This window comes from Rhipicephalus microplus, chromosome 4 (assembly GCF_043290135.1).
Source record: "Rhipicephalus microplus isolate Deutch F79 chromosome 4, USDA_Rmic, whole genome shotgun sequence".
NCBI classification, from domain to species: Eukaryota; Metazoa; Arthropoda; class Arachnida; order Ixodida; family Ixodidae; genus Rhipicephalus; species Rhipicephalus microplus.
In genome coordinates, this window is record NC_134703.1 from 105,941,700 (window position 1) to 106,004,575 (window position 62,876).

Sequence of the window (62,876 nt, forward strand, 5' to 3'; positions counted from 1 at the left end):
TATGCGTGCACCGGTGTATATGTGTGCGTGGTCCAGAATTTCGTCGTATACTGCAGACGTACAACACACCCGTCTCAAAAAACTGCACCGGCTGAGAACATTTGGAGCTTCTTTTATCATGCCTTAGCTCTGTGAAACGAGCAGTAAAATTGGAAATTACGCTATGCATTATATTTAGAAGACTAAATGTTGCCGACAGCGACAGCTTCGATGTAGTTTACTAACTCGGAGTTTTCTTATACCTAACCTTATCAACTGACGCATACTATATACATAGCTGGCCGCAAATATTTAAAGTGATTTGCTATCGCAGACTTCTATCCCGCTACCTTATAATTAACAGCGTTGAAATGCTCAGACTTTTGGTATACACCAATGTTTCTAAACGAAAAATCTACAACGCAGTTATCGATGTGCACAATCAAGCAGGTGTCTCGATAAAGAATCTTTCACTTTAATGCTGATTTATGGTTCTGCAGCTGTCCAAACAGAGCAATCGCACAATCCTCGTGATATAAGATGCAGAAATTAAAAAAAAATCCAACGGTCGCGCAGTGGTGCACGGTACAAATCCTGCGCGCGATTCACGTGTGCGTCTCAATACGATCGAGGCCGCGCTTCCAAGGTCCACGCGATTTTGCAGCTCTTTTGAGAGAAAAAGGCTGTACGCGCGTTTAGAATGTAACGACGGGAAGGCGCCAAAGGCAGATAAACCCTACACGTTCTAAAGCATATCCATATGTATATATATTTACGGCGCCTGCAGGAGTTTATAGGTGGGTGTGCGTGAGCACGACGTTGAGTCCCGTCGACGAAAAGGAGCGGTTATAAAATGAACGGAATCGCCGTTCAACCAAGACTGAGAATAAAAAAACGCCGTTTTCTTTTTCTCTGTAACTCCTTCGTGGCTTTGGTCCGAAGGTTGTGGCTCAAGAGAAACGTCCCTTCCGTGCTGATAACTGAGCTCAATCCATAAACATTTACAATCAGCGAACCGTTAATGGTGTGTGGTGCATGCAGTTGTTTCCGGTGTGGGTTGGAGCGCCCCCGTCCACTTTCTTTATTTCTTTCTTTTTTCCTTTCTTTCTTTTTTTCTTTCTTTTATTTCTTTCTCCCTTCCTTCTTTTCTTTTTTTTTCTTTTAATAGAAAGGCAAGCACCTGTGCCAACTCTCGGCTGTGGGTAACGCTGACGAGATTTAGAAACGTGTAGCTAAGGCAGTGGTTTCATTAAATGGCGCAAATTTGCAGGTATTAGATTTAGGTTTACCACTGATGCATTTGCTGCTGCATTTGCAATAACAAAAAAAAAACACCAAATGGGCCGTGGATCGCATTGTCTTTCGTTTGTTGCGCGACCGTGCGAGAGGCGCATAGATTATCTTGCTTCAAAGGTTCCGCCAGAAGCTAAGATCAGTATAGATTCATCACATTTTGTGGCACGCTCCAGCAGCGTTACCCCTGACGGTTAAATGGTCGCTGTCACGTTCTGGCATTTTTTTTTTACTTTGACGTGATGGCACTGATATATTCACTTAATGAGGTTGGTAATTAGTTTCGGGTGCATATTGTAATTTACTAATAAGTATTGCGAGTTCCGAGAAAGCGTGTTCCTTAAAAAAAAAGGGCCGCCATAATATGGTGTACTGCGTGCTATATCACGGAAAGCTATAGCTCTCACCTTTTTTCTATATATATAGTAGGAAAAAAAGCACAAGGAGTAGAACGCATATGGGTTTTCGTCACCCTTATAAGACAGATATCTCTTTTAGATAGGGCGTTCCGATGGGTGGCTTACGCGTGCATCGCCAAACGTTTCGCTGTCGTAGCTAAAGTCTTTGGGGAGAGGAGGTGGAGTCAACTTCCTCCCCCCACGGAATTGTTTCTATTTTACCATCATATGGAGAGGAGCACATATGCAAACACAGGAAAAATATGGTCGCAGCATGCGGGAAAATATGGTCTAAACCCTCAGTAAGAGATTTTTTCGGCAACGTTCCTGAAACGTATGCACGGGAGAAGTTTGTGCAATTGAATGAGTATATATGCACGCTCACACTTCGTTCGGTACGCATTCGTTAAACAGTTACTATACTAACCGCAATCAAAGTGCTTTGCGCGTCTTTTCTTCTCGTGTCCCGTTTGCGCTTTTTTTTTCCCCCGGCAAGTGTTCCCCTCCTCTCTGCAGGCTTATTTCGAAACGTCAAGGATTTGTGTAACTTGTATCCTATGCGTGAAAAGATCCGGGGAGGTGCAAGTCTTCACTCGTTCAAGTTATCCCTCGGCTGGCGTGAGCCTCGAAGGCGATAAAGCTCTCCCAGTAGATACGTCCTCGAAGGTAAGCTGTATGAACCGTACCCTCGGTATATCTACTCACGGAGCGGGGGTACATGCGGTGGCGCACCTGACGCCATGCACGCGCGCGCCGATGAAACGTAAACACGACACTGCAAGGTGCGCGTGGACACGGTGCCCTGAATCCCAATGGCGATAACGACCCGCGCACGCGTGCGATGCCGAGCACGTTTCCAGGACACTATATACACCGTCCCTGTCGAATTCGAGTATCTTGCGCTCAGGTCTGTGTACTTGCATGCATTGTGGATGCCCTGCAAGCGCTCACTTACAGTGCTTTGCGATCGAACATGCGTTGCACATGCACTGCCGGTGTCTTTCGGCACAGCCGGAACGTCTATATAGCAAAGCGAGCGAGAAACAGCAAGACGTGAAGGTTTTGTCACATCACCGAGAATTAGACACACACACGGAGAATGTATATTTACAAGTCGCGGCACGTTTTTCAACTGTATACATGCGTGTGCGATAGCTGTAGCGTGCGTGCGTGCGTACTTATTAAGTTAATTTATTCTCCCGCTTGCGCGGCATACGTTTGTCTTGCTCACTTTCAGTGTGTATATTGCTGTAGCGTGCATGCAGTATACACTGCAGCTTCGTTAAGAAAAAAATAATGGCAATTAACACCTCCGTAAATGGTTGATCTCCATGTTAACGCATTTTTGACAGCACGGGAAGTGATAGGTATACGTACACTGCACGCATACGTATGAACACGCATCTCATTTGCATGCGCAGTGTGTAACGATTCGTGTACGAGCTGGGGCAACCTTTCAAGCTTGCTCATATATTAGGCTTAGAAGCTTCGCCATGAAGTGTAGTCATGAACTTCACCATATAGTGAACTTCATGACTCGCGCTATGGTATACCATAACGTGAGAATTAATGCACCATGCATGAGCCCATCTGTGAGTGAATTCGGCATGCAGTTTCACGTAACACGTGCGCAGCATTATGTCTGACACATCGGATTCTTGTTTGTTGGCACTCCTTGACACACGGCTCGAGCTGCCGCAGAAACAGCCGACCATGCTGCTGATTTGTCTGATTTTTTTTTCTAATGAACCATTTTTGTGGTGTTTTTCTTAACTGAATACACCAGGGTCTATGACCGGCTACTACTTTCCAGGATTGTTGAACAGGTTTCAATTTATCACATGTAGATCCGGAACCCCAGTGCTGAACGGATATCGACGCATAACTCCTTCGTACTGTCCTTGTGCTTCGGCATTGTTCTCTGGCTTCTGTGATTTATCTTTTCCTTGATGAAATTACTCCCCCCCCCCTAATTTTTCTATTTTCCAGTGAATCGAGACGGATTTTCAAAAAAAAATTGTCCATCTTTAACGATAAGCAATAAAGTACAGATTTGAGCAGGTGCAGTCAAAGTCACACGTGTGTGAACGTCGCTTTCGGCGTTGGCGCTCGTCTCTTCCTTTACATAATTTTTTTTCATAATCGTACCTTCTCTCATGTCGATAATCCTTTTAAATATGGTATATTGCAAGGTCATAATTGACTACAACGGTTTATTCAACATCATGTTTTGGTTAGCGTCCCCTCGTAACCCTTTTCTACGTCAGTCTCCCAAACCTTGATAATTAATCAGACGTATATATCTGTCAAGACATTAGCACGCAAAATTTACGTTGGTGGTGCGAAAGAACACATATTCGCACACCACGTAACCTTCAAAACCATACAATTCACAAACCTTTTTTTAATATTCTTTCTTTTTCTTTCTATTCTTCGGCTAGAGCGGTCAACCCACATAAGAGAAACATTACTTTCGCTGTCTTCGTTCTCAGCACGAAAACGTTCACGTATTGCATAGATGCAGGGTTGCCATTGGGTGGACCAGGCGCCAAAACTCAAGTCAAAAGTAGCCCAAGTAACCATGTATTTAATTATTATCGCCAAATTTGTAGCCAGATAAAACAGAAGCAGTATTACGATCATAGTCCTTACTATTTATGAATAGATTAAACCATTTCGAAAAGTAAAACCAAAAGTTTAAAAGTAGCGATAAAATAGGCACGGCTCCGATTCGTTGCTAAACGGGTCGAAAATTAGCCAATTTGCCGCAATGTGGTTACTAACGGCGATCCTGCACGGATGCACTGCTCCACCAGAGGGAGGTTCTTCACCCGCTGGCCCTGTTCCATCGGCGGATCCTTGCTCGAACGACTACGTCACGCGTCTCCTGCACAGCGGAACCACGCTTCGACGTGCCTGTCTTCCTGTTTCCACGCCCCGCGTGCTCTAACTGTTAGTTTTTTTCCATTCCTGGTGCATTCTATTTTTCATTGTTCTGCTGTTGTGTTTGGCTGTGTGCGTTAATGTATGTATGTATGTATGTATGTATGTATGTATGTATGTATGTATGTATGTATGTATGTATGTATGTATGTATGTATGTATGTATGTATGTATGTATGTATATGTATGTATGTATGTATGTATGTATGTATGTATGTATGTATGTATGTATGTATGTGTGTGTGTGTATGTATGTATGTATGTATGTATGTATGTGTGTGTATGTATGTATGTATGTATGTATGTATGTATGTATGTATGTATGTATGTATGTATGTATGTATGTATGTATGTGTATGTATGTATGTATGTATGTATGTATGTATGTATGTATGTATGTATGTGTTTATGTATGTATGTATGTATGTATGTATGTATGTATGTATGTATGTATGTATGTATGTATGTATGTACGTGGAGGGTATGGCGACCGTAAATCACCATGAGTCAAACTGCAAACAACCCTATGCAGGTGCTTATTAAGAAATCTTTGTTTCGGGATAGGCAGTGAAGGAAGGAGGAGGAGGTTACACTACTTGTTATGTATGCCCATGCGTGTGTTTGTATCTATAAAATGCACCGGAAAAATATACCCCACTCCCATAGTGCACAAGCGACAGCGACTTCAGGCGTGACGAAGAAATCGAACTACGATTTTATTAGATTATATGTTAGATTATATATCTATTAGATTATATTACGACCATTCAAATTTATGCTGTTGGATTTTCATTCCATAAGAAATGTGTAGACGTATATCCGCATTTCGATTAAAGCGAAATGTTAGAGACCCGTGTGCTTAGATTTCGGTGCATAATAAAGAACCCCTGGTATGCGAAATTTCCGGACCTCACCACTATGGCGTCCCTCGATATCATATCGTGGTTTGTGGACGTAAAATTCCAACAACTATATATTTTAAAGCGAAAGCATTTAATGACAAATACTCGCAGCGTTCCCCAGTCTGTCCGTTCCCGGGAACGGTGCCATCTGTGACCTCTCCCCCTTACACTCTTTCAGCAATCACGTGATACTCTTCTCCTATGCGGGGACGAACGAGCCAATGGGTCGCCGCCGCGGCGCACGCAAGTGTGGCCCTGACCTTGGAGAGGGCGCGCGCACGTTCGCGCTCGTGCGTCATGCACGCCGGTTGCCAAGACCACACCATACAGTGATTCCAACCCTAGGTATTTATCCCTAAGTCTAGGGATGTAAAGAGGCCCTGCAACACTTTTTGAGCATGATCAGAAAACGCTGCCGATCGGTAGCGAGGCTTCCAGAACACGCGAGCCAAAGGTTATAGCGCAGCGCGTGGCCTGGAATTCACAATAAATTATCAAAGTCAGCTTGATTGATTGATTGATATGTGGGGTGTAATGTCCCAAAACCACCATATGATTATGAGAGACGCCGTATAGTGGATGGCTCCAGAAATTTCGACCACCTGGGGTTCCTTAACGTGCGCCCATTAAGGTCAGCTAAAAATTGGTTTCTCTTCCCTTGAAAAATCACGGAATATGCCCAAAAATCAAACGTAGATGACCCATCTATCAGCCGTTGGCTGATTTGAACTTGGCATGCTCGGTTGTTACAGAAATCGCCGCGAACGGCCGTCCCTTATCCACGCATGCGCGCGCGATCGCACTGAAAAAGCCGCGTATTCGATGAAAAAAAAAAAGTGCTCAAGGTCACCAGGCGACCGTGACGTTTTTTGTTTGCCCCTCCCATCCCTCCCTGCTTAGCTTCCAGCGTTTTCGTCGGGACGAGAGAAGGGAGAATGCGATTGCATCGTGTGACAAATCTTTGTAACTCCGCTCGTAATGGACGGACTCTTAAAATTTTTGTGGCATTGTATTTGTGAGGCAATACGCTTTTCCAGTGAATTAATTCCATGATTACTCAAAAAAGTGTTTCAGGGCCCCTTCAAATCTAGGAATTTTGGTAATGCTCCGGAAATGTACTACGCAGCCTGATTAAATGCATTAACTTAGCAAACCATTCGAACTAAAAATGCTGCAGAAAACGATAATTTTGGCTATTTTACATTCTTTCTATTTAAGATGGCCTTGGTGTTCAGCTGGCCCGAGTGAAGGGGACAGCAGCTCTGTAACGCCAGATTATCATTGTATGCTAAATACTGGGAAAATTAAAGTCTGTTTTGTGAGAGTTAACTATGCACCCTCATATCAAAAGCGCCTTGAGTGACTGCTGCTCTGTGACATAAAGATAAGCTTATTTTTGTATTTCACATAAACACGCCAAGTTCACGATCACTGCGTGCCTTCGCCGAGCAATGTCTCCATGGGAAATAATCAGGAGGCTTAGAGAGGAACAGAGCGTAAGTAGCATTGAAAATTGCGTTCAGTATTACGAAGGACTCTGGTCCGAGCCAGCGCAACGCCGCCCGACCAGCCCGACGAATCCTCTCAGTGAGATGGTGGCGCCACCGCGCGGCAACCCAACGCATCCAATGAAGCTCTCCCATTGAGTTACGGAGCAGTTTCGTGACCAGTAAAATTGAAGGACTCTGGTATTACGGAAACGGCGTGAGGAAGAGACACAAGACTTGTTCGGGTGTTTTCAATCCTTCCGTCATGCCCTTTACGTGAGAGCGTGAAAGTGACGAAAATGTTTGGCTGAACGGGGAGCTAATTTAAAGTACAGTGGAAAGGAATAGCTATCATCCAGTAATTAGGACCCACGTACATCTGCTGAATATAACGCAACAGTATAATTACCAATGTGAAAAAATAAAGATGGATTGCCACCTCAAAAGTTGCAGGTACAAAAAAAGCTGCTTCGGACTCGCAGTTGATTCGGATGATCACATCTATGTCTTCAATGCTTCTTGAAAGGGATCTTTACAGAAAAATCTGTCTGTGGCAACTGGAGCTATCTGCAAGCACTTTGTGTGCAACTCCACAAGGCATGTAGGAGAAGACCTTAGATCTGGTTAATAGGGTTCTTTTTACATTTAACAAGAGGCAAAATTTGGTCACAGAGCACACTATCTTAATACTTAGTTAGGAGTCAATTAGCCTGAATAATATAACTAAATAGGTAACCCAGAAATTTTTATTGTAATGTATTTTTGAGGGTCAATCTAGGGATAAAACATTGTCCTAGGTTTACATCACCGCCGCAATGTCTAACGGACAAACGGAGAAAACATGCCTTCTCAAAGTGCGAGCGTTTCCCTCTTCTTCTTTATCTCTGCTTTGCTTTCGCAAGATTTCCCAACTCTCTGGCAAGCTGTACGTTTCCAGCAACAGCTTTTCTACCAGTGTAGTGACCGAAAACGGCTGCGATTTCAGTGCACTCGGGTAGGTAGGCTTCGAGGAAATACGACCTCTTGCCGAATCGCCAAAAAACAATGGCCACAGATCCCTCAAACCATTACATAACCCAAGAACCACGGTTTCCCAGTGTCCACTGGGCGAAAGTGGAAGTGTTCACGAAGGCGGAAATGTGCACATGTGTTCTTTAGCGCGTCTGATAGACTTGTGTCGAGATAAAAAACAAAAAAAATGCTTCTCATACATTGAGACACTTTTTTTTATGGCAGCTATAAAAATGTTGACTAAAAGATCAATCGGTTAAAACGTCACATTAAAAATATCTAATCGATTAAATGCTAAAATGACAAACGATTCACGAATAATTTATTAAAAATCTTTATCGACCATCCCTACTTTACTCAGGCACTGAAAAAAAAAATAGAGGAGGCCAGCGCTGCACTGAGTCATGAAAAAAAAATTACGTGGCATAGAATGGTAATGGGCTTTCGCCGAACACACTTTGGAATTTACAAAGCGTTCTTCACTTTTTATATACCTGTTCTTTTTTTTTTGTCTATGTATTATTTCGCTTAGTTTCTCAAGTTTGAGCAGCATGCGAGGCTACAGCACACAGAATGACTCTCACTTCGTTGTTTTTTTTTTTTTTGAGTGTTGGTGAAAAGCGTACACGTCTATATATACGCTTACAAAATAAATAAGAGCGTAAAATGTGCAAACTGTCCAACACTATGCACCTCCGGACCGACGCAAAAAAAAAAAAAATCTCACATCGGCTGCATTTAGCGACTGCGCTGTTTACAGTGCTTATAAACTTAACAGCAAACACCCGGCCCAACAGAGGTTGTTAAGAGTAAAAGCTGCCAAAGGCGCCTCATTTGTTCGAAATGATAACATACGTCATTTGCCAGAACAGTGCGGGTTGGCAGGAGCACTAAACAATGTCACAAGGTCTAATTAATTTCAGGTCCCCGTGCCTTGGACCAGTGGAATTAAACGAAGCCCGTTTTTAATGATGACTCATTTAATATTGTGTCATGAGTACATCTGTGGCTTTATACAGCTGGGTACGGGCAGTCGGTTAACCTAACAGAATTGAAAAAAAAAAGCATTATGCCACAGCTTAATGTCATTGGCGTGTGTACGGTTCCCGATTAACGAGGGCTGAGGTTCAACAGCTTACCTTCTCCCTCCGAGTAATTCATTGAGTTTGAAAGATTACAACCTTCGCAGCGGGTGCGAAACGCAAATTAAGCGACATACCGCGGGCGTCTGCAGGTGGTCAAGAAAAGGGGGCGTTGCCCCTTCAAGCCACACCAGGCCTTGAATATACCCAATCACAACTGTGTGGCTTTTCACTGTCAAAGGCCAATGAAGTGGCAGAAAACACCACAATTAATTATGCCTGAAATTCCGCCTTATTTGGATCTGTGGTTTAGTGTACCTCATGCTTCGCAAATACGAAGTAAAAGCTCACGCATCATATGGCAGTACCCGTTTACGGAATCACGTGAGCTACAAATAATAATAATAATAATAATAATAATAATAATAATAATAATAATAATAATAATAATAATAATAATAATAATAATAATAATAATAATAATAATAATAATAATAATAATAAACCCTGGTATTGGCGTTGAAGTACGTGGGAGCTACGTCGAAGGTGTTCGCGCGAAAATTTCAATACTATACCACAGAAATCTGGTGCACTCTATATTGGCACTTCTTGCGTGCGTCTCGCCTCGTCCTTAATTCTCTCGTTTTTAATGCACTGCTTTCATATTTCAATTAGACTGGTTGAAAGTGGCACGCAACGTGTCTATTTATTTAACATGCGTACTTTGAAAGAACATCGGTGCTATACTTAAACAACCCGGCCGACGATCGAGCAGCACTTACGCCTCCAGGCCGACCTCGCCTCCTTCACAAGGTGTGTTCATCGGCTTCCCGCAAAACATGCCCTGCATAAGTAAATCATAACTATCTGATCACGAGCAAGCAAGCGGTAATAATATAATTAGTATACAGACTGGCCGCGTTCCGAAACCACGATATGATTACAAAGGAGTAAAGACACCGCAAGAGGACACGGGAAATTTCGTCCACCTAACGTGCACCTATAAGCACACGGGCCTTCAGCATTCAGCGTCCGTAGAAATGCAGCCGCCGCGGCCGGGGTTCAACCCCACGACCTAAGCAAGCAAACTTAATCGATCAGTTTTTGTCTAGCAATATGTATTGATCATGCTATACTAAATTAATTCAGCAGAAACCTGCAGAGGCTTACAAAGAGGGTTCAACTTAAATTGAGGATGACGCAGCGAGCGATGGAAAGAAAAATGACAGGTGTAACCTTAAAAGACAAGAGGAGAGCACAGTGGGTCAGGGAACAAACCGTGGTTAAGTATCATGGCTGGAATCAAGAAGAAATGCACATTGGTCGGGCACGTAGTACGTAGCCAGGTTATAACCACTGGTCATTAAGCGTAACTGACTGTATTCCCAGAGAAGGCATGAAGAATAGACAGAAAGTTGGGTGGGACGATGATCTTAAAAAGTTCGCAGGTACAACGGGGCAACAGAAATCACAAGACCAGGTTGATTGGCGGATCATGAAGAGGCCTTCGTCCTGCAGTTATGGTCCCTACAATATATTCTAGGGGCCATACTGTAGTGGGCGTAGTCAAACTGATTATGATGGCTACTTTCAAAATGAACACTACTGGCGCACTTGAGTATCCAGTCCAGAAGTTACGTAGTATAACGTATTTCAAAGTGCATTTCACTCGCTAAAATGGCCAGCAAAACGTGGCTTCTTCGTGCAACAAGTAAGAATATTTCTTGAACACCGGCCACTTGCTCTTAATGTTTCACTGGTCATATTTATACAAGATTTTTATCTCCGTACTGCCCATTAAAAAAATCGGATCGTTTATGTGTGTGTGTGTGTGTGTGTGTGTGTGTGTGTGTGTGTGTGTGTGTGTGTGTGTGTGTGTGTGTGTGTGTGTGTGTGTGTGTGTGTGTGTGTGTGTGTGTGTTGATGGTACAGTCATGCAATATTTTCGAAAAAAAAATGCGACCCGTAAAACACGAGTTCAAAGAAATTTCTACTGGATGAGTCAAACCGCAGAAGTTCACTTCATATATTCGCGGGGTGTCTTATTTGGGGACACACCGTAGTTAGCCGACACAATAAAATATCTTCACTGGTGCAGGTGCTCGTTATGGTAATGATGATGATTAGTGGTACCCTCTTTCTAACGGGGGGATGACGTGTCATCTTATAGGGACCTCTACCCACTTTCTCCCCCCTCCCTTCGCGCCACACTCCAGGTCTTCTCTGAGAAATAAGAAGTCCACGCCACTGGCTGGATTCCTTTAGAGTCACAGGTGACTCGATGGCCTGTGACCTTGAGGTATAATTGGGCACAGGCGTCAAAGTCTTCATCTCCATTTGTACGTATCGCGTCGCATTGGTCACGGTTGGGTGCGACCCCATGAGTCCTCTGCTGAAGCACCTTCCCGTAGGGGGACGATGCTTGCGCGAGGACCTCGCTGGGAACGCGGCACAGCAGGAACAGAATGATGACTTGAGTGACTTGGGGTCCCAAGGGCACGACAACAAAGTGTTCTTCTATCTCTGATTATGAGGTGTGACGCGTTGATGATTTGAGCCAACACGGCTTCACTGTTAACGGTGCATCCGCCTCCAAACTGTACACAGTAGACCTCTTCGATCCCTACCATTGAAGACGTCGCGTCAACGATGTCTTCAGGACTAGTCCCCTCGGGTGCGACAACGTCGAAGGCTAACGCCTTCTCCAGGAGCCGGCGTGCCAAGACGGGCGTTCGCCAGCCCAGGGAAACCACCTGCAAGAAAATAAGGCAACAATGGCGCATCGCAGTTAATAGCGCCGGTGTTGTGAACTCATTCGCATTTACTTTAAAATAGCCTTTAATTAGTCCAGCGTGACAAGTACTCCCACAGTTTATGGTTTAGCAATATTATGCAAGGATTATTAATGTTCGACGTCGTGGCGGATCACTTTACGGTGCCCGGAAAGCTGTCTCGAAAAAAAAAAAACGGGTTCGATCCTGCGTGCAGTGGTTTAGGTGACGGACTATTTTTATGCAATGCACTCTGACTAGACGTCAAACGAAGTCACTTGCACATTACCACAAGCGCTTGCTTCAAAGACGCATGCTCGTCATTAGACACAAGCAATTACACAAAATATGTTCGCACAAACCGGCATGTAGTGTATTCGCATATTTCATCGCATACTGCAGTGAGGTACAGTGACACCATCCTAATAATAATGGAAAAAAAAAACACAAGTAATCTGGACAAACGTTCGCCTACACTCAAGATATATCATGATACAGCCAATACACCACCAAACGTCGCTGTAACGTTCTGATCTTGACTTGTAACACTTTCCACCGATAAAACCGACCAAAAATATGATTGTCACATCCCACTTTGACTGTGATTTCTCTGGCAAACTCGCTGCACCAGGGAACATTCGGTAATTGCAACTAGTTGAACTACTCCAACCATCTGGTAATTTCAGTTAACTGTTTAAAATGCTATAGTTAGTGATCGATATTCCGTGTGGTCCACTTTTGAAGTCAGAGTGTTCTCTTGAACCATTTGGGAATTCTAAATGGACCTGTTTGGCGTACTGTTTGGTGCAATTTGGACCCATTAGATTTTTTTCCAAACATGGTTCCATTTTTCCCTTTCAACTGGGATCTCACAATGGTGGTGAAGCTACCACGCGAGGGAGAGGAGGAGGATGTAAGTTTATTTACTGAAAGGCAGAGAGGTCGGCCTGAGCGATAGCTTGCTCTAGCCTGCTACTTTACACTTGGGGAAGGGAAAGAGGAAAAGAAAGATTAATGAATGACGATGGTGAGATAGAGAGGTGAGTATGTAGTGTTCTTTCTAGCTGAGACACATTTTATAGCCGCGCACATAGTCCAGTTGTTTCCAAAGAGGTTATAACTGCTCTTGTGACCGCAGTTGCACTGTTGGTGTCTGGTCAAGGGCCCAACATGGTCTCATCAGTTAATGACCTACTGCGATATAATTCAGTAGAAGAAATCAGTGTTTGTCGTTCACGTGCGTATGCTGGGCAGACACAAAATATGTGCTCAAGTGTTTCTGGCACATCACAGTGTTCACAATTAGGACCGGTGTCACTGCGACCGATGATATGTGCGTAACGTCTGGTGTACGCTACACCAAGACGAATGCGGTGGATCATACTTGTGAGTTGCCGTTTCAATTTAGGAGGCATGTGGAACCTCATTTCCGGGTCCCATTTGTGAAGTCGCTGGTGTCGCCGCTCCGGTTTGGTCCAGTGCTAAAGTGTGTAGCTGCGCATCACGCAGCCAAGCAGGGCATTCGTGTCAGCTCGTGAAAACGTAATGCGTGCTTCAGGGGCACTGCTTAAAGCATTTTTAGCTTCAGCGTCTGCCTGTTCGTTTCCCATCACGCCGCAATGAGCGGGAATCCACTGGAAAGTTATAAGATGGCCATTTGTTGAAGCAACCTGAATAAGTTCTGTGATTTCTATTACCAAGCTGTAATACGGACCTTGCTTCATGATGCAATTAATGGTTTGCAAAGCGGGTTTGGCATCACAGAAAATCGTCCAGGCTCGAGGTCGCTCTCCGGAAATAAATCTTATTGCCTCCCGGATAGCGACAAGCTCTGCGGCAGTTGATGTGGTTTTATGGTCCACTTTGAATCGTCGAGCGATATCCATGTCTGGGATGACAAAGGCTGCGGCGGAGGTGTTTAGCGTGGTTGATCCGTCGGTGTTCACGTTTCGGTGTACCACCTGTTTCTTTTACGATACCTGGAATTACGAAGAAGTCGCTCATTTCTTCTGTTGGCCTCAGACAACTGACCCTATATCACATTTATACAACGTAAAGTGATTCTCTGCACGTGTACACCCACGCGAGGGAACGTTGTATACAACCAAATAGAGTTTCATTCTATCATTAATTCTTATAGAACGATGGTATTAAATCTTCGATTTCTGCCGCAAAGGCGACAAAAACAATTCGTACGATTTTTTTTTTTTCTCCTGGTCCAGTCAGTGTGCAGTAACTTTCGCAAAGCATTGCGGTAACCACGCTTTCCAATCATTGGTTCGTAGGAACCCATGATCGATAATTCTGCTGCTGCAGTCAATCGACGCTGTTAATTTTTAAAAGAACAGCCCACAAATGCAAACGCTACAGCAGCACGGCCATGACCTTTTTTGTCCTGAAAGCGTTGTTTTGGATCATGTCGTCCAACAGATGCTACATGACACATTTCTGCTCAATCCACCTCCAATTCAGAACGAAAATGGTGAAAAAAGATTAAGAAACTGACTCGTGACTACTTACATTTTTCGCGAGATTTGCGTTTCTGAGGTATCAAACAAACGGGGCCGATATGTTTACAAAATCAGGAACCAACACTAATTCATACATGATATCACACTGCCTTTGTATTTTATAAAACAAAGGCAATTTACACGGGCTTGGCTAGGACATATGCAGCCTCCAGTTACTGCTTCGTACACAGGCAGGGCTGACGAGATTTCTCATTTATTATTTCACGTTACTTACCACCACCATGGGCTTACAGCAAGTTCAAATTTCGCGCTTCAAACACGTGCGCTCCTAGTGGTTGCTGATTGACAATAGCCCAATAAACATAAAGTAGAAATAAAAACTACCTTCAAAATTGTCTGCAAGACGTAATAACGCTTTAGTCGTCGGTTTTATTAACAGTTCTTAACATCTGTTTTGAAGTTTAGAAAAACGTGTCACGTGATGATGTAATTGTTTAGTGCATCCTTCTTTCGCATCGAAGCTGTAGCGACTGTTGTAACAGCATTTGGTGAGATTGTTTACGCATTTCCTTGCTCTTGCATGCATAGCCTCGCCATCATGCATCATGATTCGCCCTCATGCACTTGAGCTTTTTGTTATTGTTAGTCTTTTAGTATTAAACAGGAAGACGATAAGCACTGTTGCTCAACGTTGCTCCAGTTGCTTTCACACTGTCGACAATCTTTGCGTGACGTCGTTGTGTGCTTCCGCATTGCGAAATGAGTTTGATTTTGTGGGATCAAAAGAATCACAACACGCCCTCTGCTCTCCCAGCTTAATGGTTATTTGCGTATTCGAAATTCCAGTGGTGTCATGGAGGCCTTGCGTTAACCTTGCGCGTTCACGGTCGGGTTACCTGGGGGCGACCTCCTTGAGGACTGGAAACGAGACCCCTAGCACACCGAAGTCGATAAGGGAATTGCGTATCGCAAGACGTCGTTGGCGTATTGCGTCCGCACATATACCGACCCGTTGGCGGAGCCAACGACGGCCGACAAACCAGCGACGCTCACCGACGCCACAGGTGACCACCGTGAGCGCGTCCGCGTAGCGAAGTTGTTTTTCGGGTGGAATTTAAGCGCGCTGAGCTTTTAATTTTGTGTAAACAGCGTCGACATTCGTCTGGCAAGCCGAACGGAAGGCAGACAGTGCGTCACAATCGTTATTTTCTCGCGTGTGCGTGCGAAGATAAGATCTCGGAGAAGAGTTCTCTAGGCCTGTCGTGCCTACTCAAGCTAACTTCCTGCAGCCCCTTTTTTGCCGTCTGACAGAACTTTCGCTCGCATGGAATTCGCTGCATTGTTCGGCTACTGACTGGCTCTCACGTCAACTGGCGGTCGCTTTGTGTCAGCGTTTGACGAGTGTGACGCGATTGGTTAGCAATGTGAGCTGCCTGCACGTGATCGGCTACTTTACCTGGCTCTTACTACAGGGTGCTTAGACGAACTTGTCATTTCTCGTCAGCGGATGCATTCCACTGTTGAAAACAAAGCCAGAATGCGCAGCGCAGAGAGCGAAGAAAGGAATATTTGGAATACGCGGTTTCGATTCGCTAATGCCCCTCGCAACACAAGGGTCACGCACGAATGAGTCAGCTGCAACATCCCCAAGCTTGTTCTTTTTCTTCTATTTTTTTATGCTCCAGCATGCTCTATTGCACAAGTGGTTGTTCAGTGAACGACTTCATAATATCGTTTTTTTTTTTTTCAGCACATACAAGAAATTGCTTAAAAGGTGTCAGTGAACATGCACAACCATCTGGCTATCGCATTCTCACTAAACGAATCATAGCGCAGTGCTCTTAAAAGCATCTGTAGTTAAAGTTAAATACTTGCAGTGCTGTTTGGTTGGCAAATTGTTGCTGCTTGACGATGGAGTTGCAGCTTACAATAGCCTAACCATTCTAGTGGAGTTTGTGCTTTTTTTTTCAAATTGACCATGTCTATTTGTTCCAGGCTAGTTTAAAGCAATGGAAACTGCTACCGCGGAGACTGGCGGCGAGCAAGCCATCCGCAGCCAGCAGACAGATGGTTTGGCACTGTCTGATATTGGAGCCTACTTTACCGCACCTGCCAGACGTCACTTGGCTAACTGGGAGGAGCTAGAGCTGGAGTTGCATGTCTCGGGTCCATACGTACCGGGCAGCTGCTTCGTTGAGGTTTGCACTGCAGAGTCTATGAAGCAAGGCACGCTGATCCCGTTTGACAAGTGGGTGCAGCAGACCATACCAGACACCTTTAACATATACATCTCCCAAGGTGAGCTTCCCTTTAAGCGTGTTCGCTGGGGGCCTTACATTGAAGGGACAATATTAAGAAAGGCTACTTTTCTTTTTCGCAATACCAAAATCGCCACGCTTGCCGTGAGAAGACGCTTGGTAAGTGGGAAAACATGTAAAATGAAAATGTGGGTAGTGACGCCACCTAGAAATTCCCACACCGGTGACCGTGATGTCACAGACTTTGACGGTGTCTGCTTGGGCATACACTGTTCCTAATCATTGAAAATGATGTACATTGTCCTCTAAGGAAGACTTGACACAAGAGGTTTCAATAAATTTCGTTGTGCCAGCGTCGCCAAAACACCAAAGATGATTTTCAAATTTTGTGACATCGTGTGTGGAGATTTTAGGGCAAGCTTTGATTTTCTCCTGTATCAGCCCTTTCACTGTTGGGTGTTTCTGGCTGGGATGCACCAATAGTGTCGGCTTGGTTTAAGGAATACAGGGAAGCTTGAAATGCCGAGAAATGGCACATTGTGAATTCGAGGTGACAGAAAAGGAATGGAAAGGGTATAAAACAATGTCCTTAGCAGCTGATAGCCCGAAGCAAGGTCGTGGTGAGTAAGCGAGGGGAAGCATTTATTGAGTCGTGTTCTGGGAAGGCAAATGTGAGTTCCCTTGAACTTGGCGCGTCACAGCAGAAACGCGAAGAGAATACATTAGAAAAGGAAAGAAAAAAATTACAAACGTGTGGTAGATAGCAGAGCAACACTTTATCGCACACATGCTGCATTGCCACACACCCATGAAAGGAGCATGTGTGGAGCAACGATGGTCCCCAGCGAAGGCGGGTAATTGTGGTCATGCACTCTTTCATCCTGAACCAACTTGGTGAAGAGTTAAAATACAGGCTTCTAGATAGACCAGAGAGACTGTGCAACCAGTAGAATTCCACAAAATATGTGAGTTTTGCACTTGGGTTGTAAGTTCTTGAACAAATAACCGAGAATGTATCAGTATGTTATTGATGCTGCCAAGAGATCGCAGAAATGTACCGGTACGTCAGTAACAGTGAAAGGGTTGGTACACATATAATGTGGAAATCAGCATTGTCATTGTTTCACGGTAGTGTCCCTTCAAAAGACTCGCTCACGAAGGCGAATTCCTCTGTTTGTGCATTGATGCTGATTGCTTTTGCGAAATAGCAACTGTTTGGGGTCGGCCGCTCAGTGCTTAATGTGTCAAGGGTGTGATTGCAGTTGCAAAGCCCACGAACCAATCAGACGTGCGGGAAATAGACTTCTGCCTGTTTCACGACATGGCTACCGTGTAAGCAGATGTCTGTAACATTAGTCGAGAGCTGTTCCAGTGTGGCAACAAGCAGGTCATGGCACTCGGTGTGAACACTGGTTGCTTCTTGGCCATCAGCTGCACTCAGTCATGTGACATCTTCATATTGCCATTTTGAATTAGCCCTTACCTTGCCTACTCTGTGCACATATACCCTGTTTGTGCAAAAATTTGTTTAGAAGTTGCGTCCACCCAATGATTTTATGAAAAATTAAAACTGCTGTAACGACAGCCTGACCCATCTACGTAAAATACTTCGGTAATTTAATCCACATACTGCTCAAGTTGGAGCTCAAGATTTCTTTGCCCACTTTGTAACTTGTTTAGGCCTGGTTAGTGTACAACATGCTTCGGAAATTCGAGAGCAGCAATGACGATGTGATGCAAAGTAATCATAAGGTCTCCAGCAAGGATGAGTGATGCCAATGGTATAACACAGGGTTCGGCAACTTTCGGGGTACGAGGCAGTATTATGCGGCCCTCAGGACAATGTCAGAACCTTCCCTCATCCCCTTATTTATTCCTACCTGTAGACCAACATGGCATACTTTTTTTACCTCAGATGTGGGTTGGGAACAGAGAAAGATCACTTGTATTTGGAATTGTGCCTCTCCTTCACACCTATGTGGAACTTAGTCATAATAAAGCCATAAGCTAAGCAGTTTCATTCATTATTGTCATTTTGCTGAAATCTTTCTCTGTGTCTGCGAAGGTACAGAAAAATATATCAACCCTCCTTCCCGTGATTTGCTGTGCTGGTCCTCGCTATGTCGACTTCATGCAATGTAACCCTCTGCCTCAAAAGGTTGCCGACCCCTGCTTTAACATGTCTTGAATCTAATATGCACGTACGAAGAAGAAAATGTCTTCCTATTGGTGTTGCCATGAAAATCTTCTCAATAAATGATTATCTGTACTGCATAACCTCGTTAATTAGAAGTCACTGGGACCATGAAAAATCTTCATGTTAAGCGGGTTTTCGAATTAGCAGAACATACAATAAAGGGGATGCAAGGAGCTTAAAAGTATTCAAAGTATAATCAGGGCTGGTCGTTTGCTCTGCTGGCTAGTCTGTGGCTTAAGGGTCATGTTTTCCAGCAATACAAGTTCACAGTTATGCCGCAAACAAGGAGGAATGCCGAGTATCACTGCTGCAATTGCAAAAAGAAAAAAAGAATGAAAAAAAAGTGATCAACTGAAATGCGCGACTGCAAAAAATAAGACATCTTCACTGCAACATGGTAGTGATAAGTGGGCAGCGTGTCACTTGCTTTTTGCTGCATCAGCACATCATGATACAACTATTTGCTCATTATTTCTAGTAAAATGAAGAATTTAATAGACAGTGTGAAGAAATTGATGATATTCTGACTGGATAACATTACAGTTGCCGGCTGTTTAGTCGGACTCGATGGGAACTGCTGAAACGTCTGAATAATCGGGAGTCCAAAATCAAAGGATGGACCCGAAAAAAAGCACTTTTTTCGGCCCAGTGGGTGAAAAAAAAACATCTATGCGCGTCTGCACACACACGCTTATGCACGACCAAGTCTGCCTGTATCTCGGCGAGTGTGAGGCTGTCGCTGAAGCTAGACAACTACATTGATATGGCCTGGACGAAGTCCGCATTTGATTGCTGTAGTGCGGGCAACGCGTTGTCAGAGACTGAAGTTGGCTGCCTTCGACCTACCGAATGATCTCCGCTGTCATTGCCATCGTGAGTGTTTTCTAGCTACTGCATCGGTCGCATTATTTTTGTAGTCCTGACGACGTACAAGCGGGTGGTGTTGGAGCAGCTCGCACGCTGAATAAACACACTAGAGAATGAAACACTGAACGCGAGAGCTTTATCAAACATAGTCACTGAAGCAAAACATACACAGTCACGTGTCCACACTCTATTTAGCTTGGCTTGGCTGCAGTAGGCATTCAATGACCACGTGACTAGCCAAAGCTAAAAGGTCGTGACGCCAAACATAGCCTTCGAGACTGGTTCGTCTAAACTGCTGAAGCAATGTCACGAGAGGCCTGTGAAGTGCCTGTTGTCCAAGAGCTGCCGGAGTTGCGGTTGGTGCTTAAGGAAGATCCATATTCCTGTAGCACTTACTTCATGCAGACGATGTTGCGGAAACGTTCAATGGCCTCAGTGATCAGGTGATCATTGCGGATAGTGTCGAGATCAGCGGTGAGAGGAGTGACTCCCAACGACGTTGCTGAGCAGCCTACCTATGTACCCTCATAAGAGGAGGCCCAACAGATTACAGTCCCCCTGGGACTTTGTTTTCGCTAAGGACCATCGTCTCAGCTACTTGGAGCACCTTGATGCTTTTGAGAAATATGTGCGCAAGCTTCACATGAATCAATCAAAGCTGACAGACTATAGCTTTTCTGCAAAGAAGTATTTCGATGTACTACCTTTCTTGCATGCCAATAAAGTGTTCTGACATCTCTTGGGTCTTTTTATCTCAACCTGCTTATAACAATTTTCGGTTATAACGATGCGAGTTGGTTGGCACTTGGATATCGGAATCTTGTTGAGAAAATTCAAGTGGGAAAAAAAAGTTGAAACTGCATTTGAATTGTGCAATTATGGCAAGTGCTGTAGCCAAGCTGCTTGCATTTACGTTATGTATGTTGCAGCACTGATACTGGTTACTGTAAGCATTGGTGCTGATAAATTGAGTCCTTTGCGTGTCTGTGGTCATCCCCATGTGCGAGCGTTTGTACCAATCGAGCAAGCCCACCAATGCATAAGAGCATATGTTTTCAGACACAAATGTATCACTGTTAGTAAGCACAGCGGTGCAACTTCGCCAGAACTGCTGGGTCCTTCCTTCTGTAAGTGAATTACATTATTGAATTGATGAAAAGAGAATTGCAATAGATAAATTTTTCTTATTTGCGTTTTGTTTAAGGATGCTGTCCTTTTTTTTTTTTGTTCTTGCAGATCACAGACTAAAGCCTGAGACCGAGTATGTGGCACGTTTTCTGCACGAAGGCATTGCCATTGCTGTTAGCGAGCGCTTCAGTTTCTTCGAAGGCGACAATACTGATGAGCTGTTTGTCTTGAGTGTGAAAGAACTTCGTGAGCTCACTGCATACAGAAAGCAGCTACGAGTAAGTGAATGTTCTACCTTTTCTACTTTGTACGTATGCAACAGGTAATACAGCGAAGGTCAGAGAGACTGTTTTTATTGATTAATGAGAAACTGGTTCATCACATACGAAGAAGAAGCATATATATGCATAATGTGATTCCAAATAACAAGTTTCTCGCTTTTACATCACTAAGTATGATGTAATACAGTGCACACTCATTTAAATAGGCCCAGATACAGCAGACATTGAAGCATAATGGAGCGTTTTTCGATCTTAGTTAGCTCTACAGGTCTGTCTATGTTATCGTTTTTGATCGACCACACTCAAGGACGCGAATTCGACTTATGACCATGGAAGCCACATTTTCATAAAGGCTAAATGCTAAAACGCCTGTGCATATAAGGTAGCGGTTAAAAAGCTCCAGTTGTCAAAATTAATTTGGGAAACCCACACTACTGCATGGCATTTTTATGAGAGAGTCAAGTTTGATCGGATAGTATGTAGAATATAAAATTCTAATGTATCATGATAACCTGCTGTCACTTTGGTGCTGTGCAATTTGTGTGTGCTCTGTGTGTAGTACCAGAACATGACATGTGAGATTCATGCGCATTGCATATTGGCTGTAGCATTGAACGCATTAAGCAGACGTCTGAGGGAAGCTTCAGCTTTCTTTGAGTTCGTCACAGATTCATAGGAAATTGTGCCACCGCAAAACACACTCTGGGGAATTTTAAACGATTTCTTTCTTATCAGTTGCCTGCTTATTCCACTGCTGTCTCAGAATACAAGAATTGTGTTGCCTTTAGGGTTGCCAGGCCAAGCTGAGCCAAGTTGAGAAGCAGCTGCGAGAAGATAGACAGGAGAGGTCCCATGAACGTGAGCACAACCAGCTAAATGAAGCTCTTGTCTGGGAACTCAAGCAAGGCATAGCAGCCAAAAATGCCGAGTACATGGTAAGGATGCCGCAAGTAGTACCACTACTAGCTCTCACGGAAGGTGCACAAGGCACAGTTCTTTCTTCATTTCGGGTGTTGCTTTCAGGCCAACGTGGATTTGAACTGAATGGTTCAGTGCAATTCACGTCTGAGACAACCTTCACTTTTCAAGTGAGAAGCATTTGCACCATAAATGTGAAGTTCAGTCATTATCGTTATTTTCATAATTTTCTTGATGCCTCAAGGCCGCCTAATTTGGGAGTGCCGTATTAACATGATTGTATGTGTACTCCCTCTATATCGCATGATAAAAAAAAAGCGTTCAATAAAAAGTATAATAAAATACTGGTCGCAAGACTGATTACTCATCCTCACTAACTGTCATCAAGCCAGACTTCTCTTGGCAGTGCATGAGTCCCTGTTGACCTGAAAGCGTGTTTTAATTTTTCCCATTTCCAAAGCAGACACCTGATTCTTGTGTGGCCATTTCGCATGTCACCAGCGGAGACCAATTGCATAGTTTAGCCTTATGGTTCAAGCTCCGGTAAGGGCCCTGGCTTTAGCCTGCAAAAACTGTGGAGCTCGGTGTCATATGCAGGGGTGAGACAGCTGCGCATATTGCAAATTTTTTATAAGTTTCCCCCTTTTTTTTTGCCAAGCTACTCTAAAAGCACATAAATCACGAAAATTGTGATGCCAAACTGCTTTGAAACAGCCTCAAAAGCAAAAATTTTGATGCCTTAGCTTCGCTGGGGGAAAAAAAGGCTTACTTGACTACATCATTTTCCAAGAAGCTCTAGAAACATAAAAAAAAATAAGATGTGCCCAAGAAGCGTGTTTTGACCTTGCACCTTTCCGATGACGAAAGCACCCGTGGTACCGCCATATTCTCCTCTGGACTGTTGTAAAAATGTGGCAAAAATGTGCTGCCGTGCATCAAGCGTGCTGTTTCTGCTAGCTAGGCTGTGTGTTCTAGTGCCATTGTGACTTAGAGAAACCGAATTAGCCACACTGAGCGAGTGGCATGCGCGGAGCTGACTCTCGGGTTCTCTGTTATGCGTAGCGCGTTCCTCGAGTCGCTGCGGTTTTCATGTCGACACAGCTGCGTGCCATCACCTTGTTGTGTAATCATAAAGTAATTCCCTTGCTTGCAACGAGTCTCCTGGATACCCAGGCGCGTGGGTTCTCAAACTGGGTTTCGTGAGTGACTCAATGCGTACAACTCACCCCTAGTTGACCCCCATTAGCGATTAATTAATTTAGTTAGATAAGCCAGGTTTCATTGCATTTTGCATTAAAGTAAGTCATTGCACGCCAAATCTGCACATCGATGTCTGCAGGTAGTGAGAGACCCACCTGGTAACACTAAAGACGTGGTCACTATGGCACTTGCACGATTTGAGAACCCATGTTGCACAGAACCCACGTTCAAATCAGTTTAAACGGGCTCCTCGACACTTTATTCACGACTCATGACGTGTCGATGATCACATGGCACAGTTTTCATAAACAATGATTTGCAATACTGCTCCACTTAGTAATCTGAACTCTCAACGAGTGCTTTAAGACGCATTGCTGCGTGCCGACTCAGGGCTACACGAGCCTTTAGGCTTAGCTTTACGTTCCACTGGTGTTTCGGCGGGCGGCCATTCCGCAGTGCGACTGGCATACATATTTTTTTTGTTGCAAAGAATTTGGCCTCTGTACGTTCGATGGTTCGTTTTTGTGAACACATTGCTTACCTCCGCTTTGCGGTGTGAGTACTTCGCGCAAGTCGTAGAGCGGCGCAGTTGGCAGTTGCGTGAAGTGCTCGCACCGCGAAGAGTGGAAATATTGCTTGAATTATTGTTTCATCAATTTCAAAAACTGTGAGGTTTTCAATCTCTGGATACTGCTGAAGAAGCATTTTGTCAAGTACTGCCTGTGTTTGTTCTCGCAGAAATCTCTCAGCGATATGGAGAGGAAGCACAGGCAAGACATGGAAGCTAAAGAGACGGCCCTTTCGTGCACAAGGAAGCTGTTGGATGTATCCACCAAAAACTTCAATACCCTCAAGGCTGAGCATGAAGCACTTCAGGTACGTTCTTGTAACTGCCTATACGTATTCACAGTGTAGATTTCACTGTTCAGTTTGAACATGGGTCATTTCGAATTCAAGCCATGGCGCTGCAGTGCTAAGCTCGATAGCATGGGCTCCATGGACAGCTATGGCAGCCACGATAGATGGTGATTAAATGCGAAAAGCCAGTGTACCTTGAAGGGGCCAGTGTGGTTTAAAATGTCTTAGTTTGTTATTGCAGGGTAGCAAACCGGATGTGCGTCTGGTTAACCTCCCTGCCTTTCCTTGCATCTTTATCTCTCTCTCTCTCTATTAGTTTGTTATTGATTTCGGTGACACTTGTAGAGTTTATGCAATTCCGTGTTGTTTTCTAAGATGCAATTCCAGTTGACTCTCGTTAATTCAAACTCTAAGGGACCTGAATTTTATTTGAATTATCAGACGCTCTCAGATAGATGACTCTGGGTGAGGTGACACCACATATTATGATTTGGCATTGATTTTATCACATTTAAAAATGTTTTAAATGTTTTTAAATTCTAACTGCATGCAATGAACAGAAAGCAAAAGAGTAAGGTCCACAAGTTTATTCGCCATTAACTGCTGATAGACCTTTTAAAGAAATCGTAAATTGCCAACTGCTTCTTTGCTATAGGTATGTGCCTTCAGCACAAAGCTCTCTATAGCATTTGAGAAGCATCACAGTTTACCATGCATGTGCTTTGTTTCAAACATTTGTTTACAAGCAAAGCCTTTCTCCTTAAAGGCCTGAGACACTTATATTTAATTTTTAGACTGTTAGAATTATATAAACATGCAAATATTTAAATAGTAGTGGGAAAGCAGCAGATACTTTCTGGTATACTGCAAAAGGTAGGAATTGACTGAATGATGGAGTTTGATATAAGAGGCTTTTAAATATGTTGAAAGAATACAGAGCCAACCAAAAAATTGAATTTTGTTTGAATTAACAAAAGTATGAATTATCAGAGTTTAAAATATTGCGAGTCTACTGTAGTACATTTCTAGTACAATATCTAGTTTTTTAATGATACTGTTTTATCTACAGATAAGGAGATTTGCTTTTCCAAGATTTGAGAGGGCATGAAGTGAATCACTGTATTCCAACAATCTGGATTTAAAGACTGTTTGTAATAACACAAAAGTGTATGTTCAAAACCAGTTAGAACATTTGTCATAGTATATGGAACATCTTTGAGTCGTTGTCATGCTGTCATTCCATTCCCAAGATTGTGAGCTGTTCTTTTTTTTTTCCCATTGAAGGTGCTGGTGCAGCAAGTTAGTAGCTGAGTAATAATTTTTGGAGAAGCTTGCCTTACTAGCCGCTCTGCACTCAGATGAATAAAATGATTTAAATGTTCTATAATGTTCTATAAGCTTTCTATGTTCTATAAGCTTGCTTGGACGACGTTTGATAAGCCATTGCATAACAATGACCCAAAATCACAATGCTATTATAGGTGTTCATTTGTTCCTGAATTTTGATGTGCGATATCCCAAAACAAAATGCGACCACCATAAACAAAGATACTGTAACTCAGGTCGCCTAGCGTTCATGCAATTTCGGTCCACTGTTTTTTGTTTTTCTTCTAGTGGTACACAGTGGTTTTTGGTGTTACGCGTTCATTGGACTGAGTGGAAAGCAAGCCGTTTGGTTGGATGAGCATGATAGCATAGGCATTGCATCACTCTTGCCAGCACCCAAAACTTAGGATGGCAATTCGTTGTGGCAGAATAAGCACGACAGCTCTGCTTAATGCTTATCACAAGGCTTGTGTAAAGAGTGAATTTGAGGTTCAAAGTGAGCAGTGATTTTGCTTGAATAATTTCGAATCGGAATTCAAATAGTGTGTATATTGTATATTAAAAAGAAAAGTGGGCATATTTGTCGAAACCTAACAAACCTGCACAGTATATTTTAAAATTTGATATGAAACCTGTGCAAATGCCTTTTTTTTTGCATCAAAGCGGAAACGAGTTTGAATACTAGCAGGATTTGACTTTGTAGAATGCTAGTGATTATCTATAAATTATGTCAGGTTTTGAAATTCGCTATACTAAGAGTGTACAAGTCAGTATAACAAACTTTTAAACTTGAAAAAAATGAATCGATGCGAGTGTAATATCTTCATTTAACCTTGAAGTGGGGCTTTGTGGCAGTGCGGATTTTTCTTGATTGTGTTTTCACAGATTGGCATTACTTCCATGCAGTGCAACCACCTTTATGGGAGGTTACCTGCAAAGTAGTATTTAATGCTTCCACGGCTTAACGCCCCTCTATTGCAGTGAAACCACTTTTTCAGATGTTTACATGCAGATTGTTATACATTTATTCGTGCGTTTCGAACACTTGGAAATTTTTCATAATTTAAATTTGATACAAAGTGAGTTTTAATACGGCATTTTTCTTTCGAATATTCGAAGCATTCGAATATTTGCCTAAGCTTATAACTGCTAAGCTCTGTGGTTTTTTTTTTTTGCTTTATGCATGATGTACGGCACTATAAGGAGGACAGCACAAGCAAAGCATCAAATTGTAGTCACTGCATTTTAAGTTCAGAAAAATTTTTTTTTATGTCATTGAAATGTGTTTTTTTTTATACTGGCACTTTATTTAAGTATTCTCGCAGTATTTTTATATTAAAACAAGTTAATGATATGGTGTCTGTACCTTACAAAAAATGTTGAATTTCAATCTCACTTGTTTTCAATATAATGAAGTAAATTTGTGTATTTTACCGATGTTGTCATGCTACTGATATTTACCTGTGCCTAAGTTCCTTCTTTCTATAGGAGTGATGACATAGGCCCATATTCACAAACCAACCTCGGCCTTACCTCAGATTTTCCTCAACTTCCTGCACCCTCTACATGCGTTATAGAGGCACAAAAACGCTAACAGGGTGAAAGATGAGAACAAGATGGTTTCATTAATACTGGCCTACTTTGTTCATTAAGTGAAAGTGAGGTTTAAAACTGATGGGAAAAACTCGAGGAAAATATGAGGTTCGTTTGTGAATACGGGCCATAGATATTGATGTGCAACTTATAAGCGTCTTTCACGATTGAGGTATGAAAGAGGGGGTGCCGAGTTATTTCTTTAGCGATCTGAAACTAGGAGGCTGGTAATGGTTCAAGACGGTTAACAGTTTGTTCGGGAATACTTTACCCTAACTTTCTGTGGATTTGCTTGAAAGATATTGCCGCAAACCATGAATTGGGTTTGTTTATTTGTTTCTGCTGTGGCATGCTGAAAACCTAATTCAAGTTAACATGTGCAAGTAGTTCATCGGGGGGGGGGGGGGGGGGGGAGAATTTCAATGCATTTTTTTTTTACACAACAATGATAAGGAACAAAAAAAATCTGCCTTGTGGCAGAAATATTGTTGGAAGTTGTTTTTGTTGTTCTTTGATTTGACTGGATCATTATTTTATGGCAGTGTGTATCTTAGGAAGTGAAACTGTTTGAAAGACATGGGTATTATAGTAAATTACTCACGCCCTTTTGATACTTGCCAAAATTTTTCATTGAGCATAGGAGGTTTTCATTTAACGGAAAATAAATCTCATAAATTAAGCATTGCAGGTTTGCATTGGTACTTATTCAAAGAGCTCTTTTTGCATATAAAGTGGAATGTCGCCGCCCTGATTTTTCGCTAATGTAGGTGGACCACAAGCTGCAGCAGCAAGCATTGGAAAATGTTACAGAAAAGCTCCACGCTCAGGAAAGCACGAAGGACTTGCTTCGCAGTGAACTCAAAAGCGTGCAGGATAGCAGAACGAAGGTAACGCAAAAGCTGTACTCTTACATCTTGGATGAATGAATTTTGGGTTTTAATTCGAAGTTCAGTGCAGTTCATTTCACTTCAATTCCATTTCAGTTTGGTCGAATGCAAATCTGTAGTAATTCACCAGCCACTTCGCAGGAATGAACCTGTTGGCAAGCTGTCCTGGCATGTGGCACAGTACTGTTGGCTTACCATATTTGCTCAAATTTAGGGTGACCCGGATTCTAAGCCGACCCCTTAACATCCGAAGCCCAGGAAAAAAAAATACCTTGTATGTTGGCTGAACAAAACAGCGATCACAGCATTCGCAAAGAGAAAACATTAATTGAACATAAAGATGAAACAAAGTAGTTGGTTCATGATCCAATTAACTTGAGAAACATACAGCCACTAGTCCTGTTGTGTGTTTTTTTGTCGCTGTTCTTTCACGCGCTGCTTCTAGTTATTTGCATCATAAAGTAGCCGCGCTCATTTCGAGTCGTCGTGACTGCTTCCCTCATTGCCGTCTCCAAACAGTGCGCAATCCTTGGTGCCATCAAGCGCATTGGACATATCGCACTTTTTAAAACAGCGCACAATCAAAGGATGTCGTCCCTCACTGTAACCCCTCCAGGAATGCTCTTTTTTTTTTCATCCACTCCCAAGTCCCGCCCGGCTTGAACATTGGACAATGACTCCGCAACTAGGAAAACTTTCCTTTTAGCGTATTTACTCATGTAATGAACCCATCTCTTTTCAGAAGGTTGATGCTAATTTGGGGGAGGGTTTATTACGCGAAGAGAAAAGTCACTGGAGTTATAACGGCGAAAATTTCGCATGATTGTTTTGGTCCGCAAGATGCGCGATGAATCTTTTTGTAGCCAAAAGCTCTTTCTGTTTACTCCCATAACGAACGTACACGGATCAATGTCGAAGCCTTGTCCAGCCGCTTGGTTCCTATGCTCCAGCGTATGCAGCCGTGTAGCTAGCGTACATCGGCCAAACATGCCCTGCGCTGCAGGTGTACTACTAAATTGACTACAGTCGAAACCCACTACAACGCAACCGACGGTGCGCGGAAAAAATTTCGTTGTAGTGAAATCGAAAAAAATATAGCTGATCTAAGCTAGCAAAATAAAGGAACATTCATTCTCAAAATTTATAAAAAGTCCGCTGCTTCCTATTCTTTCCCAGCAGCGTCACGACGTCATTCTCACCATTGCATAGTGAGGCCATGGTGGAAAGCACGCTGAAACAATGCCTAGAACCGCTTTCGTGAACGGACCAAGCAGTTGCATTAACACGTTAATACCAGCAGCTGGAATCGGAAAAGTCGTGTGCTGCGGTTGCACCCAGCGGCTTCGAGAAGGAAACCACGAACTGAGTGAATGAGCTTCAGCTTAAGATCGTCTGTGGCTCAAAAGCAAGCCAGTGGCAAAACAAAAGCAGGACAATCTCATTGCCATTGCTCTGGCGGCCATACTTGCTGAACAGCGGCGGTATAGCGGTGGTTTCTGGTGGTGCCAACGCGTGTATTAGACTTCGTTGACGCATCTTCAGGCTCTGAAAATGCATCGAAATGTTAAAGATTCGGTTTACTGCATAGCAATAAGTATCTGAGCCTGAAATTGCATCGTAAAATTTCTTTGAAGTGGGACGATTGAAGAAAAAGCGTTCGTTGTGGCGACAATATTTCTGCATTGACTCCTTTGGACTGCTGACGGGCAACCGTGAATTTTTCGTTGGAGCGGAAATTTCGTTGGAGCGGCGTTCGTTGTAGCGAAGTTTGACTGTACCACAAACCGACAATAAAAACACTGCGTCGAATGGCGGCGCGTGCTTTTACGTTGTCCATACATAAGGTTTTATGGCGTGAAAGCATGCCGCATACCCATAATTTCAGTGGCCATGTGTCACAGAACGAGCGCTAAAAATGAACGCGCCGCCAAATTCTTGCGACAACGGGCGGGAGAAACGCCACGAGGTCAAAAGAGAAAAAAAAAAAAAGAGAGAAAACAAACATCCAAGGCTCCCGGGCGCGCGCTCTCCCCGCAGGAGCGTGGCTTCATCGACGAACCTCCTCACCCCACAACGGCGGCCGAGCAAGCCCGCGATTTTTCTAGAACGAAGGAGGCGTGGCCACGCCGAGATGAGTCATCCGACGCGGAGGGCAGTCGAACGGTCTCACTCTCCCCTCAGCCTTCGCCGCGTATAGCGCCGACGAAATGACGAGAAATTTCTGGAAGGTGGCGCGGAAGGTATTTAATCGAGCGGCCGAGACGAGAAATCAGGAGGAGACGGAAGTGAGCGCCAGAGCGCGTAGGGATTCCGCCGTGTAGTCGGCGAAGTCTTTGGTCCGTAGGGACGAGGCCGCAGGTGAAGAGGATTTCCACCTGAGGGGTGACGACTCGAGCTACCGGCAAGAGTGTGTGTTTACCGCTATCGAGCGAAGACGCGGGGCAACAGCTGCGTGTGTGAAGCCGACGTGTTCCGGCGAAGAAGTTGAAGTTGGAAGAATGGCCAATTGAAGACGGGAGGTTTCCTGGAAGAGAAACTTCGAGAGCTGCGGAACGACAACAACGCTGGACTTTGAGTGAGTGATTCTCGGAAGAGTATCATCTAGACTTTGGTTCCAAGAACTTTGGACTGAATAGGTTTTCTATCCCTTTAGTCTTTGAGTGTCTTGGTTGTTCAATGCATGCGACTGCATTGTAGTGTGTATTGTTGTCTGTGTCCGTTGTTCGAGTGGGGCTAATTGTACTGTGTAGTGTGTTGATTGATTGGTGACGTATTGTATGTAACTATTGTGGAGTGTGCATTCTCGTGTATTGTTTTCGATCTGCCAATTTTGAGAATATAAGTTGTTTGTTTATCAACTCTCGGCTCTGACTTGTTCTTTGGGCCACAGCCGGCGTCCGCTGGCGCGCCAAAAAGGACCACTTCTAAATTGTCCACGCTTTCGTGGTGCGGTTCGGGGGGCCGATACTTCGGCCCTTGGAATTAGCCCGGCGATCGCATCCCCAATTTACGGGACTGTGTGGCAATTAATCTGGCGTCCGCGAAACAGGACCTTTTGGTGCACAGTGTGTCCAAAGTAGTGAGAAAGAGCCTCGAGTTGTTGATAGTGCTATCGGAACGATTTTGTGTGTTGTTTAGTGTTCTCGTTAACGAGTGCAGGAGAGTGTTCCGATAGACTGATTTAGGCAGATACTTTTTGCACGCGGCAAGGTTTTAGTTGCGAGTTGCGAGACACAATGGATCTCGAAAAGTTAGTTGCTCTTGGTGAAAAGATTGGTCTTTCTGGCGCCGAACTACGGAAGTGGGTCACCCAGAAGGAAAAAGAAGAAAAAGAGAGAGCCAAAGAAGAAAAAGCAGCCGAGCTGGAAAGAGAGAGGTTGGCGGCAGAGAGGGCGAAGGAAGAAAGAGAGCAACAATTGAAGTTGGAGTTAGAGAGAGAAAAGCTTGCAGCTGAAAGGGCGAAAGAAGAAAGAGAGCAGCAATTGAAGTTGGAGCTGGAGAGAGAGAAGTTGGCAGCCGAAACGGCGAGAGAAGAAAGAGAAGCGAGGGAGCGACAGCTGAAGGAAGAAAGAGAAGCGAGGGAGCGACAGCTGAAAGAAGAAAGAGAAGCGGAGATGGCTGAAAGGGAACGGCAGCGGCAGCACAAGATGGAACTCGAGCGGCTCCGTTTGCAACAGCGAAGTGAAACTCCCGTCCAAGCTAGAGTTGAAAGCAGCGAACGGGAAGATCATGGCTTCCGCTTGAACCCGAGCAAGCTGCTCGTAGCGTTTGATGAAAGGAAGGACGACCTTGACGCGTACCTACACCGATTTGAGACGATTGCAAGGAGCCAGAATTGGCCGGAACAGCAATGGGCAACTGCTTTGAGTACTTGCTTGAGTGGTGAAGCGCTCAGTGTGTACGGTAGGCTGACGCCGACCGATGCAGCCAACTATGCAAAGGTGAAAGCTGCTTTGCTGAAGCGATTTAGATTTACCGTGGAAGGATTCCGGGACAGATTTAGGACAGGAAAGCCAGCTGATGGTGAGACGGCTACACAGTACGCCGCCCGACTTAGCCATTATTTCGACAGATGGATTGAACTTTCAGGGACAGCGCAGGAGTACGATGAACTTAGAGAGCTCCTAATTAGAGAACAATTTCTTACTAGTTGCCACCCAAGCCTGTCGCTGTACTTGAAAGAGAGGAAGGCTGAGTCACTTGAAGGAATGCTTGAATTGGCTGATCAATTCTTGGAAGCGCAGGGTGGAACTAATTTGGCCAAGGTCAAGAAGGATTGTCCTGATGATTCGAAGAAATTGGCTCCCAAAGAAAAGAAGCGTGCACCAGAGAGCATTCCGCGATGTTTTCTGTGCAACCGAGTGCGTCATCGCGCGAAAAACTGTCGAACGATCTTTACGAGCCCTACGGTAGTAAAATGTTTCAAGTGTGGTCAGACTGGGCACAAAGCAGATGTATGTCGAAACGGAGTGAGTCAAACTCACCAGGTATCCTGTGTGCAAGCAGCACCGAAATCCGATAATAATGCCGTCACCGACGGATTCGTAGAATTGAAAAATGGGGAGAAAATTCCTATTGTTGGTGCTGTAATGTCAAAACAGTCGACCGGTGTTACGAAGCGAATGCCAACACTGCTTGGAAAGGTTGCGGGCAAGAAGATTACGGTTCTAAGAGACACCGGTAGCTCCACGGTTATCGTGCGGAGAAATTTGGTACGGGAAGGTGAGTTAACAGGCAAAACGAAACCGGTTTGCCTAATTGACCGTACAGTTCGGATGCTTCCCGAAGCGGAAATTGAGGTTGAAACCCCGTACTTCAGCGGGAAGGTTACTGCTTTATGCATGACGACCCCCCTGTATGACCTTGTCATCGGAAACATCGACGGGGCGCGAGGGCCAAGTGATCCAGAATGTTTGGGAGAAGACCCGAAGATAGAGCCCTCGCCAACACAGCGGCCGCGAGATACAGTGGAGGAACATCCCGTGACGGATCTCACTAGAGCCCAAGGTGAAGCTGCGGCGCAAGAGACAGCGAAGGAGAAGACGATCGTGTCGAATCAGTTCACGGGCCGAGCAACCGGACTTACGTCGGCACGACCTCAACCGACCGACAGTGTAAAGGAGACGGAGTTGGCCAGCAGGGAAAAATGTAGAGGCATGATCAAGCGGGTAAATAAACAGACAGGGCCCGTCGAATGTAATGACGCGTTAACGGTGTCGGAAGAGACAACGATAGCTGAGACAACGCCTCAGATAACGTCGTTGGAAAGGGCTCGCCGAAAAAGAACGTGGAAGCACAAGAAGAAATCGAGCGAGCACCGCAAAAAGGGACGCAAGCGCTGCTCGAAGTACGCAGGATAAGTGCTGAGGTCAAAGCAGAATGTGGTTGGCAGTGTTGAGTGCCATATGTTGTGTTGATGTTGTGGTATCCTGTGTCACATGTGTCGAAGTGTTGTGCTGTGATGTGATGTATAGTATTGTACCATTGTTGTAGTGAGAGACTTTGTACATTTGTATTATTGGGAATGAGTGGTGGAGTGTTGTACTCATGCGCTTGTGGTTGTGTTTTCACGTGTTGTGTAATTGAATTATAATGTCCAATCGTATTGAGTGATATATTGTGAATGTGAAGTGTCATGAGCGACGGATTGTGTTACAGTCTGTGAGAATGTGTGGTGACTGTTTGCGCTCGTTTGTGTGGTTTTGAATATTATGAGATAATATTCTTAAAGTGGGGGGCAGTGTCACAGAACGAGCGCTAAAAATGAACGCGCCGCCAAATTCTTGCGACAACGGGCGGGAGAAACGCCGCGAGGTCAAAAGAGAAAAAAAAAAAGAGAAAACAAACATCCAAGGCTCCCGGGCGCGCGCTCTCCCCGCAGGAGCGTGGCTTCATCGACGAACCTCCTCACCCCACAACGGCGGCCGAGCAAGCCCGCGATTTTTCTAGAACGAAGGAGGCGTGGCCACGCCGAGATGAGTCATCCGACGCGGAGGGCAGTCGAACGGTCTCACTCTCCCCTCAGCCTTCGCCGCGTATCGCGCCGACGAAATGACGAGAAATTTCTGGAAGGTGGCGCGGAAGGTATTTAATCGAGCGGCAGAGACGAGAAATCAGGAGGAGACGGAAGTGAGCGCCAGAGCGCGTAGGGATTCCGCCGTGTAGTCGGCGAAGTCTTTGGTCCGTAGGGACGAGGCCGGAGGTGAAGAGGATTTCCACCTGAGGGGTGACGACTCGAGCTATCGGCAAGAGTGTGTGTTTACCGCTATCGAGCGAAGACGCGGGGCAACAGCTGCGTGTGTGAAGCCGACGTGTTCCGGCGAAGAAGTTGAAGTTGGAAGAGTGGCCAATTGAAGACGGGAGGTTTCCTGGAAGAGAAACTTCGAGAGCTGCGGAACGACAACAACGCTGGACTTTGAGTGAGTGATTCTCGGAAGAGTATCATCTAGACTTTGGTTCCAAGAACTTTGGACTGAATAGGTTTTCTATCCCTTTAGTCTTTGAGTGTCTTGGTTGTTCAATGCATGTGACTGCATTGTACTAGTGTGTATTGTTGTCTGTGTCCATTGTTCGAGTGGGGCTAATTGTACTGTGTAGTGTGTTGATTGATTGGTGACGTATTGTATGTAACTATTGTGGAGTGTGCATTCTCGTGTATTGTTTTCGATCTGCCAATTTTGAGAATATAATTTGTTTGTTTATCAACTCTCGGCTCTGACTTGTTCTTTGGGCCACAGCGGGCGTCCGCTGGCGCGCCAAAAAGGACCACTTCTAAATTGTCCACTCTTTCGTGGTGCGGTTCGGGGGGCCGATACTTCGGCCCTTGGAATTAGCCCGGCGATCGCCTCCCTAATTAACGGGACCTGTGTGACACCATGCGCCTTGTTTCTTTCTTTGATTTCGTACCGCTGAGCTTGCGTGGTGCTATAAGCAAAAAGGTTTCTCCTGCACTCGACAGATGGCCCTCTACCGCGAAAGGCGCGACTTTTAAATTTTGGTTGATGTCGTCTGTGCTCGTGCTGCTCACAACTGTTTAGCGTGGTTATTTTGTGATATAACAGCTTGATTCAAACCTTGTTTCAATCGACAATGGCACTGGCTGTCATACCGAAATAAAATGAACAGATAAATTTAAATAAAAAAAAAAACTTTTTTTTTTGCTTCCCGTCCCTACGTGGGAGCGGCTCAGAATCCTACTCTTATAAGAAGGGGGTGGAATCCTTCAGGACCTCAATAAAGTTTTAGATGCGGAAGCATCTTATACTCGCGCCTTGTAGTGCGCCGTCCGCACCGCTTCTCGAACATTCGACAGCTGACGCGCGCGCATGCGCCGTCGCGCCGTCGCCCACTCTTCCACCATCTGTGCATCCCTTCCTCCTCTACACACCGCGCGCGCTTCACTCCTCCACCATCTGTGCACCCTTCCTCCTCTACACACCGCGTTCGACATCTACAATTCTCCTGATTCTCCAGTGGACGCGCATGTGGCGTCGCGCTTCGAGAACATTCAACAGCCGTCGTGCTGTATATATACTCAAGGTCGGCGCTCGCTCGCTCAGTTGCCGCTCGTCGGTTGGTTTGTACGGCGCGTCGACGTCCAAGGTCGCGGTGAAATGAATTCCAACGAATCCACAAACACAATGATCGACGTCCCTTCGACCAGCGCCGCCCTTTCGCATACGTGTGTACGTATTCACTCATTTAACACCCCCTCCTACAACCACGTTAACCAATTTAGCCATCGACCCAAGTAAGTCGCAATTTAACACCCCATTTCACAACCACGTTAACCAATTTAGCCATCGACCGAAGTAAGTCGCACTTTAACACCCCGTTAACCAATTATATGCTCCGCATCCTCCTCAGTGTTCCCCCGAGGGAAGCTGCGGGCAATTTTTTTGATCCATCCATCCATTCATAAAGACCAAGGTGGGGTGGAGTTCATGTGAGTGGGTTTATTACGCGAGTAAATACGGCATTTTTGTATTGCCAGTCATTTCTGCCCTCTATATGGAGTGGAACAGTGAATTCTAACCTAAAAGTTAATTCCACTATGTAGTTTTCATGCTAAAACTGCATGTGATGAAAACCCGCTCTCAACAAATTTTTTTGGACAACTACCCAATTTCATCATACAGGCAAGCCTTGTTATAACTAAGTTGAAGGGGAGCCACAATTGTTTCGTTATATCTATTATTTCGTTACATCAATTATAACAGTTTGTGGCAATGTATGCTTAGACGGGGGCACACCTATAAGCATGCAAAAGAGGAAACCGCCTCGCGGCCCGATGTACCGCTACGCGACACACACGTGCCACGGAAAATAAACACAATCGAACCTCATTAATTCAAACACACTTAATTCAAACTTCCTGTTAACTCGAACTCACGCTGTGGTTCTGTCAAAGTTACGTGTATTCTAATGGGTGAAAATTTCCTGTAATTTGAATGCGCAAGCACTTGCGACGGTTAATTCGAACATACCGTGCTCCGAAAATGATCTCAGCATCGTGCTCAATACCGCGGCGGCACCTCTCAAAGCTGCGCACGAAGAAGGAAAAAAAAAAAAGGAAAGGAAAGAAGAGACTGTGGCGGGTTGTTTGCTCTCTCCCTCATATGCTAATCTACGATGCGCCTGTGCCACGTTTCTCCCTTTTCTGTCTCTACACATAGAGACCCTTCTTTCAAGGCCGCGCCCGGAGAGAAAAAAAGGAAAAAAAGCTGTCGCTTAGAGTCCTCCTTTCTCGGTGCAGAAGGTAGCAGCGGAGATGCAGTCGTTGCCGTCGTCATTAGAGAGTGTTGGCGCTGGACTTAGCCGCGCGCTACTATGCTTTGCGAACTGCGTGCAAAATTGATTGACTCACTGCCAGGCAAATGTGTGCAGACCCACACCACCGATTACTTCAATTAATGACGGATGTCCTCTGATTTGTGAGTAAATGCAAGTCTTCTGAAGCTTCCCTACCGTTTGATTTTAAGTGAGAGGAAAATCGCTTAGCACCGCGGCGCCGCTTCACGGTCATGTGACCCGCTGAGCGCTTCCTCAATCCTCTCCACTGGCTGTGCCTGTGTGAGGAGGACGGCTCCCTCAGCCGCGCAAGGCGTGGCTGTATGGTCGGCGCGGGAGTTTTGAAAGAGCCGCGCCAAACGAGCGTCAAACTCCGCATAAAACCATATACTTAACACACAACGGTTGGGTTTTTTTTCTAGAAAGACTATTTGATAGACTAATTTAGTTCGTTATATCCATTTACCCGTCAATTTCACTTCGTTACAGTGAGACTTAAAATGCATGGTTCTCAATGGGGCTTTCAAGGAAAATTTTATTTACTTCGTTATATTTATTATTTTGTTATATCCAGTTACGTTACAACGAGGTTTGGATGAATCTGAGTTTAATAGTAATATTTTTAAATTTATGAGGAAATTATTTTGTGAGTTGCTTAGAGATTTCAGTTTTTAGTGCAATGTAATGTCTTGTCTTTTTGCACTCAACTTCAACAGGTCAGTATGTATGAACTTTTAGTAGTAATTATGATAATAAATAAATAAATAAATAACGAAAGACAGAAGTAGGGAAATATGCATTAGCAGTAAAGTGAGTCAAATGGATAGAGCAATGAAGAACGGCAAGAAGAAAGGCCAGCAGCGATTATAGCAATCAGGCACTGCTGGCTTATGGAGGTGAAACGTACCGTGTGTACTTGCTTGATCCTCGCACTTTTTTTTCGTGTAAAACCGATTAAAAGTCAAGGGGTTGAGTAAGGTGCGATGGGAGAATTACGCAGGGAATATTTTTGGTGGAATCATGCACAGTGCTAAGAAAAAAAGAAGAAAAAAAGCTGCCCGCATCTATTTCGTCTGTTGTACCCCTGCGAGAGTGTCCTTCTGCTTCCGCCAACTGCAAATACTCTGCTTGTCGACTCCGAATTGCTGCGCCGCGGCACAGTTGTCTATGGTTTCGGCAGCAGCGATAACATTCCTTCTAAAAATAGTAGAGTACTGCCTGCGCAGTGCTGACATGGCATAAAATCACGTGGCTTGCGTTATGGGCTCCAGGTTGAAGCAAAGGCCACTCACCACTGTTGTACGCGTGGGTCTGTAAGACTACCGCCGCTAACACTACCTAGGACCTAGTGCAGAAGCGCTCAAACACCTGATGATACCGGCATAGCACGGCGCAAGCACCCTGCTATGCTGAAACCAAAACTGAATTTCGGCCGAAAATTCTTGGGACGCGCTTATAGTATCAGGCTGAAATTTCGTATCCTGAAAATCTAGAAAATAAAAACAGGCTATATGCAGGCTTTTACGATAACCTTTCCTAAACTTATAATATTCAGGTTTGTTATACTTTTGTTCATTACGCAGGACTTAGTCATAATATAGGCAGTCCTGTTGTGCACTACTGCATATAATAATGTTTATTTGCTAGTGTTCTAAATGGGGTAATAATGAAGTTATTTCATTCCATTCTAAATGTTGTAAAGCATTTCTTGAAATGTGATTTGTTGTTTATTTGTTGAATGGCATGCTAATAGTAAAGGAAGAAGAAAAACTTGAAGCGCAGGAGTGTGCAAACATTTGAAAATTCCCAATAATGAATCAAATAGCATTCTATTTAATTCAAATAGTGCATAGTTAGATTTCCAAATACTTTTCGAATTGTTTTCGAATAATCAGCAAAGATGAAAATTATGAAAATAACAGTTTAGGGGTGACTTTATTTTGTTTTCATCATCAAACTAACCAGATGCATGCAGGCCATGTACATATGGCACTATTGATGTTATATTGATCACATGATGACGTTTTCCTAAAGACTCCACTGTCGCTGAAGCAACAGTGCCAGCAATCAATCATCTTCACTGTAATATGCATAACAATGTCATTTCTTGAAAAATGCTTAATATTTAAGTACAAGTTTTATTTAAGAGCTGTTGACGAGGTACCACCTCGAATGCTGTAAGCACTGCTAGGTTTCAGCGTGCAATTACAAGATATTTTGAAGGCTCTAATTGCTGCTCAGATTAAATACTTGTGTTTGTTGCTGGTTAAAAGTAATTGTAATGTTTGTTTGTTGAAGATTATGAATGTTTTTTTAGAATAAAACATGGAATTCTTGGGTCGTTTTCAAGATTGTCACCTCACCAGTCTAGGCCTGCTTTGAAAATTGTTGCCTCACTATTCAAAACCATTCGAACAGTGTTCGCCTTCTATCCATATTCTATTGGGTGCCATCACTGTTTTGTTTGCATGCAATGAGGTGTAAAGTTATCTCTCTGCACACCCTTAATGATGTGCTCATTCTGAATTTCAATTCACTTGCTGAGTTGCTGTACTGGTTATGTTATGGCAGTGTCTTGAGATTGGGTGACGTTTTGCAATCTTCTGGCCATTCCTAGTGCTCTGAATGTTTTCAGAAATTGTCACATTAAGTTGTTGCTTACTTTTGAATACGGTGTAGCAGTAACACTTTGGTAATCGACGTGCCATTAATTTGCTTCGGGTGCCTTCGACTACATTTCTTGTTAATGCCCCCTTTTAAACAATAAGAGATACTTGTGGGATTTGACGTACATTGTTTTGTAGGTGTATGCCTAACTGGAGTTAGTTATAATATTTGTTTTATTTCCTTCCCTGATAGCTTGCCTCAAAGGTTATGAACGTGTTGTTAGAAAATGATAACCTCCATGAGACCGTCCACCAGTTGACCAAGAAGCCTGTTGTGAGTTCTCATTTTCTTTCTTTTATAAAGGCCCGTGTTATGTCGGATATTTTTATTGCTGCACCAACCAATCATTTACAGACCCTACGATTGTGATATTATACAATATTGCTGCCCTCTAGAAATCCTGGCATTATTCTCCTAATACCCAGAGTTCCCAGTCCCTGAATTGCCAGAATGTTGGCAGTTCTGGAAACATTCTGTCAATTTGGAGACCCCATTAGCCCTTGAGGCATGCATTACCGTAATTACTCGAATCTAACGCGCACCTTTTTTCCAGTTAAGCGAGTTCATAAATTGCATGCGCGTTAGAATCGAGTACAAAAAAAAAGAATGAATACGGTTTTTCTATTGCCATCGGCATTTCCAAAATGGCCGCCCCCACGTGCGTCGGTATGGCCCGTCGGCCATTTCTGCTTATGTGTTTCCCATGTGCGGCACTTCGTACGTGTGCTGAGAAGTTCATCATCTTGTAGTGCATTAGCATCGATGGCATGGAAGGGCCGACTCCAAAATCTCGATTGCACCGCGATGCCGCTTTTAAAAGAAAAGTCATCGCGTGTGCAGAAACGGACGGAAATCGGGCCGCATCGCGGTCATTCAGAGTTCCCGAAACGTGCGTGCGGGACTGGCGGAAACAAAATCTGAAGATTGTTGACAGCAAAGCTTCACGCAAAGGCTTCAGTGGACCACAGTAGGGTCGGTTTCCGCAAATTGAAGAGCTGCTCGGCGAGTATGTGCTGGAGCTGCGAGCGGCACTGCGGCCCGTGACGACAGAACTGCTCCAAGTGCGGGCTATGCAATGAGCCTTAGAAAAAGGTCTAATGCGAAGCCAGTTTAAAGCGAGCAGGTGTTGGCTAACTTTATGAAGAGGAAAGGCTTTTCTCTTCGAAGGTGAACGGGGATATGCCAAAAGTTTTGCGGAGGAGTACGATGAAAAGCTTCACAGTTTTCAAAGGTCCGTCCTAAATTTGCGGCACAACGGCTACCTGCTTGGGCAAATCGGGAATGCCGATCAGACGCCTCTTTACTTTAACATGCCTGGCACCACAACTGTCGAGAAGAAGGGGGCGAAGCAAGTTCGCGTGCTGACATCGGTCCACAATAAAACTGCAGTGACAGCAATGCTCTGTTACACGTCAGATGGGCACAAGCTTCCCCCAATCCCCATATTTAAACAAAAGATGCTCCCGAAAGGAGTCGTTTTCCCGAGGGGTGTGATCGTGCGGGCCAACGAGAAAAATAGGTGCGCGTTGCGATCCATGTCTTTTTTTTTTTGTCTTTTTTTTTCTTCGTTTTTTTTCCGTCGTGGAAACCGCGTGCACGTTACAATCGAGGGCGCGGTAGAATCGAGTAAATACGGTAATCTAAAAATAAAATTAAACCACTAACGGTAAACTAAAGTGCATGGCAGCTGTAGATATGAGCCTAATGGGAATTCTTTAGCTTAGGGAAATATGAAATTATCACAATATGTACACCTGTGAGTCAAGTGGGACTAAACACTTTTGGACATTCTTCCCTATTTCTAGCACTGTTAATTTATTAAGAAATGACCGTTTCTATATATTCCTATGATTTACTTAAAAGCACCATGCAAAACTTGTCAGCGTGGTCAGGAAACGCGACCGATTGGTAATCGAGGCTCCTGAGGACATGTGAGGCAAACATTATAACGCAACATGCTGCCTGGGACTTGCAATTAATTTTCAAAGTCAGCTAGAAATCCAGATGCACTTACCTCAACGAATCATGCGGTTAACAATTGGATGTTGTAAACCTAAAGAGCATTTCTGTAAAGTCAATGTCCACAATCATTGGCTGATTTGAGCATTGCGAGTTGCACAGTTGCTGCAGCCGCTGCTGGATGATGTGACGGGCCCACTTGCTCGTAACCACACTGGAAGTAAGCCATTCATTTGAGGGTAAAAAGAACATGGAGTGATAGAGTGCTCAAAGGTGATGACCCGTGCAGAAGAACAGGTGAAGCTTCTTGTCCTGTGTAATTTCCCCTCACCCTTTCATAACTTTCACAGGGGTGGAACAGCTGCGCGAAACTTGCTTACCTGTGCCATCCTGCGCCCAACCACCCCTGTTGCTCCAAACTCGCCTGTCAGAGCCGTACTGCGCCGCAGCACCAGAATTTAGTCGCAAAGTGCAAAAGCCATCAAGCTTCGTGATTGTAAACGTGGATAAAACAGTGTCTTTTTGTTTTCATCGAAACTGTTATAGTTTCGGTTTTTTTAAAAGCTGCGGTCGTTCCAGGAGCAGTCGTTTAGCTTGATCCCAAGGGCGTGGTCACGATATCTATGCGTGCGCGATCACAGCAGGCATCAGATCACAGCAGGCATCAGCGCGAATAGATTGCCTGCACTGACATCACTGAAAGAGCCATGTTGGTGCACCAAAATGGTGGGACACGAAGTTCATTGTGTCACGTTAATGTTATTTGTGCATCGCATGCTGGTTACTTTCTTATTCATGTACAAGACGCCCAAAGAGGTTCAAGCTACTTCGTTATCACACTGAAGCAGATTATTTTCCGTGTGATTATACCGCCTTGGCAAAATTGAAGCCACCATGTTGGTTCGGTGGTTTGTGTCCATGACATCGTGTGCAAACTATCTTATAGCTCGTGAAGCCTTCTATGTGCCAGTTGTCAATGCAAGGAGACTGCGAGAAGAGCATCTCTCGCTGGCATGGCTGTATTCTCTCACACTAGCGTTTGGTCTAGTTACGCATAATCAGATCTATAAGGATTGGCTTCCAGCCTTACATTTTGTTGCTATTGCATTCACTGCTTCGCCATTCCGGTTTTGAAACAGTTTTTTTATAACATGATGGCAGCGTCCGGGAAATAAATAAAGGATGGAAGTAACAGTGCTCAAAAGATCAAAAGGACAGAATGCTGTGAAAATACATAAAGTAGATTTCAGAGATCTGGAAATGGAGAGGGTGATGAAAGATAAAACGCGACCTGGAAAAGCTGGTTTGGAGAGGCGTCGAGTAAACAGAAACAGTGAAATGAGCTGTAGCGAGCGGTCAAGATGGTGGGTGGCCAATAGGCGCTGGAAGAAGTTGAAAAAGACGCGGAATGTTAAGAAACACAGGTTAAGCATGCTGTACCAAACTAGGGCCTGATCCTCGGAAAGAATATCAGTTATAGGCAGTGGAGAATGTTCTAGGAGGACTACTTCAAGTAGTTTGTCCCCACCACATTCTTTCCTATTGCCCCCTTTGCTTTAAAAAGGGATGTTGATTGATGACTGTGTATGTGGAGTAGGGTTCTTTAGATATGAAATGCTATAGAGTTTTGGAATATTGAGTGTTGAGTATTGTGTGCAATTATTCTTGTGAGTGTAGCCGTATAGTGTTAGAACTGGTGGACATGTGAATGGTCGAGTGTAGTGTTTTATGCATGTTAGCGAAAGTGTGGGATGTTGTGGTGATACGACAAGTAAAAGCGTGCAACGATGGAAGGTGTCATGCCAGCTTGAGCACGAATGATGACAAGTGAGGTCCACAGCAAGAGAACGGAGGACCTGTGTCAAGATTATCTCGGGAGTGCTTGCAACATTGGAATGGATTCGGAGATAGTGAGACGAGCACAGGAAGACTGTGGTAGGACGACCAACAAACTTTATAAAAAACAAATGGAATACCAAAATTTAAAAAAGCTATAATGACACTGAGCAATACAAACAAAATTCTATTTACATTAACAGATCTTAGTTCGTACTCAGCACTGAAACTAGCTAAACAGGGCGTCTTTAGCTAGGATTAGATACATCTCTTCAACTCGGTCTGGCCGCTATGGGCTTTGCAGTACCAGAATGTTCTTATAGCTTGATCATCGTTCGTCGCACCATCCCGATGTTCTCGTCGCGTCTCTCTCTCAACTCCATCCACTGCAAGCGCTGCGGAGATATATCGTGACAGAAAGCCTCGGCTAAGAGCAGCTTTGCTGTTATAAAAAAAAGAGAGGGATGGAAGGCACATACTATCTAATACCCTATTGCACTCTCTTTTTTTGAAAAATAAATGTGTGAGAATATATGAAGTTCACATAAGGTTGAGATATTAAGCTTCTGTAGACCAATCTTTTTGCATCTATTTGTTTCTATGGCCAAGTACCAGCGCTTTTTTCTCAAGGTACAGTTGTTTGTTGTAGTGTTGTAGCTTAATCCTTGACACTCCCTGGCACTGAAGCATTGCTCTGCAACTCATTCCAGATGTGTGACATTGGCACGTGCACTGAGGATGACGATGAGAGACTTGATAACGAGGTCAGTTTGCTGTGAAAACGATGCATCTGTACTGTGAAAGTGTTTGAGCCTGGGCTTTGTTAAGGCTCGTTATCAAGAAACAGCAGAAGCACACGAAAAAAGAAAGACCACCTGGACTTGCCCAGCACATAGTCCAGTCTGTCCTTCTTTCTTGTCTCGTGTGTTTGCACTTGTTTTGGATCAGTGTTGTGCGTTCTCTCGCACATCAGGTTGTGGGCATGATTTCCAGGCACGTTGGTCATGTTTTTATGGGGGAAATACATATGTACCTGTTTTGTACTTAGATTTATGTTCATGTTAAAGAACTCAAGGTCAAAATAAATCCAGGATCTTCTGCTACGATGTGTGTCATTATTGTGTGCAGTTGAACCCCTTTGCAAGATATACTGATGTAAGAGACTCTTGGGGTATAGGAAATGCCAGTGTGCCTTCGCTGAAGTAGAGGTGAAAGTGAGAACATGGTAACCTGTTTTTAAGAGACACCATATATAAGAAACGCTCCCCAGTGTCTGTCTCTCGTAAATGGGTTAAACACAAAACGAAAAAATGAATTGAAGTTTGTTTCCCGAGGAAATTAAAACATTGTTTGATCATTTTATGCATACTTAGTACTAATTAGTTTTTTTTTCTTATTTCATGTGTCAAGGTTAACAACAACGTGGTTGTCACTGCATCGGCTGCCAGGGAGCTCGAAGACCAAGTCCGGGAGATGGTGGCTCGGCTCAACGCTGCAGCCGACGAATACACGAAGTTGTACCGGAAGTATAAAAAGCAAGAGATGCAAATGGCACGCAGCCATTGGGCAACAATGGTGAGACGTTCGTTTCCCTTTCCTCGCTTCTGAAATCTCAGTGGCGCAAGCGGCTGGAACCTCATTGATATTGCTAATGCTAGGCATACAAGTAATCTTCTAATAAGTCATTATACTATATATTAGCGCAGTATCTACCATGGATTAGATAGTATTGTTTAGTACACCAGAATCTTCCACTTATTGAAGACTGGTCTTAGCATATCTATGCATTTAGCCCACTCTTTCTTGCACAGAGATCGCATCACTAGCCTGGTAAATTTCCAGTACAATAACAAACGTTAAATTGACTTTAAGGCATGCACTGCAGCTAGCGTTTATAGCCTGTAGTCAACTAAATTTTTGCCTCTATGATCTCCAAGAAAAAATTGTCCTTGATGCATTTCTAGCACGAATTTAACCTGGAAAGTCTGAAGAATGTTGAAAAGATGGAGTCGGTAATCAGGGGACATTACACTGGTAAGCAAAGCAAGAGGGCATGGGTTTGATTCCCAGTCATGGCAGCCTCATTTTGGCGAGGGCAAAATGCAAAAGCATTCTCCTGTACTTTGGTGGAAATGTACGTTAAAAGATTCCAGGTTGTCAGAATTAACCTAGAGTGCCTCACTATGGTGTGTCTCATAATCATGTTGTAGCGTAGCGCTAGTGGCGGCCAGCCGGTTGGAGAAAAAGATGACAAGCGCTGGTGGCTCGTGGTGCAAGGCACCTAGAATGGTCGTACGCTTCTGGCTGGCTGGATGCCACGACCGCTGCTCTTGGCAGCTCGCTTCCTGTATGTCTCGTATCTTGTCCTTTCATTAAACCAGTGACGACGGCACGTCTACATCAGACGCTGTCACGTCTCTACAATGTTATTGTTTTCGTGTCGCGATTGTGTTGCACTCTAAGAACGCTTCTTTGGTGGTTTTCAGTGGGCTGTAAACTCTACTGCCACTGTTAGGTGCGAGTAGCCTTCTAAATTGTCTTGGTTTTCTCTGCCTAGGCAAGCCAGAGTCTTGTGCCAGTAGTGTCACTGTAGTTGTGCTTTTCACTGTAGTTTTTGCTTTCTGGCCTGTTTCAGAATGACCAGCGCACTGCCCAGTTCTCGGCATCTAACCCACGTATGCTGCTTTTCACATTCTTATTGTACACACTGCTATGTACTATATTTGCTTGATATTAATGTGCATTCCATATCCAGTGAAAAGTTTTTCGCAATACCTTCCTAAATGATTCCCTTGACTACTCACTCAACATATTGTCACTGCAAGAGCAAGAAAAGGCTGTTGAATCTTATTTTCAGTTTTTTTAATATTTTACATATTGCATATTTTGAATGTGTCATAGGTCATGACATTATAATGAGCTTAAGGAAGGTAGATAATGTTTCATCATTGGCAAACAAGGGCAGCTCACAAACTGTTTTGTGGCGATTGTGCTTGCAAAATATGAAATGAATGTGTCAGAACAGCCAAAATTTCCACTTCAAAACATTCTACAATCAAACCTCACTATGACAAAGTTGCATCTTACACGAAACAAGCTCCTTATACTGTCGAGTCCGCTTATAATAAACCTGAGCGTGACGCGGCATCTGTTCGCTGTATCCCGAAGTTCGTAGTAAATGAAACACAGCTTTTAAAATAAAAGTTGCAAGTGAAAACACAAACTTTTTATTGCCCCCAAAAGTTCGTGGTGCATGTGTTTCGAATAGCAGAAGCGATAAGGGTGGTCTCGAGTTCAATTAAAACGGCAGTGTGCTTGTTTGCCGAGGCCTGTAGCATAAGCTGCATGAGGCACTGGCTCTTAAGTTTCGTCGTTCTTGCAATCAGATTCCTCCAAATCGCTCTCGTCACTCCGCAGTGTCTGCATCATCATCGGCTGTAATCAAACAATCGCAACAAATGCCCTACCCGCTCTGCCAAGTCGGAATCAACGATGCGCTGCCACAAATCGCCGCCGCAGTGGTCCTGTTCGGAAGCTTCAGGCTCGGCATCAAGCCCGACGTCGACGAAGTCGGCCTCGCGAAAACAGTTTCGCGCACATGTAGCCGTCACCACCGCCTACGAAATATTCACCATCTCCACAGCTGAATATAGGGACACCCGAAGCGGCAAGTTGGCTGCCAGGTGGTCAATAGCTATGAGCAAGCGCTCCGCAACGCGGCACCTAACGCATGGATTACGCTCAAGCCAAGCGGTCACACTTTCGACGTTTTGTTGAGCGGCAGGAAAAAAAAACACGTGCTAGTCCTCCCGTCGGCCATCATGACCGCACACGCACACCAAGAGCGAGCAAGACGCGCACACACGACACACATGCCAAAACGCGGGCAACAGCTCTGGGCCCATTTCCAGTCAGAAAAATAAACTAATTCGAGCCAGTGTGGCGGGCGTCGCGGAGCGGTGGAGATGGGCGAAGCGGTTGTGATCAAGAGAGGAGAGGAGACTTGCGAGAGAAGGGCAAGTGTGTACAAGCCAAGAAACCCTAGTGCCATTTGAAAGCAGTGGCTAATGAGAACTAGCAATGATGCCAAGGAAAGTATATGAGAATTTATTAAACGTGATGGTATTGCAAATGTGAAGAAAGAAAAGTACACGGAAGGAATACTTATCAATGGCAAGGACCGAACCCGCGACCTACGAATAACTTGTCTGATGCTCTACCCCTGAGCTACGGCGGTGGTCATCCTTTCCTTCACTACTGTTTACTCTAAAGTGGACGTAGGGATGATCGCTGTTGTAGCTCAGTGGTAGAGCATCAGACACGTTATTCGAAGGTCACGGGTTCGGTACCTGCCATTGATAAGGTATCCTTCCGTCCACTTTTCTTTCTTCACATTTGCATTACGATTAGGTCTAATAACAGCCCCTATACTTTCCTTGGCATCATTGTTTGTTAGTTCTCAATAATATTGTCCGAAAAAAAAAAAAGTGATGAGCCCTTGTATTTACATTGTTTCCTTCTAAAAAAGTAGTGGTGTATTTTGAAGCATTAAAGTGGAACCTCATTAAAATGGAACCGAATATCCGTCATCACCGTGGTCTCTGAGAATTTCCATCAGCGCCTAATCTGACATCCCCTCGGTGGTGACGACACGGTTGTCCCAAATTAAGAAAAATCACAGTTTCGCCGCAAGGGCAAAGCAATGTGATAGCAACAACTTGGAATTAACGCTGAGAACAGCAAACAGATCGAAACGGGCAGCGCTCTGCTCCCGCACAAATGACGCACGAAAACAGCATGCACAGGACGAGAGCGAACTAACAACGTTTACCACTCGACACCTAACACGCTGTTTAAACAAAAATGAGGCACGAAACGTAATCACAGGTACAGATATGAGTGCGAACGAACAATGTGCCCCAGTTGTTACTTTACTGTGTTTGAAAAGCGCACTCCTTTCGCAAATGGGGCGCCTGTCCTGCTAGCGAAGTGATCTTAGTGCACCCGGCAACTAAACGCAATCGTTCTGATCAAAGTTGAAGGCGCGAGATTCTCTTCACCGAAAAGTAAGTGCGCACGCACAAACATCTACACACCCCCCCCCTTCCCGCGAGGCAAAATACGTGGGGGAGATAAGTGCGTGTCAGGGCATCCGTCAGGGCATCGTGGCAATCTGAGCGCCATGCACGGGAGGCTTTTTTTTTGTTTTTTTTTTCTTGAGTTTTCATTTATATAGATACGTGTACATGTACGGTGAATGGCGCGGCAGTGACCGCAAAGAACCAGCCGAGACTGGCTATGTAATTGCTACCGCAATAATAAAAAAACCAAACCTGAACGTTGTTGGGTTCCGCACCATGCGCGCGCAGTGAAACTATTCACGCGCGCACGGCGTCGAAAACGATGAGCGAACGACATGGACACCGCGGAAAACTATTCAGTAAAGCGCACTCTCATGTGGAGCGCGGCCCCGCATATGTAACGCTAACTAAAGGCGTGACACTGTCAGCGCGCAAAAGTAGTTTTCCTTTTTTTTTTTTCTTTGAAGGAAGGCACACACCCGCCCACGCCAGTTGTGGGCTGCAGACCCGCCTCGCGCTCATCCACCCTCGCCCAATAATGAGCGATCACTCTCGCCTGGTGCACAATGCGGGCCGCCGTCACTTCGCGCTTCGTGGGCAGCGGGGCTGTCGTTGAAGATGCATGCTTGTACCAAAATGCAGAATAAAATTCCCAGATCGTTCGTGGGGAAAATCAAGGTGGTCTCTCACTGTTGCTTTGTTACATAGAAGTCGCAAGCAAATACATGTGCTTCTATGGAGCAATGGCGGGGAATAGAAAAACTTCGTTATATCGAGGAATTCGTTATATGGAGGTTTGTTATAGGCTGGTTTAGCTGTATATGAATGCATTGTACCCTCTGTGTAAAACAAATGTAAAAAAGAGACAGCCTTACGTGAAGCCTTCATTGGTTCTGGTGGTTGTGGAATAAATACCCTGTGTAGGACAACGTATAAAGTTCACATGGATAATCGTGTACTAGTACAAGTGCCAGGTGCTTTACTCCTTGCAACATTTTTCCTTTTATGCACGGCTTTTGCCCTCTGTGCACGACTTGGTGTTGATGCTGTGTCCTTGCTGCCTTTCAGAGATCAAACCTGCCAGGGTAACCCCAGCGGTGCCTAAGGAGTTTGCGACAAAGAAAGTTTCGGTCAGCGTGCCATCTATTGCCGAGGTAATAACAGTGCTACCAGACATCTTTCAAAACTACAGCTCTGAAAGTTCCCGAGACCTAATCCATCCACCATGCATATTACTGATGATAACAGGTTCTACTTAGCGGGACAACAATTAATGTGCAAAATGGCATGTTTAAGAATTCTGGCCAGTTAATATTAATCTGAAGCCCCTCCTCCCTCTTCATGTGCTCTCTCTTGTTGTGCCAGTGGAGCTTGAATAAGTCAACCAAATTATTGGGGTTTCTTGAAGCAGTAAGCTGTCGAGGAAGAAGAGAACTGGGAGCATGCGGATTCATGCCTCGATTCTCGGACGAGCGAGGCAGCACACTCACCGCGTTTTTGCTTTAGTGTAGTGTGGATATTCTTGACTGACCATTCACGTTATCAGCAGTTTATGGTGTAGTCTAAAATAAAATTTTTGAAAATTTTATCCCGCATAATAGGCGCACCCCGAACTTGGCACTGGAATTTTTGGGGTGAAAGAAGTACGGTATTATGTGTGGTGTTGTTTTCAAACGCAGCTCACCCAAGGAAAAAAAAAAATTCAGTTGAAAAAAGTGCAGGCTTTAACGATATTTTTGTGTTCAGTCGAGAAACCACTTACTACGATAGTTCAGAGGCTGTGTCACTTTACAGTCGAGAAGGAGCATGGGCATCTACGTACAAAACCACATTTTGCTGTTTTTCTATGGCGCAAGATGTGATCTTCTCGTTGTTGGCAGAATATTACATTTGAAAAGATGTAGCGCAACCACAAGTATGACTCGTATCCAGAAGGCTTGTCTTGAAAGCAGATGGAAAATGGTATATTTCGTTTGAATACGCTTGTATTGAATATCTGAAAATATCTGACCTCTTAGCTTTGGCAAATTTTATATAAATGTTTTCAATGCTATACATATTCGACTGGTATTTTGAATTTTGAGTCATTCAAACACTACTAGTAGGTATTTTTGCAATATATGCGACTGTTCATGGTTTGAGTGTATACATTAAAGTGGTTAGGCTCTTGCTTCAGTTTCAAAATTTGAGAAAGGAGTGCCTTGCACTCTTGTAAAATTTGGTCCTAAACAATTTGTGCGGTTGTGTAATAATTGAATCATTGCATTGAAATTGAATGAAGGGAACAGTGCTGTTCAAACAGCTGATAGCCAATGTACAGGAACTCTTTCTGGCATTTGCCAGTAGTGAGCCAGCATTAGCCATCACTCAGCCAATGTATCAACACTACCTAGTGGTAGCCAAAGTCGATAGATTAAGACATCGCTTATTACTAGGCTTGTGGGAATATGTTAATGCTTCAAATATTCGTACGACTAGTTGAGTTTTCGAATTCACTTCAATTCGAATTTAAAATGTCGAACATTTTCGAAGTATTCGCAATGAACGAATAGATGTATATTAATCGAAAAGTAACCGCTTGTAAAGTTGGTTTCACTGCAATGTAGGTGTGCTAAATAGTGAAAGCACCTATCCAGGGAAAATTCGCTTTGCCATGAAGCCACTCTTCGTATTTAAAGGGGCCCTGCAACACTTACTGAGCTTGGTCAGAAAACGCTGCCGATCGGTAGTCGAGGCTACCGAAGACACGCGAGGCAAATGTTATAGCACAGCACGGGGTCTGTAATTCACAATAAGTTTTCAAAGCTAAAAATTGCTTTCTTCCATCGGCAAATGACACAACAAGCTCAAAAATCACTTGTCACAGCCAAGAAGGAATATAGAGCTCTGGTCGCTGCCATTGGCTGATATGAGCATGGCGTGCTCGTTACCGGGGCCACCGCGGGAGGCCGCCCTTTGTCCTCGAGTATGTGTGCAATCGCACTGAAAAGCAGGGTACTAGAAGAAAAAGAAAAAAAATAGGTGCTCAAGATCACAAGGTGCGTGTGATGTATTTTCTTTCGCCGTGCCATTCCTCCCTGCTTAGCTTCCAGCTATTTCGCTGGCACGAGAAGAGATAATGCAATTGCAGCGTGCGACAAATTTTCGGAACTCCGCTCGTACCTGACTGATTCTAGAAACTTTTTGGTGGTAAATTTGTGAGGCAGCAAGCATGTTTACTGGCTCTATAGCTGCTTTAAAAAGTGTTGCAAGGCCGCTTTAAAGGAACATGTTACCCTCAAATCAATTCATTTCATTAAGCTTGTTATGAAGTTTTATATTCTCCAAGTATAATGAATTTTAAAACGTTAAGTATCTTACAGGTTATCACTGGCATCCTGCCCAAACTACTACTCAAGGTTGTTTCAACTTCCTTTGAACGCAAAAAAAAAAAAGGGCATTTGCATAGAGCCCTCATTTCAATTCAAAAGAAACATTGTGCAGGCTAGTTAGGTCACGATAAATATTCCCATTTTTTTTTATATGCATGCATACCATTCGAATTCGATTCGAAATGATTCAATCAAAATCACTATTGGCTTGAAATTTGCTTCGAACCTAAAATTCACTATTCTCACAAGCCTAGTGATCACCATTGCTGCTCACGTTGCATGCGTACAAAAACGACGTGACTGTCTGTCACGGGAAAAACTGGAGTATTTATCATGGGTGATTCATCACTTCTCTTTGTATTTGTTTCAGTTGAAGGATATCGAAATGGCACGTTTCCCCACAATGGGAGACTTGTCCTGCAGTCTTCCTGATGCTTCGAACCCAGCGTGCCAAGAGTGCCCTCCCACTATGGCGGGAGCCGCCACCAGTACCACCACTAAGACTGCCAGCTTTGCCAACTCGTCCCACCACGCCGGCGCGCGGCCCAAGCAATCAACAAACTTTGCCGTTACCTTCGACAGCCGGCACGGTGGTACTGTCACTGCTCCGGTGTGCACCAAGTCACGCAAGGTCACTGCACCAACCTGGAGGAAGACCCCTCGGATATCCCTGATGTCCAAGAGTAGCCGGCTGGTCACGCAAAGCAGCAGGCATGGCTGGAACGCGCCAGGCGGATTGCAGCCTTGCAGACTGGTGCCCTACTACATGCCGCCTTATGGATACGGTGAGCCGATGACAACAATTTGCAAAGACCTGCGTCAGCAAGACGCTGCCGCACAGACGGATGGAACCACGACCGCAGACAGCGCAGCACAAGTGGAAGCCGCTGCACCAGAAACTTCTGGAGTGCCTGGTACAACATCGATCATCTCCTTAAAGCTCACTTTTTTGAAGCATTGATACCATATTGGCCAGTTTTTAGTTGCATATACCGTATTTACTCACGTAATCCTCGTACTCTCATAATTCTTGCACCCCCCATATGGCCCAACGAAAATACAATTTCTTCTTTTCCTCGAGTAATTATCAAACCCCTTAAAATTGCCGCAATAATGTCCGTCTGCTCATTCCAGCTACTGATGATAATAGCGCGCGCCATCTCCTAAGCATAGAGCGTACTATTATTGTACTGAGATTCAATCCAATCCGAGTCAAGCCAAAGTGGCAAGTGCGCGTTGCGGCGTGTTTGATACGCTGTGTCCCTAATGTTGTTAGGTTATGGGGCGATAAGGGAGCTACACGGCTGCTTTCAAGTTGAAAGTGATTGATCATGCACTAAACAACGGCAAGAGGGCCGCCGGTAGGCCCTTTGTGTTCGCTACTAGTGATGGCAGCTGAAAACCACCAAGTCGCGCTGGGCCTTCTGTGTGCCTAAGGATTGATGGTAAACTTATTTCTTCAAAAGGCAACTGCGGATGATTCTGTTAAATGGCCATCAGCCTAATACTGACATCTTAAGCTTACCTTTTGAGGGCTCCTGTTGAGCGACGAATGCTACCGCAACGCCCACAAGCTTTCTTGTATTCTAATTCTCGACTATTTGCTTGCACTTTTCGTGTCTCAAATAAATTTTGCCTTATTTTGGACCTTTGCCTATATTGTTGAGGTAGGTTTAATAAGTACTTTGCAAGGCTTGCTGTTAGTTGCTTGCATGAAAAAACCGAATAACGGCCACTTGTGTTTCCTTTTTTGCTCTGTACGTTTTCGCTGAAATTTTTCCCCGCGTAGTTCTTGCACCCCCCAACTTTGCATCGGTTATCCGCCAAAAAAAAAAAATGTGCGAGGATTATGCGAGTAAATACGGTAATATCTCACTGCAGCAGACTCTTGATTATGCAAACTTTCAGTTAATTCGAAAAATCATAAATTATTGGCTGGCCCCTTATATTTTCAATCTATTTGAAAGTCGCATACCGTAATTACTCGCGTAATGAACCCACCTTTTTTCTGAGAAAAGTTGATGTCAATTTAGAGGGAAGGTTCATTACAGAAGAGAAAAAGGTCACGGGAGTTTTAACAGCGGAAATTCTGGGTGACGACTTTGTTTGTTCACGACAAATCTTTTTTGTAGCTCAAAGCTGTTATTGTTTCGTCCCGTAACAAAAGTGCATGGATCAACACCAATCTGTCGTTTAGTCCGTCGGTTCCAATGCTTCAGCGCATGCTGTTAGTAACCAGCCGTGTAGCTAGCGTACCGGCCGAACACGGCCTGTGCAGTAGTTGTCCCAACTAAGCTCACAACGACTAACCCAACAACAAAAACGCAGCATTAGATGGCGTCACACAAATGTTGTGGTAGACGTTGCAGATGCACAACGCGCCGTCGGCGCGGTGGGTGCAGTTGCGCTTCGCATAGGTCCGAGAGAGCGCGCGTGCGACGTGTTCCATGATGCAGCGCGAGCGCCATTTTGGACGCCAGGCGCTTTGTTTTTGTGCCGCTGTGCTTGTGTGGCGCTATCAGCAAAGAGGTTTCTCCTGCATTCGGCAGATGGCGCTTTGTCGTACAAGGCGTGACTTTCAAATTTTGATTGACATCGTCCGCGCTCGCGCTGCTTGCAACTGTTTAGCATGGTTGCAAAACTATCTAGTACACTCAAACCTCGTTGTAACGAAGTTGAAGGGGAGCCACAATTACTTCATTATATCCATTATTTTGTTATATCGACTATAACAGTTTGTGGCAATGTATGCTCAAATGGGCGCGCACCTATAAGCATGCAAAGAAGGAAACCGCCTTGCGGCCTGATGTACTGCTAGGCGACCACGCGTTCCACGAAAAATAAACCCAGTCGAATCTCCTTAATTCAAACATTCGGGTAATTCGAATTCACGCTGATGTCCCGTCAAAGCTATGTGTATTCCAATGGGTGAAAATGCCCTGTAATTAGAAGGTGCAAGCACTTGTGACGGTTACTTTGAACATACCGCGCTCCGAAAATACTCTCGGCACCATGTCCAATCCCGCGGCGGCACCTCTCAACGCTGCGCGCAAAGAAGGAAAAAAAGAAAAGGAAAGAAGACACTGTGGCGGGTTGTTTGCTCTCTCTCAAATACCGATATTCGTGGCGCCTGTTCCACGCTTCTACCTTTTCCATCTTTGCATGTAGAGACGGCCTTCTCCTTTCAAGGCCGCGCGCGGAGAGAGAGGCAAAAAAAAAGGAAAGAATGCTGTCGCGGAGAGTCCTCCTTTCTCGGTGCAGAGGGTGGTGGTGGTGGTGGTAGTAGTAGTAGTAGTAGTAGTAGTAGTAGTGGTGGTTAGAAGAGGAAACAGGCACCCAATTTCTGCAGTTCTGTCGGGAGCACGGTGCAGTGCCTCAGAGGGTAGCACGGAGACGCATGGTAGCAGCGGAGATGCAGTCGTTGCCATCGTGAGAGGAAAATTGCTTTGCACCACGGCACTGCTTCTCGGTCATGTGACCCGCTGAGCGCTTCCTCAATCCTCTCCGCTGGCTGTGTGAGGAAGGCGGCTCTCTCGGCCGCGTGGAGCGTAGCTGTAAGGCCGGCGCGGAAGTTTTGAAAGAGCCGTGCTGAACGAGCGTCAAACTCCACAGAAAGCGATATTCAACACACTATGGTCGTTTTTTTATAGACTACTTGATAGACTAATTTAGTTCGTTATATCCATTTACTGATTTTTACTTCGTTACAACGAGGTTTGAAATGCATGGTTCTCGAAGGAGTTTTCAAGGGGAAGTTTATTTACTTCGTTATATCAATTATTTCATTATATCCCATTACGTTATAACGAGGTTTGAGTGTATCTATCTAATATCAATATACTATATTGCATTGTTATTTTGTGATATAGCTTGATTTAACGTTGTTTCGAAGGTTAACGGCACTGGCTATCGTGCCAAAATAAAATGAATGGATTCATTAAAAAGTTTTTTTTTTTTTCAAGGAACAAGTTGGGGGGTGGGTTCATTATGCGAGTGGGTTCGTTACACAAGTGAATTCGGTAGTTCAAACTACCATGCTGCACTAATTTGGTTGATTCAACCTTTCAACTTGTCTATGCCTAGAATATCTGCTTCCTTTGTTGTTTCTAGCTCAACATTCACATTTTTTTTTCTTTAAATGTCGGAAATAAAGCTGATTGCCTGGCTATAAAATGGTCGGACTCTAGCCAGATTGCATCCGCAAACAATCGCATGCTGATTGAAGAAGAAAAAAAAACTTAAATATGAAACGACCTTGCCTTTTTCTTTTGCATGTAAATTTTTTTTGTCACTTTCGCTGCGGCACATAGGTGTCATGTGTGAAGTGTAACAAGACGGGCAAGGGGCAACCAGTCATCAATGGATGTAACGCATTTCGCAACACACTCATGCCCGCGTTGTGGAAAAACAAGCACTAGTATGATTGCTGACGTTTAAAGCTTTGCTGGCAATCATGCAGATCTGTCTATAATGTTGCTCTAACGCTAAGAAACAATAAACACCACTTTGCTATACAGTAGACAGAAATCCGTTAAACTGAACTGCTGCTTGAACGGAACAGCTCTGCCTCCTGCACAATTGGTTTCGTACCTGAATTCGGCACCCCTGTTCATCTCTCAGTAAATAAAACTCCTGTTTAACAGAACACGTTTTTCTGGTCCCTTCAAGTTTCGTCAAGTCTATTGCACTTGGTTAGAAGTTGAAAGCAGTGTGGCTTCTTTCCGTCATCAGTGGTGTCACTGTGTCGATGTAATGTTGTAGCCGACCGCTTTTGCACCTACAGCCAATGCTTGGAACTCAGCTTCTGTGAGTGCAACCGCACTGTAAAGTAGTTCCTTTGAACATCTTCATTCTGAGCAAATATAAACATTTTCAATTTCCTTAGATTTCTATTAAACTCAAACCTCATTGTGACAAAGTTGCATCTTGCAGCAAAATAAGTTCATTATATCCGAAAATTCGTTATAACGGTGTATTCCTAGCACTATATCAATAGCAAGATTATTTTTAATTTACATCATTATATCTGAGTTTATCATATTGAGGTTTGTTAGACTACACACGTGAAAGAGTTGTTAATTGTAGCTTTATTGCTGACAGGGAATTTCTGCTCCTCTGAGCTTTTCCTCAACTGCTTGATTCAGGTTTTGCACATTGCCGGGTCTTTTCCGTCAAGCGGTTATGGCCACCTGTTGCCATCACTACTCTGAAAACAGGAGTATGGGTCAACGTACACCGTAGACGCGGTGGGACAAGGCGGCAAAACGCTTAATGCTTCGTAATCGAGACAAAACACTGGCAGATGATCATCACAACCACTTTGTATTACACAGGGTCATAGGTCGGTAATAACAGGTGAAACTCACTCAGCCTCGCTCAAAAAATGTACTTCGCACTTGGGAATTACTCGGACTAACACTTGCCAGTCTTTTCTTCACCCGGACTAAAGCTAGCCAAATTATTTATGACTTGTACTCACTAAGACTCACACTAATGGCCCGATCTGAGTCTTGGTGAGTCCATTCACGAGCGAGAGAACAGTCTTTCATGAGAGAACAGTTATTGAACATGGAGATGAAACAAGGCAGTTGGTTCATGACACAAATAACTCAAGAAACATACAGCCCCTAGTCTGGTTGTGTCTGTTTCTTTGTCGCCGTTTTTTTGCGCTGCTTCTATTTATTTGCATGATAAGGATGCTGCGCTTGCCGATGCCACGCTCGTTGCGAGTCGTCGTCGCTGACTTTTGTCGATGTTTTCAAGCAGTGTGAAATCCTCGATGCTATCAAGGGCATTGGATATGCCACACTTCTTAAAAGAGCGCACAATCAAAGTTTCTAGAATGTCGTCTCATGCTGCAGCGCCTTTTTTCGTCCATTCCAAAGTCTTGCCCGGCTTGAACGTTAGATGACTTCGCGGCTAAGATGAATTTCTTTTTATAAGTGGCACTATAATGACTGGCACCATTGAGCTGCGCCACACACAGACCACTCGAAGTGCGACTCGAAGTGATAAACGGTTCGCCTCAACACTCGCCACAAAAATTAAAATGACGGCTTCACGTGTGTGCTTAAGCCAGATGTTGGCTCTGCTACTAACGACAATACTCTCTAGGTGGCGCCAGTTGTGCACCACTTTTCTTAATAAAAAATGGCACATTTTTCAATATCCTTGACTCTTAGCAGGCCCTGGAGTTTGATACAAAGAAGTTTGAAAGAACTATCGGCCTAGATTCAAATAAGTATGCTATATTAACATCTTTTATGAGCATGCTTTGTTAAATTGAGATTAAATATGGTGTCCTGTGGACTTGATCTGATGTAATGTTAAATTGCTTTTATATTGAGAATCAAATTATGTTAAAGTTTCTTACGTCGATGTTAAACTGTACATTTATGCACTAGATAAAAAAACGTCCTTTGACAACCTCTGCTTATGAAAAATCATTCAGAAAGTGACGAAATCACATGATGGTGCAAGATCATTGTAAGTAAAAACATGTCACTCATATGTGGCAATCTGAGGCTGTGAAGAATCGTTGAGGCCTTTTTCATGCTTAGAAATTTCACAGACAGCATATAACACCTTATCTTGATTTCATTGTAAATTGAAGAGCACTCGTTACGAAATGAATTTCATGTGGTAAGGTGTACAGTCATCGCTGTGTTGTGTAACATGAATATTGATGACTTCACATTTCAGAAGAAGAAGCTACTTCGGACCTCGACAGTGCATATGTGGCAATTGAGATGCCCGAGGCAAACAGCGAGTCAACACAGCCAGCTAGCACAGAGTAAGTGCTTGTCAGGTGCCTGTATATTGAATGTACGTTAACCACTTAATACTTCCACTACGCTTGAGGCTTGACAATTTTTTGCCCTTGAAAAATGTGACAAAGGCCAACGTTTTTACTGTACCAATTGCTGGCAAGCCATGAATTAATCCTGGAGCACTTTGCAGTAGAAGCATTTGCTGCAAAGAAAATAAAATGCCAACTCCTTTCATTGCGCCTCTTTTGGTGTTTGCGATGGAATTGCTCATAGATTTTCCGATGGAATCACTTATGGATCACCTGCCTTGAAACCTAGATAACAGTTACATTTCATTCTGTTTCAGCTTCAAGGCCCATTTACTTGTGCTAGTTAAAGCACTTTTTTTTCTTCCTAAATTGTCTGTAGAATCAATTATCTCTCATCATTTCAAGGTTGTTCGACAACCTTTCACAAAAAACCTAAATCCACGCATGTGTATTACGGTTTTGCTATTTCTGCCACACTACAGTAATCATCTACTTCGCATGCTTTCCTCGCGCAACTATCACAGTTTCGTTACTAGTACACGGTCACGAGCGGCATGCGCTTTGTAATGGCATTCTGGACAGGAAAGTGCCGAGCGCCTGGCCTTCACAAGAAACGCGAGCAAGTTTGATGACGAGAATGTGCATTTCCTTCTGTATACATGCTGTAATGTCATTTGTTTTCTTGGTTGTATTAGCTATGTCTCCTTCAATTCTTTTTCAATTTCCATACTGTATTGCATTGAGTAGCCAATTTTGGCAAAACTGACCTTCACACCACGATGCAATTCAGCATAGAAAGCGCATGAAATCCTGTGTGAGCAAGTGATAGATGGTATTGAAGGGGTCCTGCAACACTTTCTGAGCATGTTCAGAAAACGCTGGTAATGAAGGCTCCAGAGAAAATGCGAGCCAAGTATTATAGCGTAGCATGCGGTATGAAATTCACGATAAATTCTCAAAGCCAGCTCAAAATTGCTTTCTCTTTTCTAGACAAATGATGATATTAGCTCAAAAATCGCTCTTCTCAGCTATTGTATCATCCATTAGTTGATTTGAGCATGGCATGCTTGGTAGTTGCTCTGGCGGCCACGGGAGGCCGTGACTTGTTCACACGCGTATAGGTGATCTCACTGTAAAGCTGTGTATTTGAAAGGGAAAAAAAAAGCGAAAGAAAAAGTGCTCAAGGTCATGAGGTACGTGTGACGTATTTTCCATCCCATTCCTTCCTGCTTATCTACCAACACTTTCGTAAAGATGGAGAAGGGAGAATGCAACAGCAGCATACGACAACTTTTTGTAGCTCTGTTGTACTGTACGGATTCTATAATTTTTCGCGGCAGTGAATTTGTGAGGCATTAAGCTTCTTTCGTAAATCCATTCCATGGCTACTTGAAAAAGTGTTGCAGGGCCCTGCAACACTTTTGTAATATCAGAACTTTTCTTATATCAGTTTTGTTAATTACTAAAAACTGGCCTTGGCGTTTCGGGACCCATTCAGACCTATTTAAAACCCACTCAGAAGCTAGCGACTTTTATTTAGTGGTTGTCCCCCTCTCCACCATCATTCTTCCCACTGTTGTTGTAGTGGGAAGGATGGTGGAGAGGGGGACAACCACTAAAAAACGTCGCTAGCTTCGGAGCCAGCTGGACAGTCACCCCCAAAGCATAAACCGAATAGGTCCCGATAAGTAAGGCCAACTTAAGAAAACTCAAACTAAAAGTAGCTGGAGAGTTGTATAGTTTTTACTCAGCCAGGCAGATCCGTCGAATATGTTTACGCTTTCTATCTCTAAATTCGATTTCATCTGCTTTCTCTCCAGGTCTGCGACAGAGGCTTGTGTGCTGTGTACTGAAGAGGTGTACGACCTCGAGGAACACTTGAGGGCCGTCCACAAGCAGCAGCCCTGCCCCGTCTGCAATTGCCTGTTCGAGACTACGCTGCCAAGCTCCTATCTGGAGAATCACATTGAGGATCATTTCTTTCCCCTCCTGCCCTGCGAGTAGAGCCAGCATTGGCCGGCTGCACGTATATTCAACTAGACCACTGGTGATGGCAACACGATGTCCAAGCAGACATCTTATCTCTGCAGTTTCTACCCATATTTCAGCATTTGTTTTGTGCCATTAAAAATGGTTCAGTGTTTCTTGTCACTTCTAGCAGTTTCAACAACAGCATAAGTGATGTGCGGTGCACATAAGTGATGTGCATAAGTGAATTGCTGACACATTGTTTTAGCTCTCTGCTGAGCGAAGAAGCTTAGGCAGAGGGCATAAGTGATATTTGCAGCATACTAATTACCCTATTGACAATATTCTTTAACAATTGGAGTTATCAGTAGTTAGAAGTGTGGTAGCATATTATAACATGTTTACATGTCCTGTTTATTTCTCAATTGTAATACGAACTACATCATGCATGGCATTGATTTTGCCATTGTGCTTATCAATGTGCTGTGTAAATGTCTGTTCGGACATCTTAATACGCATTAGTGTTATCTTCCCGTGGTTGTTGTGCTTTGCCTTCCGTTTGACCATCAAAATGTAGGTACAGGCTGCATTATGGACCATTGCTCTCGCCTTACCATTTTGTTTTCTATAACGTACATACGCTTTTGTCTCACTAATGACTGTTTCTGTTTAGTTATAGGCTCCGGTGGCTCTTCTCAATTGGGAGGAATTTCTATGCATACTTCTGCTGTCAAATTTGCATTGGTTCCACATTATGTTGAAGCCGGTGCATTTGACGAATGATGTATGATGTGCGATGCCACTCCTTCAGTATCTTGCGACAAGTTGGATAGGCATTTCTTTGTTGTGTGGACATTGTGGCCTCGTGTGGCGTCTTGGTTGGTATGGCGCTTGCTGTACAATAAGTATAAAGAGCGTTATTGGACTACCAGGTAATATACGGTACATGTAAAGTACTTGTAAAGCTTGGTTAGGCTAGTACGTGTAGATTACTTCCTGAAACTATATGTACAATCAGCTGCAAATGTGACATGGAAGTTAAGGCACCTGGTATTGGCTTTTTGAGAATTTGGGTCCTCGCTAATGTCTGTGGTCGAGATTCCTCTGCACTACTGTTCGTGTGTTGATACGGGGCAGTCTCCCACCCTCATGGCAACAGCATTTATTTGCCTTGTAAAAATTTCAATAATTTAATGTTGCACAGTTTTGTTGCACAGTCTGTAAAATTCAATAATTCAATGTTGCACAGTTTTGTTCAAAATATTCTATGAAGACTGCACTGTGCTCAAGTTGCTGTAGAGCATGTTTCAGTTAAGTTGAGCGCGTTCTGTTAAGTTGGTGGCTGACATTCCAGTTATAGGATTTTTGACTGACCTTTACTTTTTACGTTTTAATGCTATCAACGGTACACACAAATGTATGACAATATTCTTGCACGCCTGCTTATTTTATTAATTATTGCACTCATTGTTATCTGTATGTCAATCGAAACCATAGAACTCTAATGTACACATTTCATTCTGTTTTTTGCCTGCAAATTTGGCGTGTATCATTCACATTGGTCTCAAGGTGCTTTGGTCTGCAGCCTTCACATTGGTGTCTAGGTGCTTTGGTTTGCAGCCTTCACAATTGAAGGTCTTAGACCGTGCCTGGAAGTAAAGCCTTAGGGCCGACACGTCGCAGCAATGTGTACCCGGCCAAGCTGGTAGAGGCAGTACTGCGTCTACCAGAACACAAGGATACTTCTGCACTTTGAAGCCTTCTGCCGTTATTCTGGATTTCAGTAAATGTATTGATAGATGTAATCTCGCAATCTGCCTTGATTTGGTATTTACCTGTGGTGTCCGTGCTGTAGCTTACTCTAAAGCTGTGCTTTGCGTTTAAATCCCATAACCGATTTCTTCATTGTCGCAACCGGAATGTGGCCATGTCAAACAAATAGCTTTGCGATTAGCTTCGCTACAATAAAATCGGCACCTGTTTGCTTTACTGTTATTGATTGGTGTGGTACAACTGGACTTGGTAAAATCATGATTGGGTATTCCTAATTATATGTGCAGTAGTGTGCAAAAAAAGTGCATTTTATCATTTGTGTAAAGAAGGAAGTAAATTTCTTACCGCAGCCCATGCAGTGTGCCACTGAAGAGGCATTTCAACACCACACTCATGGTGTCGAAGCTTGGTGCATTCGGTCAGGCATACAATGCATACATACAAGCGTATTGCACTAGAGACGCAGTGATTATCACTTAGCGTAGTTCCTGCTGTGCAGAGGTACCACAATCTTCATCAAAAACTGCAAGGCGCACTGCAATTCGAATGCTAAAATTAGCGCCCCAGGCAGTGCAGTAGTACTTTACATTTAAGGTTCTTTACAACGACGTGGCGCTAGACTGAAGCTACAGCTAAACATGCTGCTTTAACTTCAGGTTGTACTGCCCAAAACCATGAGATGATTTTTAAGTCACACCATAGTTGGAGAGGCTGTATTAATTTTTGGGGTCCTTTAAGTGCACCTAAATCTAAGTACACGAATGTTGCTGCATTTTGCCATC

The 62,876-nt window shown here is 44.1% G+C and overlaps 1 protein-coding gene across 4 annotated transcripts; it reads left to right on the plus strand.

Annotated features, from left to right (window-relative positions):
• Window positions 1–14,763: 14,763 nt before the first annotated feature.
• On the plus strand, window positions 14,764–60,504 carry LOC142814560 (uncharacterized). Of its 4 annotated transcripts, none has more exons than XM_075893443.1 (14): window positions 14,764–14,885; window positions 16,333–16,635; window positions 20,896–21,065; window positions 21,857–22,003; window positions 23,925–24,062; window positions 27,731–27,850; window positions 39,500–39,580; window positions 43,813–43,866; window positions 44,513–44,677; window positions 45,738–45,777; window positions 49,252–49,337; window positions 51,925–52,468; window positions 58,257–58,347; window positions 60,174–60,504. In XM_075893443.1, exons 2-14 carry the CDS (start codon window positions 16,347–16,349, stop codon window positions 60,355–60,357), a joined length of 2,109 nt encoding a protein of 702 aa, XP_075749558.1. In that variant the 5' UTR covers window positions 14,764–14,885; window positions 16,333–16,346; the 3' UTR covers window positions 60,358–60,504. The 4 variants fall into 4 exon arrangements, with proteins under 4 accessions (XP_075749558.1, XP_075749561.1, XP_075749559.1 ...); XM_075893444.1 differs by lacking the exon at window positions 14,764–14,885 and adding an exon at window positions 15,263–15,401; XM_075893445.1 differs by lacking the exon at window positions 14,764–14,885 and adding an exon at window positions 15,687–15,810.
• Window positions 60,505–62,876: the final 2,372 nt, after the last annotated feature.

What these genes read in the sequence shown, in the direction of transcription:
- LOC142814560 (XM_075893443.1), top strand. Translation starts at nt 16,347, where the DNA reads ATGGAAACTGCTACCGCGGAGACTGGCGGCGAGCAAGCCATCCGCAGC. An exon ending in TAACATATACATCTCCCAAG is followed by an intron (nt 16,636 to 20,895) that starts GTGAGCTTCCCT and finishes TTGTTCTTGCAG; the next exon opens with ATCACAGACTAAAGCCTGAG. An exon ending in TGCAGGATAGCAGAACGAAG is followed by an intron (nt 27,851 to 39,499) that starts GTAACGCAAAAG and finishes CTTCCCTGATAG; the next exon opens with CTTGCCTCAAAGGTTATGAA.